Raw genomic sequence first — 71,770 nt, forward strand, 5'->3', positions numbered from 1 at the left:
ATGAATGAGTGATAAATAAATAAATAAATAATCAAGAAGTCGATAACCATGATTGGAAAGCTCTTGTCCAACAGAAAGATTGATTGATTATGGTGAAAAATCTGGTAAACTGAACTGAAATTTTAAATACTTTTTTGTCCATTTTATTCCAAATATGAAGGTACACACAATCATAAGGCTTTTACAGTTAGAGGTTATCATTTTCATCCAATCCAAGCACATTGGCATTCAATGAGAATGGCTTCTGAAAATGTAAAATTCCCTCTCTTTATTTTGTTGTACTTTACTTGTAGAAATGTTATCATACTTTTTTCCGTCTTTAAATATGTTACAGGAGGATATGGACCTGGGTCCAAGGCTGCAAAATATGGTGAGAACATTCATGGTTTTTGTCTGAATCATGCCGGTACACATCGTTTTTGTGCGACCTTTTCAGTCACAAGTGAAATTGTCAAAGTCCACTTAAATGAACCTTGAAATTCCTCTTGGTGCCCCAAACTGTACCGTCCGAAGGCGTTGTTTCTATGATACCTATTTGTCATGATGTTAGACGGTGAAAAGTCTCGATTTGGGTTTAATACCACTTTGAGTGAGAAGCTCTCAGTTCATATTGAACCGTTTGTTCCACTGGTGTTCCTCTGAAAATCAGGGGTGCAAGGAGTACCGGGAGGAGTGCCTGGAGGAATACCAGGTGGAGTGCCAGGAGGACTGCCAGGAGGGGCACCGCTTGCAGTACCAGGAGGAGTACCAGGATTCCCAGTGCCTGGTGTGTTTTCACCAGCAGCTAAAGCTGCTAAATATGGTACGGTGTCCCAGACAGGTCATGCTGGATATATTCTTCAACAATTCTAATATTGTTTCAACAGCAATGCCTTGACTCCAGATTGTTGGTGCAACTTCCGATGTTGAACAAGGCTAAACTCTTTCTGCTTTCTGTTTGCTTAAAGGGGGGCAGTTGAACATACACCGAAGCCCCTTTTGGTGACAAACAATTTATCATGCAATTCATCAATAAGTCTCCCCCTGGAACTGTCACCTTATTGCTGTGGAGGAGTCTGAGCACCCAGGGGCTATGTTGTTGGGGCTTTATGCTCCTGGTAGAGTCTCCCATGGCAAGCAGGTCCTGGGTGCCAGGTGATGATGAATATATTTATTAGATAGAATGTTAGAGTGTTAGGTCAGAAAAAAAGGCAGTTCAAAATCTAAAATCTAAAATGAGAACCGCGACATCGCCTGGTATGGGGCCCCACCCTGGACCCAGGCCTGGGGTCAGGGCTCAAATGCGAGCACCTGGTGGCAAGGGGCTCGACAACCTGATCCCCAGAGAGAGACTCGCTATGGAATGTGTGTTTTCATGTCGCTTTTCATGTCAGCCACCATGTGTTGGTTTACCCCAGTGAATGAGAGGGTCGCTTTCCTGCGGCTTCGTGCAGGCTGAATGGCAGTGCAGAGTGCCCGGCCTTCTTGGAGTCTTTTGGAGGGTTACTGGACATTGCTCCGACTGGGCATTTGTCATCATGATTTTCTTTTCTTCTCATTGCCATCCTTACCCCTCACTTTCTTTGGACCCATCAAATATTAGAAAGAATATTCACAAATACTGCAAAAACCACTGAATGAATTAAGCGTGCTCATATCTCAAATCGATACTCGCATCTCAAAGCAAAATATTGCTTGCAGACTGGCTCGTATCTCTGAACGCTCGTATTTCAAAGTACTCGTATGTCGAGGTATTTCTGTACTGTGAGTGCAATTCTGTCATGTTGAATTCATCGGTTCTTTCATCATGGCAGGACTGGGAGGTGGAGTGCCTGGAGGAGTACCAGGTGGAATACCAGGAGCACCATTTGGACTACCAGGAGGGGTACCAGGAGGAGTTCCAGGAGGAGTTCCAGGAGGAGTCCCAGGAGGAGTTCCTGGAGGAGTTCCTGGAGGAGTCCCAGGAGGACTACCATATTCACCAGCAGCTAAAGCTGCTAAATATGGTGAAGCATTTTTAATGTAAATTTAATATTTGTAATACATGTATGTTCAAATATCACTTGGGTCTGTCTAAGTGCTGGCGTGTTCCTTACCAAAGTCAGTTTCGTACTTGCATTCAAATCTCAAGTCGCATTCTAATTAAGAATCAAAGTTCTAAGTGTTGAGTTATGAACGCAGAACAAGTCATGTTCACTGAGTACACCCCAAATACGTCGCCAGCGCATTGCTTGAACGCACAGACAAGCACTCACGTACACACTCAAAAAACACGACGTTTTCCTGCACCTTCATGATGGGGACAGGTGTCTCACTGTTGTTTCGGCCTACGGGCTGAATGGCAGTGCAGAGTACCCGGCCTCTTGGAGTCTTTTGGAGGGCTACTGGACATTGCTCCGACCGGGGACTCCATTGTTCTTCTGTGGGATTTCAACGCTCACGTGGGCAGTGACAGTGAGACTTGGAGGAGGGGGGGGGGGATGGCATGAACGCCCTCCCCTATCTGAATGTGAGTGGTGTTCTGTTATTGATCTTCTGTGCTAGTCACAATTCTTCCATAACGAACATCTTGATCGAACACAGGGATGTCCATAATTGCACGTGGCACTAGGACAACCTCGGCCAGAGGCCGATGATCGACTTTATTGTTGTGTCATTGGATCTTTGGCCACATCTCCGAGTGGAACATGTTGTCCACCTTAGCTGAGGTCCGTGCTGAGACTGTTGCCCCTGCGGCCTGGCCCCGGATAAGCGGTGGAAGATGGATGGATAGATGGATAGTTTGAAGTCTTCGACAGTAATACCCCAACATTCGAGTATAATTCATTCCTGGACTGAGCTCGTAACTCAAATCACTCGTCAAATATATTTAAACCATATAAAATAACTGAAAACAATTTAATCCATTCCAGCATCTAAAAACACTCAAATCAATGCTAATAACAATGGAAAAAACTATTTTAATTGCTATATAGATACACACACACAAAATGATATAATAAATGATATATGGTAAATGGACTGCATTTATATAGCGTTTTACAATTAGGCCTCACATTCACCCATTCACACACACATTCACACTCCAGTGGGCGACTGCTGCCATGCAAGGCGTTGCCAGATCCACTGGGAGCAATTTGGGGTTCAGTGTCTTGCCCAAGGACACTTCGGCATGTAGACAGTCTGAGCTGGGACTCGAACCGCCCAATCATCGGTTCTTTCATCATGGCAGGACTGGGAGGTGGAGTGCCTGGAGGAGTACCAGGTGGAATACCAGGAGCACCATTTGGACTACCAGGAGGGGTACCAGGAGGAGTTCCTGGAGGAGTCCCAGGAGGAGTCCCAGGAGGACTACCATATTCACCAGCAGCTAAAGCTGCTAAATATGGTGAAGCATTTTTTATGTAAATTTAATATTTGTAATACATGTATGTTCAAATATCACTTGGGTCTGTCTAAGTGCTGGCGTGGTCCTTACCAAAGTCAGTTTCGTACTTGCATTCAAATCTTAAGTCGCATTCTACATTAGGAATCAAAGTTCTAAGTGTTGAGTTATGAGCTCAGAACGAGTCATATTCACCGAGTACACCCCGAATACGCCGCCAGTGCATTGCTTGAACACACAGACAAGCACTCACGCACACACTCAAAAAACACTATGGACAATTTTGGAGTTACCAATTCACCTGAATTGCATGTTTTTGGACGTGGGAGGACACTGGACATAGAGTTGGATGGTGCGTAGACACTTTATATTATACTTCCATAATTGTACCTTACTCATACGCTTACATAAACTTAGACATAATAGTTCTGCCTCTGGAAGGTTTTGTGATCTTGATAGCATCCTTCTGTTTGAGGATTGTACATATCGTCGATGTACTCCGCTCGTACTGGTGTGTCCCATCACTTACGGGCACCACGGTCATCGCCATCATCATCATGCTTTTGTTTTCTTCTCACTGCCATCCTTCCCCCTCGCTTTCATTAGACCCATCACATATTATAAAGAATATTCACAAATACTGCAAAAACCACTGAATGAATTAAGCGTGCTCATATCTCAAATTGACACTCGCATCTCAAAGCAAAATATTGCTTGCAGACTGGCTCGTATCTCTGAACGCTCGTATTTCAAAGTACTCGTATGTCGAGGTATTTCTGTACTGTGAGTGCAATTCTGTCATGTTGAATTCATCGGTTCTTTCATCATGGCAGGACTGGGAGGTGGAGTGCCTGGAGGAGTACCAGGTGGAATACCAGGAGCACCATTTGGACTACCAGGAGGGGTACCAGGAGGAGTTCCAGGAGGAGTCCCAGGAGGAGTTCCTGGAGGAGTTCCTGGAGGAGTCCCAGGAGGACTACCATATTCACCAGCAGCTAAAGCTGCTAAATATGGTGAAGCATTTTTAATGTAAATTTAATATTTGTAATACATGTATGTTCAAATATTATTTGGGTCTGTCTAAGTGCTGGCGTGGTCCTTACCAAAGTCAGTTTGGTACTTGTATTCAAATCTCAAGTCGCATTCTACATTAAGAATCAAAATTCTAAGCGTTAAGTTATGAGCGCAGAACGAGTCATGTTCACTGAGTACACCCCGAATACGTCGCCAGTGCATTGCTTGAACGGAGAGTGACAGACAAGCACTCACGCACACACTAAAAAAACACTATGGACAATTTTGGAGTGACCAATTTACCTAAATTGCATGTTTTTGGACATGGGAGGAAACTGGAGGACCCCAAGAGAACCCACACAGACGAGAAGAGAACATATAAACTCCACACTGATAGGGGCCGAATGCAGCACCTTATATAGCTACAGCGCTATCCACTACGCCACCATGTCTCTTGTGCTTTTTTCGGGCTAAATTTACACAAATTTTGCCCCCCCCAAAAAAAGCTTGCTACTTGTAGTGAGGCAAAGAGGCCTCAGCGTAAATGAAGGAGTAGTCTTCTTCCTTCTCGAAAATTGTTTCGGTTGAGAAACATTTGTGGTCACAAACGGAGTCAAAGAACGGCTTTCATTCGTGAACCGAGGTTCCACTGCATGATAAATGAGGTGGGAGTGGATTGTTAGCAGGAGTGCTGTTCAGCCTGTTTATTATTTCTCGACTGCTATTCCAGTGTTTCTCAACCAGTAGGAACTCCCAGCCTGACCTTGCTGTAGCAGTCGAGAACAAGGTCCTTGATTTTTCAGGAGAAATTCAAGTGCTAAATTTGTACTCCACAGCCATATGGGGAGGAGGAGGACCTGCATTTGGCGCGACAGGAGGATTAGGAGGAAGAGGAGTACAGGGAGGAGCAGGACTTGGAGGAACGGGAGGACTAGGAGGCACAGGAGTGGCAGGAACCGGAGGATTGGGAGGTGGAGGATATTCTGCTGCTTCTAAAGCTGCCAAATACGGTAAATGGGATTCAAACAAATAATACATTTTCCTTTTTTTTTTTACAAAAACAAAAACAAAACAAACAAACAAAATGCAGGCCTAAATAATTTTTAATAACCTGTTAATTGTTTATTATTATTTGCACCTCCGGTCCAGGTGGTGCTGGGGTAAATCTGGGTGTTGGGACAGTTGGAGGGGGAACTCCTGGAAGACTGCCATTTTTACCAGGATATGCAGGAGTCCTAGGAGCAGGAGGCGGAGGAGGAGCAGGTCCAGGGGGAGCAGGACTGGTACCTCTCGGTGGGGGCAGCTATGGTGTTGGTAAGTTACTCAGCGAAAATTGTGCTTCGATTTCCTCAATTGATCATGATCTGATTAATTAGGTCACAAATATTACGCTGCCTTCTCACAGGTTATGGTGCTGGTGCTGGAGTCAAACCCCCAAAGTATGGTAATTGTGTTTTTATTTACAAAATTATCTGATGCATTATTTACATAGAAATGTATTCTGATAGGTAAGATAGAGGTTTTAGTAGTTACTTTAATTCATAATAGATTTTATTTGACTTGGTAAGTGTAAATTTACAATGCATTCTCTTCTGTGTCCCTTTTGTAGGTGCCTCAGGATGGCCTGGTGTCGGCGTGGGAACTGGAGTGCTGGGGGCAGCAGGTGGAGCAGGAGGTTTCCCTGGTGGAGGTCTGGGAGGTGGACAGTACTCTGCGGCTTCAAAAGCTGCTAAATATGGTACAGTGTAATAAATAAGCACAATAATATCCTGCTGTGGCTTGTTGTGTGTGATATCTAACAAGATTTATTCATTGTTTAATCATTATTTCAATATACATTATCATGGTAGAAAATTTACATTCATACTGTTATTTTAAAAATAATTTTTAATTAGAATGAATTTTTCAACATATTGCATTTTCTTTTACTCTTTCCCCTACTTAGGTTTAATGGCAGGAGGACTGGGTGGAGCTGGAGGAGCTGGAGGAGGCGTGCCAACAGGAGGGCTGGGCGGGACAGGAGTCGCTGGAGGAGGCGTGCCAACAGGAGGGCTGGGCGGGACAGGAGTAGCTGGAGGAGGCGTGTCAACAGGAGGGCTGGGCGGGACAGGAGTCGCTGGAGGAGGCGTGTCAACAGGAGGACTCGGAGGAGGAGCTGTAGGAGGGGTTGGGTCTGAAGGTACGGTATAGGGATAGGCAGTTGAATGAAAAGACAGTAGATAGAATCACCAAATTCGTGACTTTCGTGACATAAATAGAGACAAAGTATTGATTAAAACATTGATGGGGGAATGTTTTCCTGTTGTTGTTTTCAGGATACCCAGGGGGAGTGAAACCACCAAATTATGGTCAGTAAACAATTTCATTATTTAATAATTTAGTCAGAATATGTTCACCAACTCCAGTTCATTACCTCACCATGGTCTCCTCCCATTCGGTTGGATGCAGGAGATCTGTTTATGGAAAGAACAGGAAGTACTACAGTCCACAGAATCAAAGTGTTAAAGCCATGCACCTAATAATGTCACTGAAATCGAGTCTTTTGACGAGCTCCCTCTCAATGGTCAACATTGCCCTGTGACATGCTGGGTCGCAGGTAGTCTTTAGTTAGTTTCATTTTACTGAAGGGATGCTCTCCTCCAGCGACAGTCACTGGCAAGGTCAAGATAATGTGCAGCAGTACACACAGGTCAAGATAAATACTCTGTAGGGCTCGTTACACTTTACACTGGGGTTTAAACTTTTTACAGTGCTCTGACAAATCAAACCCAAAACTCACAGCCAGACCGAGTCTGTTCAGTGTTCACCTTCTGCGCGCTTGCCCCCCCTCCCCCCTTTGAGTTAAAAATTACGTTTAATGTAACAGTCAATGATTTTATTAAAAATAATGGGCAAATATTAGGTAAAATAAATTTAGGGTCAATCATGGCCCCCATGGTCCTGAGGCCTGGGACGGGCCTGTCCGGAGGTAAAGGGTTTTAAGAACCACTGTCCTAAGGAGTTCTGGTACCTCCTCAAGAAGGCTCAAGAAAGCTGGATGATATTGCGTGTCTCGTGTTTTTGTAACCTGGGCCCAGCAGGCTGATGCGTCTGCCCACACCAATCCGTCAGTTCGCACTTAACCCTTACAGCTGCATGAAAGGTGGTGGCTGGATTTCAGGGGTGAACGCTGAGCGATCAGCTGCCTACGGATAAGCTACCCTCTAAAGGCCTGGTTCCATGAACGGGCCTTGGTCTTCTGAGTCTGGGGTAGCACCATCAAAACGTTGCCAGTTTTACAGAACATCGAATACTTTATTGATCCCAGAGGGAAAATCAGGAAAGGAAGTCTTCGTCTGGCACTTTGATTTAGGGTTAAGGTCAAGGTTTGTTTGTCCAGTTTGTCTTTAGCGGACGCTACTGTCTATACAAACCACTTCAGCATTTCAAGAGAGTGACGCTTGTCTTAGAGAGAGACGAATACTTCAGAAGATACGGTCACCGTTTTTCTGTTGTCGCTTATCTGTTTTTATTTGTATTGCAAGCCAACGGATCAGAGTACAATCACTTTGCTGACTTTAAGTATGCCTCCCCTTCCCTATCAGGCGTCACTGGAGTCGGCATTTCGGGGCCAGGAGCTACTCCAGGCACTGGCGTCAGTGGCGTTCCAGATGGTTCTGCCGTTGTGGTATCGGGTGGTACAGGTCTCCCCGGAGAAGCAGGTAAAGCTTAAAATGCACTTTCTTAAATGGGAAATGTTCATCGCGGGTGAGCATGTTGTTGCCTTTACAGCCAAGGATGCAGGCTCTGCTGGAACTCCTCAACCAGGTAAGACAGTTCTCTGCAAAGGTAAACTTGCGTTATGGCGATTTTAAAGGTCATTTGCTTGTTTGTTGGTTTTATGTTAGTTTTAATGGTTTTTCCAGAGAGACCTGATGCAAGCTGTTTTTACACACTCATATTGTGTCATCAGCTCTTGGAAAGCACTATAGACTGAATCCAATTTCTTTGAAAGGCGCTCTATGAAAAGACTTGATTAATGTATGACCTTGGGCGTTTACACACACTCCACATCCTGTACTGATGTTTAGCGCAGAAGAGGAGAAGCCAGACGTGTTTGGCTATTGCACTCTGTCTGTGGGTGGCTGCTACTTTGCTGGGCCATCATTCACCCCGTCCATATTTCCATCGCCCCTCTCCTGCCCACAGCGCTCATGGGATGTTTGCATTGCTGCTGCTACACCTTTTGACCCCCTCGAGCTTACAGCCTCCATGCTGCGGCAGCGTCAGCTTCACCTCGAAGATTCTGCCTTTGCTGCTCTCTCTCTCTCTCTCTCTCTCTCTCACTACACCGCCTGTTTAAGGTGCAAAGGATGAAAACCGGAACCTGTTGTCTTTTGGCAGGGCCCACTCCTATTGCTGAAATTGGCAAGGCCCCAGAGCTCCCGGAGCCCAGTAAGACTTGCTGTTTGCATGCAACCTTTCAGGGAAATCCGTGGTATTTCGGATACCCACTACTCACTACTCTGACACGGAATGAGACAGACCACTCAGTGTCGGTGACTGTTTCCCTTCCATTTCAATATTTGTATCTGTTGTATGTATTTATTTGTATTATGAATATACCGATAATGTACTTGCCGGTGCCTAGAAATTACAGCCTGTGTTTCTAAACCTGTAGGAATCAGCCTTTAACGGTCCTTTCATGATTTTATCCAGTCGTGTTCTGGACCTTAAAGACAAGCATTGCATCACTGACTTGTGCGTCTTTAGTTTTGCCTCCAGCACTGTGTGGTCTGTCAGATGTAAAAGCATTTACATCCCAGCTGCACTTTAGACACGATCTCTACGTGCCGGCCTCGTTTCCAATCCCGTATCCTGCGTGCCCCCCCCCCGCCCACAATCCCGTTATCCCGTCAGCCGTGGCCACAGGCTGCCTTTGTTTCTCAACAACACTTGTCTTGTGCTCGACATTTCTTTTCACTAACAGCTAGCTGTGCTTGATGGATTACTTTGCTGCATGTAATGGGTGTAATATTCAGCTAATTGCTAATGTAATTTAGTTATTGATTGTCTATTAGAGTGTTCATATTCTATACTGTTGATTTCGTTTATTTATTTTTTTAAACTATTGTGATGGAAGTTATGTCATATAATGAGATATTTAATCCACACAGCTACACATGATAGAAAACAGTTTCTGCTGTCTTGGTATGATTTCCTGTTCACGTCAAATGTTTGTGTTTTTCTTATTTTGACAGGAATGTGCCTTCTTTTTTGTTTCTGTTTCTTATACTCTCAACTTCCACGCTTAGGTTCTGTGTAATAGTTTAATAATTACTGAATATTTCATTCATGAAATTACATTACATTAATTTTGCTCTATATCTTTTTTGCATGATACTGTTGTGATCGGCGTCTTGAAAAAAAGGCAGTTAATTCAATATAAATGTTTATGCTAGCATTGATTTAAATTTGAAAAGGTCTAAACTGACACTAATCAGAATTCATTACTCTCTGATCTGGCAGGTTCTGGTGGAGTCCTTCAGCCGAGTGGTAAGTTTTACAGAGTAAATATGCTTTCTGGATGCTCATATCTCACCCTGATTACGGTACTATTTTACTTTACAGCCTGCAAAAGTGTTGGCAAATATAAAACATATATTTGATATTAAGAACCTTCAATAATCTATCATTTACGGTCTCCATTTAGACACTCTATACGCATGAATAAACTCAGGGCCTTTCTTATTTCTCTGACACATGTGGAGTAGGTGCGGTAGCGCCATCTGGTGGTAAAAACTGCTTTCTTTTTCTTTTGCAGACAAACTTAAAAACGTATTTCAGTTTAATTTTGCTAATATGCTTTATTGTATAGAACATTCCATAGTTCATATATGAGTCTCTTGTTTATTTCAGCTGCGACTGGTGTTCAGCAGCCTGGAGGTAGGCCAATATTTACGCTTTGTAGTTGAATCTAATTGTTGCTTACAATTCATCAGTCTAGTCACGTGATTAAAAAAAAAAGTACTTTTTGGTCACTTGTGGCAGCTGCAGACTCTGGTTATAAAAATTCTGTTGTTTTCAGCAATTGGCGTCGGCACAGGCGGCAAACCGGCAAAAACTGGATTCCTACAAGGTAAATAAGGACAATATTTACCTTCCAAGTGCAGCTAATATTCTACTACAATTATACAACCGATAATGTTTCCAAGTTGACTCCATGGCAATACCATGGATTGGCATATAATCTGTAGGATAAGACAATACAGTTTATGGCATCATGTATTTCCTTATTCATTCTTGTGACACTGGACCTTTTGACTCGCGGGCCACAATGGGATCTAAAATTTGACAGAGATGCCGGGCAAGGAAGAGATGGATGGAGTGTTTTTGTGAACTAATATAAATGACATGTAAAAGTCATTACCTGAAAAGATTTGGCCTTTTGCACGTTGCAAAGCATGAATATGAAATATTCATATAGTAAAAAAAAAAAAAAAAAAAATCCCAAATGCATTAATTTCATAACACTGTAGAGAAACTCACATTCAGTTTCAGTGGGAACAGTTTTGTTGATGTCCATTTTGTGTCACTGAATCAAAGTCTGGAGTTAATTAATGTTAATTATATTATATAATTTGGACAAATTCGGTGGACCAGATTAAAAAGCCCAAAGGGCCTTTTGTGGCACTCAGGCCGCAGTTTGCCCTTGCCTGTTATAGATTCTTCATTCACACCTGGCTTATGAGTTTTATCATTCTAGAAGTCCCACAGCCCAGCCATTTGTCTTTTCCAACTTCCATGCCCAAAGGCAGCCAAGTGGCTGCATTCGTTTTGAACGAATAGTTTCACTCAGGCGTGAACAACCAATTTCGATGCCAAAAGGCAAACCAAGTGGTTGGATTCGTTTTTTCACCATCTTGTCACCATTGTAGAGGCACTTACTCTCTACTCACTTACTGAAAGGGAACTGATGTTGCTTTGCTTTAACCTGAATAAATCAGTGTTTTGTAATGTAACGAGAGAGGTAGCGGTTTAGAACTAATGTACAATATGTCATCATATTTCCTCACCACAGAAAATTCTTTCCACTCCCTCCTTAATAAGAGGTTGTTACAGTTTCTGTTTTTAATTTCTTGCTGATGCACACGATTCAAACAAGACTTCTTTACTTCGAAATTACTGCAATGAAATAGAAAAACACACACATCTGTGAAGCATGTGGATAAAGTGATGGAAAATAAAAAATACCCGATGCATTTAGGCTAAAAAAATCTCCCATGTGCCAAGATGGGGGGGCATGTCCTTGTTTGTGTGTTTGACCCGCGTGTCAGCTTCAACCCTCTACGTCTACAATGTCTGAACATACAGTACTTGGCACGGCAACATCATCTCCATACGAGTACTTGTAGCAATCAACACAGCGCATTGTTTGTGCACCGACAGTTCAGGAATTACCAGTTGTGTTACACAGGACTCATCATTTTGATGTAAAGCTGATGATAGTAGATCATCCGAACGTTGTTGGCTTTGTTTTTAAAGCTTATTAACAAGGAAAGGTTTTGCTGAGTATATGACGATAATCCTTTGTTATATTTGTCTAACTTCTAACACTTTTATTCCCAAGGAGCTGGAGGAGGACTTGTTCCAGGTGCTGGTGGTTATGGTCCAGGTGCTGGTGGTTATGGTTATGGTGGGACATATGGAAGTGAGTTCCCTGTATTTACCACCCTTTCACGTGTTCTTAGTTTGAATTTCAGCAGTTGTTATTTCTGTGCTTTAGTTCGTTACGGTGTCGGTACTGGTTATGGTGCTGGTGTCGGTACTGGTTATGGTGCTGGTGTCGGTACTGGTTATGGTGCTGGTGCTGGAGCTGGAGCAAAGCCTCTGAAACCTTCAGGTACGTAGATATTCCACTTAGAAATCATCCATCAGAGGGTTATCCAGATGCCACGCTTATTGTTTCGAGACTGGGTTGCGCTTCTTTGCTGCAGTGGGCGGAGCAGGAGGCGGAGCGGGAGGCGGAGCGGGAGGCGGAGCGGGAGGCGGAATCCCTCTGACGGCAGGAGGTTATCAAGGTCAGAACATAGAATGTAAATATAATAATTTACGTGAGAAACAGAAGCTCGCATTGATGCCAGTTCCAACATGGAGAATTAAGGGCATAAATAGGGAAAAGTTCCTATTTCAGCATTAAGCAGAAATGTACTAAATATTGCCATTGGATGGACCGGCCCCCCCGACACAAACTGCACAAGATGAGTCCCAGACAATAATGCACATTTTCTCTGTCATCACAATTCAGGCGGATACAGGTCATATCATCAAGGTTATGGCCAGGGTATGTATGAGAGGAGGCTGACAGCGATGATGCGCAATGTCCCCCCAACTTCAAAAATAAAGGGAACTGTTCTGCACAGGCGGTCCAGAGATTCCATGGCGTTTGGCTTCCAGCATTCTGCTTTAAGTGCATGTGAGGGGGTTAGCGGGATGAGGCACCAGCTGCTGCTTTATTGGAGGCAGGGCTTCCAATCATTCCGGCAGCCTCGCGATAAACACTCCAGAGTCTTCATCGCCACATTCAATTGGCCTTCTGTTTGTTGCAGGTCAAGCGCTGTATCCCACCGGTGGGCGGGGCGGAGCCGGCGGTGGGGGAGGTGGAGCACCTGTACCAGGTAGAGTAACAGGACACAGCACACAGAGACATCATGAGACCTACGAGTTTGAGCTCTTGTTACTTAGCAACCCGCTTTGTAAGAGCAGCACTGACGTTAATAATATGTTTGACAACAAGAGCTTAAATCCATCTTAATTCTCAAGGGATTTAAAGGTTTGTTTTGCTGCTTATTAACGTTTAATGATTACCTGTGACAAAAACAAAGAGACGGAACAAAACCATCTGCTAAAATATAAGCTCCATAGCGGATAGCAGAGCGGTAGAGAATGTGTGCTGCAGGGCTCGTCATCAGCAGGCCGTCGTTGTCCTCCAGAAACTAGACAGGCATCCTCCCGAGTCTTTCTCTGAGTCGGAGTTAGTTTAACGAGAGGCAGGACATTTGGCATTGAGCTAATTCTCGAAAATAATTATTTTCAAACTCATCAAAAATCTGTCACGATGAAACGTCATTTGATGAGAATTATCACAAAATTTGGCAGGAATATTGACTTTCATCCAGTTTTAATAAAAATAATAATAAAGAAAACCTTTCTGAAACTGGACCAAAAAAAATGAACCGATGCGTTTCTCAACTCCTTGAATGCAACCTAGTTTATAAACATGCTAAACCGCTGTCAGGAGTTTGTAAATGGAGCAAATCAACAGAGCAACAGCAAACATTTCCCGCCGGACGCTACTTGCTGTTAGCAATGCCTTGTGCAACATCGGAGGGGAACTAAAGATAACACCAAACCCCGAGGGAGTCCTGCCAACCCGGGGGTCGGGATCGCCTCTTGAAGGGCAGAAAAGACCAGATCAATACCAGAAATAAGATGCCTTATTTCTGAGCAGGCTTCGGCAGCATTAGGGGCGGTGGAGGATACCAGGCAGGTGAGGAGCACCCTGTCTAGTTGTGTATCATCCACTTGTTTGAATTTCACATCGCACACACGACATTCCTGCTCTCCCTTGTAGCCTAATCACCCGGCGCTGACTAGAAATGAAAACACACCGCCTTTGATCCGGCGCCCAGCAGCCGCAGATGTTTTTACGTGTGAAGGGTTTCATTATTTTTCATCCTTTTAGTCTCGATGGAGAATAGTCGGTGCAGTTGTCCTATTGAGTGCCCTTTGTTGCAGCCTGTTGACTCCCCACGTTAACTGCTTTGTTCCGTTGCAGGTGGGGTTCCTGCGGGAGCCGGATATGGTGGCGGTTACCCCCAGCAGTTCTACCAAGGTACCAGTGTTGCTCCCTGTCCATGTCTTTCCTGAGAGGAGGTTCTGTCTGGCTTCTGTCTGGCTTCTGTCTGCTGATGGCAGACGGATGCAGGATGCAGAACCCTTCTCATTCCTGGTCCTTTCTTCTTCTGAGAAACCAAACGTGAACCCAGCCCCCGCCGGCTGGGATCCAAACTGCCGCCGCGCAGACGAGGAGTTAAAGAAAATATCCTTCTTTAACTTTCCGTCCTTGTTTTTTGATCAGGGAGCGGATCAAAGCGCGGCTGCCAGCAGACAGGTAATGCCGCTGGATTGGTGGAAGGACAGGATCCGATCCTCTGCTTCCCCTTGTTAAGAACAGAGAGCATAAAGAAAGGGGAAGACCTTTTAGCATCCCAGTGTTTTTGAGATTCGTCCCATCCAAGTTTTGGATGTTGAAAACTTTACTTTACGGCTGGTCATCTTCTCTCTCCTTCCTTTATGTTGGACACTCGTCAAAATCCAGCTTCTCAACAATTCCTCCATCTAATAGAGTCGGGGGGGGGGGGGGGGGCTGTTACTTCAGTCTCTACATCTCACATTAAACTTGAAAAGTCCTGAATAGTTACAGGATTAAATCGAGAACATATTGGAAATTCTGATGAGACATTAATAATGGAATAATTAATGTTCATTAATTTTGCAAAACGCGGTCGAGGGCTTTTCAACTTTAACTCAACGCTGTCATTTCTAATCACTCACACTCAACTTGGTAACACACACAGGCCTGCTTTTGCACGAGGAAACTGAATTGCATTGAAAAGATGATGACTGGAATTTCCCTGTAATAATCAGACAGCTCCAGAGAGCACATCCAGTTAGAGCGTTCGTGAAGTACAATGCAATCTTTGTCCCATCTGCAAAAATTAGACTAAAAAAACACATGCTTTAACCAAGATGACCTTTCTTTTACTTTGAAATACAGTATATATGCACACGACCGTTTCTTTAAGCCTACGGTAATTACTTGAATACTTGAGACGATCTCTGGATCGCAGAAGTCAGAGCCAGGGCCTGTTACGTGATTTACTCAAACAGATTTTCCTTCCCACATCCTGGCCAGGATAAAAACATTTCTAACACCTACGACAGAATAAATGTCGCCGTCTCATATCTCATTTCCTTTTGTCTTGAACGTTTTTCAAGGTGGATACGTGCCCGCCCCACTGACTCCTCAACAAGGTAACAAACCTCTTCATTACAAATGACATTTTTAAGGAATAATCTTCTTCCACAGAAACATTCAATGTACTTCAACCGGTTTTCCAGTTCCTCGCTCTTCCTGTTGGCAGAGGCGAGATTAGAAAAGCCTGGTGTGTGGGTTGATACACCATTACATGTGGTTGTCAGTGCAGATGGGGGGGGAGGGGGGGGGTGCATATTACATCTAATAACTAGAAAAACACTCAGAGCACAGACCTCTGCTAAGCAGCAGCTCATTCCCCTCCTAATTGGATTTACACCGTCCACATGGTGATCTGGATCATCAGCAAAAGGTTCCAGATTGTTCTTGGGATCTTTATACACCAACCATGAAAAGTAAAAGTGAATCGGAGTCAATGCGTAGTTTCTAACTGATTTTAGAATCCCTAAATGGGGTTTCTTTTCTTGTTTGCTAGACAGACCAAACAAACAAAGCAACCAACGCAGGCAAAAACTTAACGTCCTCGGCGGCGGTAAAAAGGACTAAAACGAATAAAAAGTACAGTGAAATGCAAAACGATACAAAAAATAAGCTATTTGGTGAATACTTTTATTGTGAAACTTTGACATGATGGCTGCGTTCTCCCTGTTCTCGGGTCTATGTTCTGTTTTCTGTTATACATCTGATAGCAGTTAATGGAACCGTGTGGCTGTCTGCTGCTTTTCTCCGTCGCTTGTAGCGTCCGTGCGTTTGGCCTTTCTGCAGAAATACTTTCAGCTCATTGAATAAAAAAACATTTCCTTATTCTTACTATTTATTTTCCATTCATCGTAAACTTTAGACTATTTTATTTGCAACCTTATTGCCTCTCTTAAACCCTTCTCACCGACTGCTTCTGCTGATGCTTTCCAGCCAAAGCGGCCAAGTACGGCGCCCTGCAGGGTTTCCTCGGTGGAGGAGGAGGCGGAGTCTACCGAGGTGCAGAACTTGCGTTCACATTTCATTGCTTGGAAAACTTGTGGCAACTATTTTAGATGACGACGCATGTCCATCGTGTAATTCCGCCGGTGCTTGCTGTAGGTGGCGCTGCTGGATGCCAGGGTCCATACTGCGGGAGGAGGAAGTAAAGAAGCTCTTGAGATCCAGGGCGACCTCAAGGAACCATGGTGCTACTGCATGATCTAGAATGTACATTTGATAAGCAAACCAACCCCATTAGACATTGTGTAAAGATGTCCTTCTATTTACTTGACTCCAAAAGCTGTTTTATGTTATACAAGCCCACCGACCTTGAATTTTGTTCCGATGTGCCTTTACTCATTAACATGCTCAAGTTAATCAGCTTTAACCCCCCCCCCCCATGCTGCAGCCTCCGTTGTCTAATGCAGAGCTCACCGCCTCTCTGACATGACACTGGGTTTGGGTGGGACAACGCTCGCCCCAAAAAAACGGACAAAGTCTGGCCAATCTCCGCTTTGTTTCTGGCTCCTTGTCTTCTTCGCTGCTATTTTTAGGCCTGCTGGGTGTGAAGCGGCGGGAATCGGGGCTCCGGCCAACCCATCTGCTCGCTCAGCATTTCCTGTGTGATGCTTGAAAAGCATTTTATTCTCCCTGGAGGCAATTAAAGGCTGATTCATGACCGGATGTTTAGAAAGCACGGGGAATCAGTGGTGCCTTTTGGTTCTACATAGATCTGCAATGCTCCTCTGGCATGTACACATCATGCACGCGTCTGTGCCATCGTCCTGATAGTCTGCTCCAAACGTTTCCAAAAGGCTGCAAAAGTGATTTGCATTGATGTAACGCGTGCTTATCAAGATTTTTTTTTTTTAAATGCACCATGCTTTGACTAATAGCTTCATTGTTATCAGGAAATACGTGAACATAAATCATAATTTTTGCATTTATTCACTGTTTAGAAATGTCTTACAGAATAAGTCTTTTGTAAACTGGGCGTTTATGTGCGACGTAAGCTCCCTGTCGTTTTTCATTTACTTGAGCTGCTTTTTTTTTAAAGGGCTTACCGACCAAAGGTTCATGAGCATTGTTGCAAATAGACCCCATGACCTTCTGTATTTGTGTGCTGTATCATTTGTACTAATTTGATGTTGGTTGGCTTCGGCTCTTTCACTCTGTGCTGTGTGAGAACGCTCCATGAGCCTCACTGGGTCAGACGTCGTGTGCCGTGGGATGCTCTACATCTTTATTTAAAACTGTTTTTATAAAGAGGAACAGTGTGGTTTTGCACTTTTTATATTTCCACGGCAGACATGTGACTTGTTCCCAGATATCCTGACGTTTTATTTGCTTTATTAAATAACTAAATAAAATGTGTTAAAGGATTTGATGGCTTCCATTTTATTTTATTTTTTTACATTCCACAGCAGCATACCAAAGAAGAGCTCTAAATCTGTGGCGTGTGCGATTCTCATGTAGCACCGACGACTAATCCAGATTATTTCAAACTTTTTATCTCAGTGTCGATTAAAGCGATTATAGTTGATAAAATCAAAAGGCTAAAATTAGCAGATATCTGATTCAAAGGAAATGTTTTTCCCCGTTTCCACCACTGACTGACTTCTGCCTCACGTTGCATTTGAAACATCAGAATCAGAATACTTTAATAATCCCATAATTTACAGGATGTACATAGTGCAGAAATAGATTTAAAAAATATAAACTATAATATATACAAATACTTCAAAGTAATAGTTTTGGTACAAACACCTTCACCTTGTCATGAAGGTGTTTGCTTTACTGCCATGTGCTTAATCTGCGCTGCTGATTGACCCCTCTGAGACACCGTAGTCTGCAATTAATCTGAAACAATTTTGAACACCTTCGTGTTAAAATAGTTCCCGTCCGTTTTGAATGGCCCTTCATTAAAGTGTAGTTATTTTTGTAATGGTTAAATCCCTTCTCCCCGCCCCTAAAGTATGCATGAATTAGCTGGCGCGCGTCTCTGATTGGTCGGTCGCCTTATCCCGCCCCTCCCGGTTCAGCAGCTCCATTGGTCAGACGCTCTCTTGAAAGCAGCGCCGCAGTAACGTGCGTGAAGCTGCTGCGTGGGGCGCCGCACGGAGACCGAGTCCCAACAACACGACCGGCGGGCGGACACCCGGTACCCCCCCCCCGGAGCTCCGTGCTGGAGAGAGTGAATGAGGTTGATGCTGCTCTGCTGCATCTGGAAGGACGAACGCATGGGAGAGGAGGAAGGTGAGGAGGTGCTGGGCGTGGGGGGCTCTGGCTGCATGCGGGGGGGGGGGTAGCGCCCCTAAATAACGGGCTTGTAGTATCAGCTAGACGCCATCAGTGATCGATGTGCAGAAGGAAGCGTTTTGCGCCAACTGAAGCCATGGTGGGATTTATTTTTTTGATTCCCCCCCCCCCCCCCCCCTTCTTAAAAGATAAGTCGCTACGTGCTGGCCATGAGCTTTTCAGACTTCAAGATTGATCAAGAATCAAGAAATGTTATTGTCAATCCAACACTTGCATGACAAGAACGAAAATTGCACTCTGGTCCCAGTTAGAGGCGTATAAAAAACAGTCATTCAAACAGAAAGACAGTCATTCAACGCAATATTTAAAACATATACACAGTATATCTGCAGTATATCACACAGTATATCTGCATGTTTAGTAATTAATTTCAAGACGATGACACGATTTAGTTAATTTTGTTTTTACTGTTGTGCTAAAAATCCTCAATAACAGGAAGAATCAGGGTTTGTTCCGCCTGTTCAGAGCGCAGGCCTGCAGATCAGAAGCAGCCGTGCACCGTTTGCTGCCTGTGCATTCACACGTTCCTGCTGGTGATGGACGGCAGAGCGCTGTGCCAGATTCACCAATAGACACTTGATGTGATGACTCATCCTTCATGCACACAGGAGCTGTGTTTGCGTGCGCGTGCTGAGATATCTGTGTCCTCTGTGAGGCCTTTGCAGAGAGACAAATGTTCCATCGAGGAGGAGATGAGGAGGAGAATGCTAACTAATAAAGAGTGAGGTGAAAGAAGGAGGCACGAGCCTGAAGCCTCGGTGATGAGCCGGCCTCACAAACACACAGCACCCCTGATTATTGGTATTTTTGATTATGCGTCGCCATGGTAGCCGAAAACTAAGTCTCGACCTAAAAGTGTAGACATATTTGTTGGAAATGTGACAGCGTGCAGATCGCTTGTAAATGAGAACCTTTCTGAGAAGTGGGTATGAAACGAATTAGGCATGATGTTAATATGTTTCCAACTGGGAGAGAAATACTAATATACTAATATAATATACTAATACTAATACCACTAATATAGAGCCAACAGATTCAGAATCGTCCAGTTGAATTCAACTGGAATTCAACACTTCCTGCTGGGATGATGGGCGTTTGATTCGTCTTCAAGCACATGAACTGCAGCAGCAATAACATGCTGCATTTTACATCTGCTGGTGTCACACACACACACACACACACACACACACACACGCACACGCACACAGAAGCTGTAATTATAACAAACATTTTCTTCATTAGAGCAGAAAGACCAACATCAATTGTGAATTCATTTGGGACAGTGATGAGGATAGAAATAAAATAGTTTCAACTTATTATATTAAAATTGCCTTTATATATTTATTTGGATCATTATGTAGTATGTGTTTATTATATGTTTATATAGATATGATTATAGTATGTGTATTACACAATTATGGATAGTATATGTATATTATATATATATATATATTTGTGTAGTGTACTGTTATATAAACCGAAGTAAGTTACAAAGGAGGAGTAACAAATAAAAGTTATCTATTAATTCTGTTGTGAAAATAAGTTTTTATATCTTTATTTATTATTTTGGCTTTTATTTTCTACAAGAAATCAACGTTTTCCTCATCCTGTCATACAGGATGGTTCACCGGCATCAAGAAACCCAGTGGCCTTTCGGCTTGTCCCGTCAGCAAATCAAACTTCTCCACTTCACTTCCTATTTACGGTGATTTGCGTGATCAATTTTTGGCTGGATGCCATTCCTGACGCAGCCCTCTGCGTTTATCCGGCTTGGGACCGGCTCAAGGGAGAAACTGGGATGCTATGTTAGCTCCTGCTAACCGCGCTACCCATGAGGCTGCATGCTGCTCATGTTCAGCATCCATAAATGATAGATGGTATATATAGCACTTTCTACACCTTCACGGTGCCCAAAGCTGTTCGGCCACACATTCACCCATTCACACTCTCATTCACACGCCAGTGGGCGACTGCTGCCAGACGCACTGGGAGCAATTTTGGGTTCAGCGTCTTTCCCAAGGACACTTCGACATGTGGATAGTCAGAGGCGGGATTCGAACTGCTGACCTACTGAGTATTGATTTTAGACAAAAGGAGGCAAAGAACGGCACACCTGATGGGATTGGTGGAGACGAGGTGGCGCAGGTGGAGGTTCCTTGGAATCGGTATCCCAGAGAGCCTGAGCCTCACATGATCACACGTCTACACAGAGAGCTTAGAAATCCTTTATAAGAGAGCTTTTATAGTCGAGAAGACTATCAAGCATCCTGACGGGAAACGTCTCAAACTGGGACGCTCCAAGCACGGCCCGGGACAGGAAGTGTGCTTAAAGCAAGCCTGACCGCTAGCACCCGTCTACTGAGTGATGCCGGGTGTTGACACCCACCCCAGCTCCACCCTGTTCACCCTACTGCCCTCTGGGAAGCGATTCCTACGCATCTACCATCGTATCATAGTCACCGCAGCGCTGACTGATGAAATCCTCCAGACTTCCTTTTAAAAGTTTCTTTATCTGGTGGGAAATTTATTCATTAGCTTCTAATGTGTGGCGAAGGGAACGAGAACTATTTATCTATCTTGTGCCTGTAAGGAATCAATCTTCCACAGCCACAAGGACAGAAACCAACCAAACATTAAATAGATGTCTTTTTATATATGTATAAATCTATTTCTAGCACGATGACCAAAACTGTTGAGTTACTTAAAGCAGGTGCAATAGTGAGGCAATCGTCACTGGATAAGAAAGTGCTGAAATAAAATAGTAAAACAAGTCGTCATCCCCCCCCCCCGTCCCCCCGCTGGGTTGTGTTGTTTGTATGATTGACCGTCGGCTGTCATCACTGAGTGGAATGAGATATTCCACTGTAGCCTTGGTGAGGACTATTAACCAGCGCTGAAGGCAATGAAGGCCACTAAACAGAACGGCAAACATCAGTTCTACATTTCAAACATAAGGTGTAAAACATGGGGGGGGGGGGTCGTTGCACCGTGGCCTGATGTGTTGTTGTTGTTGTTGTTGCAGCTGGAGGACGTTTGCCCGTCTGTGCAGGATGCAGACAGAGGATTTACGACGAGCAGTACCTCCAGGCGCTCAGCAACGACTGGCACACTGTCTGCTTCAGGTAGGAAACGACACAAACTCAGCGAGCCCCACAAATGAGCACAAACACGCAAAGACTTCACGCGTGTCGGGCGGGACCGGCAACCTTTCTCATGCCGCAAGCCACTTTACAGTAGTATAATAGTAGAAGAAGCCGTAGCGATTATTCCGATCAGGCTTTTAATCCGATTAAATGTGTCCATGTAAACGCAGCCACTAAGTGCCATAGTTCAGTGGTCCCCAACCACCGGGCCGCGGCCCGGTACCGGTCCGTGAGGCATTTGTTACCGGGCCGAACAGAAAGAATAACGAATTTATAAGATTTCCGTTGTATCGATTATTAGCTTCTAAAAGGTGTTTTATTTTGAAAAACAACCGTATTTTCGCCAACGTAACATTCGCCTGTGAATTTTCATACTTTACGTGATGCGTTACTAAAAACAGACATGAACTAGAGAAGATTAATCAAAAACAAACGTCTTTGGAGAGCTTCTTTGCTAAACAGTTACTAATACTACTACTACTGTACCTTTGGCTTGTTCCATGAGGGGTTGCCACAATTAGTATTTGATGAATTTAATAATCTTCCTCTTCTTCGACTCATGCACGAGCCGCAGGTAGAGCGTTCACGTGCGGAGCGCAGACATGGGGCGAGTGCACGAGCGTCTTGTGAACGTGCCACCGATGTGACGTCACAAACGAAATGTTTCAGTACTTGATTACAGAACTACGCAAACGACGCAGGATTGACTGGATGCTTTAATTTAGCAGTTTTTGGGTTGGGAACAGTGTTGGGAAAGTAACGAAAGTAACTAGTAACTAGTAACTTAAAGTAATAATATTACTTTTTACCAGTAACGAGTCGTGTAACGAATTACTTCTTCAGTATAATATTATTTTCAGTAATAATATTACATTTACTTTTTTTTCAAAAGTAATATATTACTTTTTTCACTCCGACCGGATACGGAAACGATTAAACTAGTGAGAAATAAAATCTAAAAGACACAATTAGTGCACTTTATCCCATTAATATTTACATGAATATTGGAGATGTATCTGTTTGTAGTATTGGCAAAACCACCAAATATGAGTGTAGGATATATATACCCCTTTAAAGGTACAAAGCAGAAGCGCCTGTGCGTGTTTTGGTAGCAGCTGTCCCAGTATTTAAGGAGGAAGTAAATCTCCAAGACAACTGTTCACATGTTGCAGCAGTGAAACACAACCCGGCCCTTTTGGGCCTTGGAGAGCGGCTCCTTCCTCGTCAGAAGTGTGGCTCCAGTTCAACATGAGGATAAACCGATCTATTAGTGGGCAGACACTGGATCCCTACAGATGGAACTTATTGATTTGCTGTCACAAATGTGGCTTTGTGAGAGCAGTGTAGGAGAGATGTGCATGTGAATGTGGCTTGTGTTATTTAGCTTTTGTTTTTATGCACTGTCAGCAACAGAGATATGAAGAATTGATTGCATTTCATTTGATACTGTTCTTCAGTCAGGCAGAAATCCTGGGTCCATACATGTAGATTATGGTCTGTTTGGAACTCAGCATGGGGGGGGGGGGGGGCTGGACTCTCTGGGCCTCTTGAAACTTGATTTTCTGATTGAACCTCGGATGCGCATCCTGCAGGCCCATTTTGATTAGGTTAAACGTGAAACCAAATCAGAGCAGATTTGTGCACCCTCATAAAGCAGAACCAACCAGGAGGAGATGAGCTGTCGTGTAGCGATGAACGGAATCATCAGCACCGGCGGCGCAGTCTGGCGGTGGGTGGACGAGAAGCCGGGGCTCGCCGGCACTGATGAGTCGATTGTAGGTGGAGATCATCCCGGTGTCAGGAATGAGGAAGCTGCGCCCACACACACACACACACACACCTACACACACACACGCACCTACACACACACACTAACAGCGAGCTGAGGGAAAGGAAAACACGAAAACCTTAGCTCCGGTGTGTCCTAAAGGGACATCTCGCTTTGTCGTGCTGGAAAATGCACAAACCTTGAAATTACTGACATTGCATATTTAGCACAGCCCCCCAAACAAAAACATGACAGATCTTTTTAAAGACTTTACAGGGTGTTTGATCTTAAAGTCGGTTGAGAATTTTCTTCTCCTAATCATCCAATGAGATGTCAGGTTCTTCTTCAAACTACGTCTTTGTACGTGTTAATCCCCAGCACCTTTGTAGAGCGTCTAGACGTCACGCCACTCCTCCTTAGAATATGTTAATCTGATTTGACGAGCAGATTAGCTATCGCTGTGGGGAAAACTCACCGCTCCTTGAGTCGTTAATGATTTCCTCTGGACGGATGTCTGCATTGGACATCTGAGGCGGGCCTCTGCACACAAGGGAGTGTCCACAGTGGTTTTGTGGTGTGCGTGTGCGTGTGTGTGTGTGTGTGTGTGGGGGGGGGGGGGGGTATAACTGTTAATTCAGTCATATCTCCACCGAGGCGCGGCAGAGGTTATGGGATTGCCATTGTTTCTCTGTCTTCACGTTCATACTCTGATTCACTTTTACTTTTCATGGTTGGTGTACAAAGACACCAAGAACAATTCAGAACCTTGTGATGATGATCCAGATCACCATGTGGACGGTGTAGATCCAGTTAGGAGGGGGATGAGCTGCTTGGTGGAGACCTGTGCTCTCTGAGTGCTTTTCTAGTTGTCTATTGTTGCACCATTAGTCGCTAACTTGCTAACGCACGCTGTCCTGGGTGTGCTTTTATTTTTGTGATTAAAGTCAACATTCCATCATCATTTCTGGCTAAATTAAAAATTTACCATCCTCACTTATCAGAAGCAAAAGGAGGAGGGGCACAATCACTTCCTGTCTTTGCATAGTCAGTGACATCATCAGCAATGTCACTTTTCAGGCAATTCAATACTTTTGGTTTTCTGTTGGCCTCCTATCAAAACTCTCGTCACTCAGGGCGGTTTTCCCACAGTGGCCCTTCCATGAAGCTCCTGGGACGGAGGTCCGCTCCAGCGAGGAGGAGGCGGGGGACGATAAGGGGACCAGTCTGACTGAAATAGTCCAGAGTGTTATTTGGAGACTGAAGAGGGTCCCTCGGGTCCAGAAAAAAGGCCCCTCCTGAGAAAACAGCAGCAGCTCTTTGTACAGTCTGTGGCCTTCATGGGAAAGAGAAGCAGCGTATCCCATATCTCCTCCGAACACACTGGGAAACACCACACACACACACACACACACAGAAGCTTGGCTTTTATTGATCGTTACGTCACCTTGTGATTTATCTGTGACGCTTCTGGTGACTGAAGCAGTTTATCTGTCACATTTCTCTCTTTATTCTTTTTTCCTTGTAATTTTTTTTTCCAACATTACCAAGAAGCCACTTTTAACAACATTTTCCCTCTCAAATATGCAGGGAGCCCGTCCTGGGCTCGGATTGGGCCGAGCGAAGGCGCTCTCTGGTGCGTTCTTTTACTCAGGGCGTGTCGGACCATCTGTTTGTTTTGAAGATGTAACATGACCGCAGAGAATCCCTGAATGCACTTTAAGGCTCTTAAAATAAAATTTCTTTGACTTTTTATTTATTTATTTGAACAGTTTAAGATTTCTTTGTGGAAATAACTTTCGCAATTAAAATGATTGGAACAATACTTTATGATAAATGTGACCAGCGCATGCATCCCATAGACCTTGGATTCAGAGTTGCGGCCCTTGTTTCTGGCCTTTACCATTATTTCTATTATGCTTCACTTTACTTCAGAAGATCTGGGACATAAACAGAAGGTGTGGTTAGAGGGCCGCGCCGGTTTCCCTGGAAACGTATCTGGAAGAAAACCAAGCTGCCAGTTTGTCCCGGTGGCATCAGCCGAACCCTGTAGCAGGCCGGTGCATCGTCAGGAGATGCTTTGGTTTTTGTTGTGGATCGCTCCTCGGGTTTTGTCCTGCGCCGTCGCCTCAACTTCTGCAGAGTTGCAGCTGAATTACAGACATTCTCACATTATCCTGAAGAATCTTTCGGCTCCCCCTCAGTGATTCTGAACCCTGATGCACCAAAGCAGGCCCAGATCAGGATGTTTCCTCCACCAAACTTTAGGGATAACTTTTACTCTGCATCAGCGGCCCCCAACCTTTTTCCTGCCATGGGCAGTTTTTCTGTGGGGGGGGATAATAATAAGAAAAAAAGAGGAATGGAAATATCACCACTAAACCTCATATTATGCTATTATGCTAACTATCCATCCCCAGGGGAGTCGCTGGAGTCTATCCCAGCTTGCTATGGGTGAAAGGCGGGGTGCACACATAGACAACTACTCACACACACTACGGACAATTTGGAGGTGAGAGGAAACCGGAGAAAACGCACGCAGACATACAAACTCCGCACAGTAACTTCTTGTTGCGAGGAGACAACGCTTTTATTTCTCTCATTTTCTGGGGAAAATATTCCATTTCATCTATTTTGCAGGATTTGGGGAATATCCCATCCTGTGTTTGTGTTTTATAGCACTTCTGCCTTGTGACGAATAGATTCTGTATCATGAGTGTTTTTAGTCTGAATGTATTACTATCTTTGATTGTTTAGATTTCACATTTTCTTAATGACCTTAATTTGCATTGTATAATTCATCTTCACATATAGTCGGACTCCCAGAACATTGCGTTGCAGTTTCTCTTTGCTGCAGCCGCTCTGCAGTAGAGTGGAGCTCCGTCCTGCTTCTGTTTGAAGCGCCGGCGGTCGTCCCAACGGAATCCAAAAGCCTTTTGCTTTTGCAGCACTTTAGTTAACAAGGCCCCCCCCACCCCCCTTTTTATTTATTTTTTACATGCAGCTCAGATCCTGGCACTGTTTTTTTCCTTCTTCACTCAGACCCGCAGTTGCAGTATCGACAGTGTTTCTGATCATGTGCTCTTTCAGAAACAAATGTATCGTTTATTAGCCCTTTCTGCGCCGCCGATGGAAACCTTGAGAGCTGCAGTGACTCAGCTGCTTCTGCTGCAGATGAACTCTGGCGACAGAAGCTGCAGGACGTGATGGATGATTCCTAGTGCGCCTCGTTATTCAGAAAAGTGGAGCCTCAACATTCGCGTCTTGCCAAAAGGCTTCAGTGACGTGATGAAAAAGCAGTTCTTATTACGTTATCATGGATTCTATGTAGCTCAGAGATATTTGATATGATACCTACAACAGGGGTATTGAGGAAACAGCTCCTAGCGGTTAGCAGCTGATTCAAGGCAGAAGGAAATCCTAAAATGCCTTCAGATTGGTGAGATGGATGGAGTTCCAGGACCGCCTTGCTCTCCTCTCTGTGAAGGAGGTTACATCCTCATCCTCAGTCCTCCGACCTCAGGGCCAAAGGGCGGTGGGTGAAAGGAGTAGACAGGACGTGGAGGGGCTGAAGTAGATGAACAATAGGGAAATAGGATTTTTAAATGTTGAACAGAGCAGTAAGTGCTATATTACTTTGGTACCAGCATTAAAGAGGGTGGAGCATGGGACAGGAAATGGTTGAAGAAGACGTATGACCCCTGTGCAGCTGCAGGGAGAGGAAGCAGAGGAAGTTGGAGACAGACAGTTAGTGACAGTTAGTGTCAGCACGGAGCCCTGGCCGAGCTCAGAGCTGTCCTCTGACTGTCAAAATAAGAGCGCCGCTCCCATCGGGGGCATGTCAGCATCCAGAGGCGACGCCGACAGTAAGTGGACCGAACCTCCAGCACAGCAAACTCGTTCCGAGGCTCACGGCAGCGCCGCAGTGCGCAGCCAGAGAGGTTTAACTTTCCACTATTAGCTGTCACGAATGTGACGCTGCCAGTTTGACTGTGTGGGAATTCCTATCACTTTAAAAATGATTTCAAATCATTGAAGAGATTAATATGTTCTCAAACTCTCAGAGGGTTTCCATTTGATTACCTATCACTAAACACATTGCTGCAGGTCTACTGTTTAATATTACAGGAAATACAAATTAAATTCAGATTATATCTCATCACAATAAAAAGCAAAGTTAAACTAGAAAAGCACTCAGAAGCACAGACCTCCACCGAGCAGCTCATTCCCCTCCTAATTGGATTTACACCATCGACATGGTGAATCTGGATCAGCACCAAAATGTTCTAAATTGTTCTTGGTATCTTTATACACCAACCATGAAAAGTAAAAGTGAATCAGAGTTGATTTTTAACTGATTTCTGAATCCGTAAATGGGGTTTTCAATGTCACTCTGGATCCGATCCAGATTAAATTCGGTGGTGAGATAGAGACACCCACCCTACATGACTGTGTCAAAACCCATAAATATCGGTGAATAATCAACCCAGATATTGCTCGTTGTGTCCTTGGGCAAGACACTTCACCCACATTGCCTGAGTGAACGTCAGTGGTGGTCAGGAGGGCCGACGGTGCAAATTGGCTTCTGTCAGTCTGCCCCTAGGGCAGCTGTATCTGCCCCATGCAGGGCAGCTGTGGCTACAACAGTAGCTTCACCACCACCAAGTATGGAGTGAACGAATAATGCACTTTATAAAATCAATGCATTATTATTATTGTCATCAACTTTAGCCGACATGTTTCCATGAATCCCGATACTAAAGCTGCTTCTTGTATATATGAGGCCAGGGGCGGATTTAAGAAATCTGGGGCCCCGGGCGACCGCCTCGTTTTGTAAGTCCGCCCCTGTATGAGGGTGCAGTGTTTGCTTTCAGCAGCTGGATTCTGTCTGTTATCCAGCAGCACCGGACCGGCAAAGAGGAAAACTCATTTGTCCGTCCCATTGGATGTCCACAAACAACGCTCACCGTGCACTTGTAACTGATGGGCTGGTATGTTTTTAATAAATATGTAAATTAAATTGCAGACAAACACAGCATGGCCTCGACTTGATGAGATTTCACAATCTCTATTTGGATTCATGAATGCGGCTTTCTTCCATCGATGGCACGAAAACCCTGAAATTGTTGCTCAACCCTCCTTCCTTTACCTTTAGCAGGTTAAACGACATCATTCGACATGACAGATACTCTCTCTGAGCCTTTTAGCAAATCTTGCCAAAGTGAGTTTTATCGTCTCCTCCGCCGTCTGCCTGTCTGTTCTCCGTCCGTCGTTCCTGTTCTAGCTGGGAGAGAGACAGACCTCATATTTGCTCAGTTTAAACATATTGGGGTTCTTCATATTTTGATTTGATTACGAGGTCAAATTCCCAATTTTCACCTGATTTGTCAAAGTTAAATACCAAGATGGATATATCTGCCCCGACTTTCAAAGTCACAGGGCATGCCCAACTGTTGAGGGGACATATAGTGCTAAATACAATCTAGTTAATTTAATACAGCTTTATATTCCTAAATTTAAGAGTGCATTTAACTCATTCACGTCTCAAGATGTTTTTTGTAACTCAAATATTCACTGCCAACCCTGAGATTGAAATCCGACTTTTTTCAGCGGTCAATAACTCCGAAACTAAAAATTGTAGGAAGACACTTATTTGTTCCTGATGAAAGAAAGACTTTAATCTTTCATTTGGTAGGTTCGGCGTGTGCATAGTCATAATAAAGAATATTCTGTGGGGCTTGGAAAATTGGGCAAAACTGGGGCAGTCAGCATGTAGCCAATCTGAAAATGGCTGGCACTGAAAGAGTTAATGAGGAGCTGTGGGCTGCAGTGTCTTCCTGTCTGTCACATGAAGTCTATTCAATATTTCATCTCTCTATTGTTATCACATTCATTTTCTCTTTACTAAAGCTGTCGTCTAAAGCTCATCATTTTCCAGTGGCGTTCTCTCTATCTGCATGAACTCTTCCTCCTCCTCCTCCTCCTCCTCCCTGCAACATCTCAAGGGTCGAACCTGCTATTACCTTAATCCGAAGGAGAAAGGAGTCATTCATTGTGTGACTCCATCTTGATTAATCACCCGCTCCCGAGGGCCACCCTTTGACTCTCGCTCTAATGCTTTAATGGCACTTAGAACATTCCATCGGGTTCCGTTTGGAGCTTATAGCCGGCTTGTCACTAAAGGAAGTTGGATTCCAGCCATCAGGAGAGTCCTGTCACTTTCTATCGACCCTCAGCCTTTCAGAAAATTGTGATTCAGATTCCGGCCACTTAAAAGTAGTTCAATCTGCAAAGCAATCTATTATTCTATTGAATAGATGAGCAACTAGAGCAGGGGAGTCAAACTCATTTTCTCCGAGGGCCACATCAGCATTATGGTGGCCCTCAAAGGGCCACCATAATGTAACACAGTGTAAATGTAATGTAATGTAAAATAAATGTAACTACTCCTTAACGCGCTGCTAAAACTGTGTTTATTACTCATTACTTATTACTACTACCTACTTAATCAAGTTACAAACATCACATACAAACATTACATATGCAATTGATAGCTTACCTCCGCCGAGGCGTCTCTCGGAACAGCTGTTAGCAAGATAACAGCTGTTATCTGCACGGATCTTAAATGAAATTTTCCGGAACATTTTTACCAGGAACAGATGATTGCCTTTTGGTGATGATCCAGAAGAGATCCTGGATTCTGGATTACTTTGGATTTTTCGTTAGCATTGCAGTCAATGGAGATTCAAAATATGTTCCTCAATATCTCTAAAATCCATTTATGGATTCAAAAATCAACTCTGATTCATTTTTACTTTTCATGGTTGGTGTATAAAGATACCAAGAACAATCTAGAACCTTTTGGTGCAGATCCAGATCCACTATGTGGATGGTGTAGATCCAGTTAGGAGGGGAATGAGCTGCTTGGCGGAGGTCTGCGCTGTTTGAGTGCTTTTGTAGTTATAACATTAATCCTTTCAATTTATCATGTTACGAAAACCACATCACTCCATCGATCAACAATCAAACATATTCAAGTAAATAGTATTCAATAATAAATAAATAAGAATATCATCCAACACAAGTTAGATGATATTCAGAACAAGCAACAATTGCGAGCTGTTAAGAACATGTGTGACAGATGCAGCATTTTACAAAAACAAATGTCTGCACACAGCTCTCGCGGGCCACAAAGAATGGCGTGGCGGGCCACATTTGGCCCCCCGGGCCATGAGTTTGACACGCGAACTAAAGAATGGATGCTGAATTTGCGTAACCGACATTCCAGTTAATGACAATAGCCTGAACTTACTGATTTAATTTTCTGTTCCTCCATCTCACCTGAACCGTCCAATGGCTTAGAAACATGATGTTCTCATTATATTTGTCACTGAATGAGCTTGTAGACAAATATTTAGTTTTAGTTTTAGTTATTTCTTGGACAAAAGAAAACAGCAATTCTGTTGAACTGCAAAACACAAACTATGAGATTAAGGCATGTTTGTATATAAATTTAGATATTTGGAAACACTCTTCTAATCCCTCGGCTCTGGCGTCCACCAGCAGGTTTGGGGATTATCACCATTACCAGCACCGGCAGTCTTGCGACCTCGGCAGCATGGGACATGGACCACTCGTGCATCAGTGCATCCCTACCTTGAGACAATTATAAATGAGGTGGGGATGTAGTGAAGCATGTTGAAAAGGTTTGCACCGCCTGGTAGACTGTCTGATCGGTCCTGATCGGCTCTCTTGCCATTCAAGTGACAGAAGCGACAGATGAGGAGGATATCTGATGAACCTGGTGCGGGATTCTGTTTCCTGAAGTGTTTCCGCTCCTGCAAAGTGGACCCGGTTAATTTGCTGTATTTGTTAACCTCAGGTCTGAAACACACACAAACTATTAGTAAATGAATGAATGGAAGCTCTGCTGTATGACGCTCATCGTGGTTCACTTCCCGGCTGTGGAACAAGTGAAGCATCCATCAGGGCGGCTTAACAATCACAAAGGAAAGTGCTGCAGTCTGCCGGGGCTCCAGTTTACCAGCTGAATAGAAAACCAGGCCGGCCCCTTCCCCCGGTCGGAAACAGTCATTCAGCTGCCTGTGCAGAGACAAGGCTAGAGAGGGCGCAATTACGGCCACAGTCTAAAAGTGCCCCCTACAGAGAGATGGGGATGGGGGGGGGAGTAATGTGTGGGGTGACATCATCACTGTGGCATTTGTATGTAGCCATGGTGAAGGAGGGGGGAAGCGGAGGAGGGAGGTTGTGAGGTAGGGGGAACTAATAAGGGTGCTTGGGAATTTGTGAGCATGAAGCGAAACTGAATCAGGTCATTGTGCTGTCCCCCCCCCCCTTCCCACACACACACACACACACACACACACACCACGACCCCCACCCAACCCGCCGTGGAAAATCCTTTAGTTATCTGTAAATGATCAACAGTTAAAATGTTGATACTGGACCAAAGATCTCTGCCTCTTCTGAGAAGGGACATCCCCCCCCCAACTCCACTTTCAGTGTGTGTGTGTGTGTGTGTGTGTGTGTGTGCGTGCGTGCGTGCATGCACATCGAGCCCACATTATTTCCTCTTTCTGTTTCTGTGTGGGTATTTCTTCTAAGCCTGCCTGCACACAAACCGCTGAGCAGCGTTCATGCAGTGGACGTAAGAGACATTTTGGGCTGGAAATCACAAAATGTGACGTGTATTTATTTATCTGTGTATTTATTTATTTATTTATCTGTGTGTTTATTTATTTATCTGTGTATGTATTTATTTATCTGTGTATTTATTTATTTATCTGTGTATTTATTTATCTGTGTATTTATTTATTTATCTGTGTGTTTATTTATTTATCTGTGTATTTATTTATTTATCTGTGTATGTATTTATTTATCTGTGTATGTATTTATTTATCTGTGTGTTTATTTATTTATCTGTGTATTTATTTATCTGTGTATTTATTTATTTATCTGTGTGTTTATTTATCTGTGTATTTATTTATTTATTTATCTGTGTGTTTATTTATTTATCTGTGTATTTATTTATCTGTGTATTTATTTATTTATCTGTGTGTTTATTTATTTATCTGTGTATTTATTTATTTATCTGTGTATTTATTTATTTATTTATCTGTGTATGTATTTATTTATCTGTGTATTTATTTATTTATCTGTGTGTTTATTTATTTATCTGTGTATTTATTTATTTATCTGTGTATGTATTTATTTATCTGTGTATGTATTTATTTATCTGTGTGTTTATTTATTTATCTGTGTATTTATTTATTTATCTGTGTATTTATTTATCTGTGTATTTATTTATTTATTTATCTGTGTGTTTATTTATTTATCTGTGTATTTATTTATTTATCTGTGTATTTATTTATTTATCTGTGTGTTTATTTATTTATCTGTGTATTTATTTATTTATCTGTGTATTTATTTATTTATTTATCTGTGTATGTATTTATTTATCTGTGTATGTATTTATTTATCTGTGTGTTTATTTATTTATCTGTGTATTTATTTATTTATCTGTGCATGCTGAATGGCCGCACGCTGGATGACGACGCATATGAGACGTACGTCATCTGTCCGTGTGCCTGTGACTCATCATTTGTTTTTCAGTGCATCAAAGGGTTTGTCCTCCTCGACACCTCGGCCCATGCGGGACTTCAGTCGTTCAGGCCTGATGCTTTTCTCATTCATATCAGCGATGGACAGATGCATCGAGATAGTTATTTACCTTGTCAGGTGAACAGGAAGCAGTCGTTCAGACTAAACATGTTACATCCTGAAGCCATCCAATGATAAATTCTTACAGGCAATAATAAATGTGAGTTCTAGCAGACTACTGAACCACAGAACATTGATAACTAGGGATGATCCGATCTCGTGATCGGAAATCGGGTCCAATCAGGAGCTTGCGGACTCGATCGGAATCGGACGTTAGCTCCCGATCAGGACTCGGATAAATATGGATCGTTATTGTCATTACTTTTTGTCAGATCTGGAGTTATGCTGTGGCACAGAGTGAGACCTCTCTACTAGACAGAGATGGTAACACGTGCAGCATGACGTCACTTCCTGTGACACTATTGATTGAATGCTGGCTAAACACGGAAGCAGCTTGAAGCGAGTTTGTCTGCGGTGAGGAAGTGTTTAGAAGTGGATGAGAAAAACCTGGCGACTGAGGTTCTATTCGTTTTATCTAAAATATTCGTATTTAATATTTCCTGTTGCACTAGTCCAAGTCCAAAGTGAATTTAGTATTTTATTTATTACTTGAATGTTCAAGCTACACCACAGAAGTGCTCTGTTTAAGAGTTAAATGTTGGAATAAGATGAATAGAATAAAAAATAAGGGACATCCAGGATGTCCCTTATTTTTCACTTTATTTTTTTAAATGTATTATAGAAGTATTGGATCGGGACTCGGTATCGGTTCAAAATCAAATGACTCGGATTTGGACTTGGGGTCAAAAAAACCTGATCGGGACGTCCCTATTGATAACTTCACGTCATATTCGTTTTTTAAATCATAAAAAAGATCTTTGAAGTTGGGATGTTTTGGTCGTGCGTGAAGCATTGCTTCGTCATTTTAACAGCTATTGGAAGGATTGCTAAGTACATTCATGGCCTCCAGAGCAGGTTATCTTTAGTCGAATGATAACCAGCCTCTAGTTACGACTGACCCTGGTTAACCCAGCACAGTCTCTGGATAGAACTTTTAGACGCGTCGGACAAATCCAAAGAACCCAACGTTACCTCTCAGCGGCTAAAATCCAGGAATAGGCCACTAGGAAGCCGCAACAGAATTGATGACACTTTCAGACAATTCTAGATTAGGCCATGAGGAATTAGAGCGTGGGCAGAGGGCAGTTGGAGATTTATTCCTCTTTCTGATCGTCTCTGTCATCCTCAGGGAATCCAGGTGGCCTCATGGCCTCATTTGTTCTGTTGGATCCTCCTGTGCCGCCGTGGCATTTTAAATCAATCAATGATCCTATTTACGTATCGTTTTCACCTGCTATCAGTGATTTCATTTACTTCATATATTGATCCTATTTCTTTATTCTTCATTATTGACTGCATTGCTAAAGGGACTGCCATTTGAAGTCGTCACATTTTTCCCCATTAAGGTGCGACGGCTACGCTTTTCATCCGGCTAGAAGAGATAGAGGGTTTTTTTTTGGGGGGGGGGGGGGGGGGGCATCATAGCAGAGTGGGCAAAGACTCTAAATCTTTCATACTGATAATCCTCTTAGACTTATTCCTCTATTCTGAGCTGGACGCTTCTCTCACATTAACAGAGTAACTTCATGTAAGAGCCGAGTATTTCTGTCTCCTGCATCTATAATCCTCCAGGAAAACATTTGGTCTCTTCTTCTTGGACTCACTAGTATATTTAATCATGCCTCTAATAGTCACCCCCCCCAAACACACACACTCTTGCTCATCCAGACTCATCAAGCATAGTCTGAACTTTGGAGGGAGGAACCTGGGGTGGGAAAGCAGGAAAGAAGAAGCATCAATCAGCTCATTTATATTCGTCATCATAGACAGACTCAAACTCAGCCGACAAGTGGAATCGGACTTTTAGGTGGATAGAAGACGCGCTGTGTTTAAGCTGGCCTTAGCTGGGAATGGGCCAGACAGCCGGGTGATCAGGGTGGGGTTCCGGAGTCAGACCTGCATTCCCTCACATGCTAATGTAATGTAATAGGCAGAGAAATGCTTTGGGATCAGCGCACGCTGAGCTTCAAGGCCACATGCAGAACAATTATTACCCAGACAGAGACAGGAGACCTGCTGTGAGACATGTCCTCATCCGTGGAAAGACGCCTGCTTTATTCTGCTGCGTTGGATATCAGATTGTGGCTTTTCAGTTACCTTTCGTCTCAAATTGTTGGATCCCATCTCGCTTCCTGTGAAATAACTTTGTGTCACCTGTATTTTTTATTTTTTATTTTTTAAACAATGCATGAAAGCAGCAGGGCTGAATGCTTTTATTTGTACACAGACACCAACCTATTATCACAATTTCACCGCTGTCTCGTCAGGCAGATGTTCGCCGTCCAACTCGAGCGTCAGACGCCAGATCAGATAGCGGACTAGAGATCAGTTGATATCAAACGGTCTGATCCTGCATCTTTAGCAGTTTAACACCTTCGACAAGTTTGGCCTCTTAGTTTCTACCCAACCCTGAATGGGACGCTAGTAAGCTAAAGATATATTCTAGCAGTCGGTGTTCACTTTTGATGTCATTTAAACACCTTTTTATTTGCATACTGTCTGCTTTTGGCTTGTCCATACTTCGGTGCTGTGATTGGCTAAGATCTGCTGCAACCTAAAGTTAACAAACTTATAAATTCCCTTTAAAGTCCGCACCATGAAGGAATTGTCAGAACACTTTCGTTTTTGGAAAATAAGGAACTTGCATGGAACCTTCTGACGAATTTGTCATCTCAAAAATTTATAGAAGTGCTCTAATTTATGTAACTTCATGGAAAATACAGATGCATGTTTTGGTTTGCATCTATCAGCTACTTCGGTGAAGGAAAAAATCAAACTTCTGAAGTAGAAGTCTCAAATCCTGAAAGGCCATGAATCGCATATGATACGTTTGGCAATAAAGGGTTAAGATGCATCACGTGACTTCTTTGTGAGGCATCCCCTCAAAGAAAAATCAATCAATCGATCGAAATAAATCACCACACATGAATCACAATGGCGTCGGCGTCCCGCTGAAACGTTTGTTGCGTTTAGAATTTGTACCCTGGGGAGCTACCGTACCTGAGTGGGGCAGTTGTTCCTAAAGACCCACTCAGAGGTGTCTGACAGTGTGAGCTCATTTTTAGATTCCCACACAGGGACCCATTATCACCATGAAAACTACAATTAGGCTTTCTGCAGGGTGTCATTAGGGGCATTAAAATACACTGTAGCCAACGCACTAACAGCTTCGTTCGATGCGACTGTCCTGGGACACACTGATGATGATGATGGTGATGATGATGGGCACAGTTTATTTTCTGCTTATTTAAATGTATAAGCATTTGGAGTTGCTGCTTAAAGTGTAGTAATGAGCCATTTTCAGTAGATTCAGGATTTGAGTTACATCCCGGAACCGTTTCGGACTTTCCCTGACCCTTTCCGACTTTCTCTGCGATCCCAGCTGCTCATGAATCTCCTTCTCTTTCAGGTGTTGTGAATGCAGCGCCTCATTGTCCCACTGGTATTACGAAAAAGATGGCCGACTTTTCTGCAAGAAGGACTACTGGGCTAAATTCGGGGAGCTGTGCCACGGCTGCAACGACCCGATCGCCACTGGCCTCATCATGGTAAGAGGATCCGTCGGCTGTTTCATCTCTCCTCACCTCCCTGGTTCTTTGTTTGCTGATATTATTCAAGTTACACCTCGGCTCTGTGACATCGTTGCGGACATGCAAGAGGAGGGCAGACGCGCTCCTGAGGCCGTGTCTGCACAGCCGCCCTGGTCCGGGCGACCTGGACATGCGTGTGGGATCCGGGCCAGGTCGGTACCTGACCGCGGTGCCTCTGGTTGCTCCCTCAGATTGGTTTACAGACCACCAGCGGCCCAGGAGAGGCTCGTGTGCAGAATAGAAGCACCGGCAAGCCGATGGACAATAGGTTGGGTCTTTGCTGCTGTATTATTGAAAAGGCAGCATGTAACACCGCATTATGTAATTACACCGCATTATGTAATAACACCGCATTAGGTAATAACACCGCTTTAGATAATAACTCCGCATTATGTAATTACACCGCATTATGTAATAACACCGCATTAGGTAATAACACCGCTTTAGATAATAACTCCGCATTATGTAATTACACCGCATTATGTAATAACACCACATTAGGTAATAACACCGCATTATGTAATTACACCGCATTATGTAATAACACCGCATTATGTAATAACACCGCATTATGTAATAACACCGCATTATGTAATCACACCGCATTATGTAATCACACCGCATTATGTAATAACACCGCATTAGGTAATAACACCGCATTATGTAATTACACCGCATTATGTAATAACACCGCATTATGTAATAACACCGCATTAGGTAATAACACCGCATTATGTAATAACACCGCATTATGTAATAACACCACATTATGTAATAACACCGCATTAGGTAATAACACCGAATTATGTAATTACACCGCATTATGTAATAACACCGCATTAGGTAATAACACCGCTTTAGATAATAATTCCGCATTATGTAATTACACCGCATTATGTAATAACACCGCATTAGGTAATAACACCGCATTATGTAATAAAACCTCTTTATGTAATAACTCCGCATTATGTAATAACACCGCATTATGTAATTACACCACATTATGTAATAACACCGCATTATGTAATAAAACCTCTTTATGTAATAACACCGCATTATGTAATAAAACCTCTTTATGTAATAAAACCTCTTTATGTAATAACACCGCATTAGGTGATAACACTGCATTACGTAATAAAACCTCTTTATGTAATAACTCCGCATTATGTAATAACACCGCATTATGTAATAAAACCTCTTTATGTAATAACACCGCATTATGTAATAAAACCTCTTTATGTAATAACACCGCATTATGTGATAACACCACATTAGGTAATAACACAGCTTTATGTAATAACGCCGCATTAGGTAATAACACCGCATTAGGTAATAACACTGCATTATGTAATAATACCGCATTATGTCAAAATGTAATACTTTTTCAAAATTCAAAATTCACACACACTCTAAAACATACCTCTCCAAAATCATGCACAAAGCATTTTGTAGTGTGGATGAATTTAAATGATTAACAGAACATTCATCTCCAGAATAATTGCTCTTTTTTTCCTGCAGTTTATTTATTATCCCTCTGATGTAGAAATGATGGGGAGATATATTCATCTGCATGTTCACTCATCTTGTGTGTGAACACATCCAGCATCCATAAAACTAAGCAACTGCATTTTATTATAAAATAAATCAAACTCGCCATTTGCATTTGAGAAAGCGTTCTCCGGATCTGAGAGGGCAGAGTGCCATTTAGCTTAGATATTAATCTGCACAAGTATTTTAATTCAAGTTTAAGTTTTCATTTCAGACAAGGTATCAGTTCTGCTGCGTCTCTTTTTAGCCTTCATGGAGAAAAGTGCATCTTTTGCAGGATGTTTTGTGGCCTGTTAAATAAATATTCAATGAAGCAGCCTCTCTGACTCCGGTCGGATGCTGCAGCCAGCAGCTTGTGGCAGGTCGTGTGTCAAGGCCATGCTGGAGGGAAATCATTGGTGCACGTTTGTGCTTGTGTGTGTGTGTGTTGTCATTTTCACGGCCTCTAGCTTGTGCTTTTGCAGTGCAATTTCAGTGATGAAGCTTGTAGGAGAGTCTAGAGTGAATTAGGTGGAGGATAGCTGCCCCGCCTCTCCTCTTCTTTCTCATTGGATTATTGGCTCCTCTTAGAGTGCAGTGATTGACTGTCTCTGCAGTTGCACTTGGATGCCAAGATGGCCAGAGCACTTTCATTAGTGTGTGGACATGCAGACCAAGGTCGGCTGCTCATGATTGTGCGGCACTGCGGACGACGCACAAGGCGAATCTAACTGCTGTCACAGACGGGGAAAACACGCCCCCCAGTCTCTCGGATGCAGTGATGAGTCAGCGTCTTGTGTCTAAACAAGTTTCACGCCCACTCCTGGGGTGAGTCCTGTTTGGGAAGTAGCCTCAGTGCTGACCCAGACAGATAAGAACCCTAGACATGAGCCTCATGTGTGGCCGATGTCCTTTCCAGGTGTAGAGACAGACAAATGAATTGTGGGTTTCCTGCCCTCACATTGTAACTCTGTGGAGAGACTCGAATGCATTTGTGTGATTAAAAAAGCCAGTTACTTTGAGACCCAGCTGGAGGACATCTCTTCTTTTGTTAAGAATGACCAAATGTCAGCTACCTGTTCATCAAACACTGGGACGTTCAGGATTCCATGCTAGGCAGCATTTTTAGAAGTTCTTGTTAATGCAGGCTCAATTTTCAAACCTTGGAAGCTCCAAACCCAAGTGGCCTTTTAGATTGTTTTATTGACTCACAAATGAGCTGTGCAGCTCAAAATAACTTGATTGGTTCATAGAAGCTGAATGTGATTATTGGATTATAACATTATACTGGAGACAGGTTTGTTTCTTCAGCTCCGTCTGCAGCATTTGCTCCTGTCAGCAGCCTCCAGTAGAAATGCTGATAATTCAGTCAGGATGTCACATTTACTACCCTCACTAAAACTGAAGACGGGGGCAACTGATTGAATTGCATTTTCTCTCCTGCTGACCGTCTTTCATTCTATCCTCCCAACACACGTCTGACTGACAAATGGATTTGCCATCTCCACATTTACCGGTACCAGTCTGCTTCTCTGCAAGGAGCTCAGGGTAAAACAATAATGCAGCTCCAATCACCTTTTAAGAAACGTAAAACTAAACTCAGAACACACTGGATGTGTGTCTTTCACAGGGAGCTTCCCTTTTCCCGTCCTTTTGGGCCATCGGGCCAGCGCTGCTTCAGCCCCTTGAGTCTGGTCCTTCATCTCTCTGTGGTTTGAGGAACCTGTCACAACTGGCGTCCGCGTAGGCCACAGTCAGCAGCCACTCCATCCACAGCAGGCTCCACTTCAGGACCCTCAACCCGCGGAGACACATCTGTGATCCCGGAAGGGGGCCGCCCCCCGACGGGGAACCTGGGCCGGAAGCATATCTTTGTCAACCACCATATGTGCTGGTTTAACTCCTCTCTCAAAATATCTCTCTTCCCTGGCTAAAACCTGGACATTACTGTCCTCAAAGGAGTGTCATGTGTCTTCCACGTGCAGGTGGACTGCTGAGTCATCCTGGGGAGTTGGCTCTCCTGTGTTGAGCCAGATGCTTGTGGAGTACTTGTTTGGTCTCCCCAATGTCCACGTCGCTGCATTCTTCGCTGCACTGGACAGCAGAAAAAAATGTCACCGATACTTGAGTTGGAACTAATACTAAATACTTTTTATTGATTTTGTCCCTCAGAGGGCAATTTGGCACATCGCCGCGTGCGCATGCACCCAGGCAATGTGGGTGAAGTGTCTTGCCTAAGGACACAACGACAGCGTACACATGTGCCTGAGCCGGGAGTTGAACCGCCAACCTCTCGATCACAGGACAACCCTCTCAACCACTGCGCCACTGCGGATAGCTGGTGGTCCGCTGTACATATTTTAATATATATATATATATTATATTATATATCAGTCGCATCAGCCAAACTATTTAAAAAAAAGTGTGACTTATAGTCCGGAAAATACGGTGTGTATGTGTGTGTGTGTGTGTGTGTGTGTGTGTGTGTGTATGTGTGTGTGTGTGTATGACCTTTACTAAAAGTGTTTTTGGAAACTCGTTTAGTATTTCCTCTTTCCAGCGTGGAAACTGTGACGAAAGCAGCAGCAGCCTCTGTGGGCTGAACTCCCCCCAAGTGGGCAGGCTGTGGGCTGTTGCAGTATTTCCTCCAGTAGCGGCTGGTGTTGGGGGGGGGCGAATGCAAAGGACGGGGTGAAGTGGAGAAGGTTGATTTGCTGTGGCGAAAATGAAGAAGAAGAAGTAGCGATTGTCTTGATTATAAGGGGAGCTGTGAAAGATAAATGAGACAGACTGCTATTAGCATTGACTTCTGTTACCGTGTAATAACCCTTTTATTAAATGTGCTTTAAAGGGTCATGATTTAGCCTGTAGCCTCGCCTGCCTCCATTTTGACCGTTTGAAGTTGCATCTCTGTGCTGTTTCTGCAGACGCTCCAGCTGCTGCATCCATGCCACAGTTAAAGCCCTTCAGCGTTCAGCGGACGGGAATCCTCCATTTCTTACGAGGCTTTGATGATGAGGCATGAGTCGGCGTTCCGTTTTTCAGCCGGACGGGATAGAGGCAAAGTGAGCCAAATCAATCAAACGCTGCGTTTGTTAAACCTGGAGAACATATTGTCTGAAATATGATGCAGTATTAAAGAAAACACCAAAGAAGGACTGAAAAGAATATCTCTTTCCATAAATAGAATGCTGCTTAAACTTTATTATTATTTATATTACTAGCATGCTGAATGAAGACTTCCTCCGTTGCTCTGCTGGTTTTTACGGCTCTATTGTGGCAGCCGGGTGGCACGTGTGCAAGGAGGGGCCCGTGCCAAACCGGAAACGATGAGGTCATAGCGAAAGTGGACGACAGGAGGAGGGCAGCGGAGGGGAGGGGAGTGACATTGATTCGCAGATGAGCTCAGCTGCAAAGGCGTGGGCTGCTCCCCCTCTCTCTCTCTCTCTCTCGTCCCTCCTCCGGCCGGTTTGGCGGCCGACAGTGTTTTGTTGTGAGAGAGAATGAGCTAGGACAGACGCCAGCCCTCGCTGACATGGTGGGAGACGTGTTTCTGTGGAGCTCCTGCTGTCTCAGGCTGTGGAAGCGGGACAAGAAGGTGAGGCTGTCCGCCGGCGCTGCTCCGGGTTCCTCGGTGTGTTTCCTGGGAGGCTGAGTTTCCAGATGCTCGTTCCATCCTTACGTCTCCTCTTAAATCGTGGTGCTGCCTGATTCGTCTGTCACCTTGAACTGGGTCAGCGTGTTTCCCAGTCGTTGCACATCTGTCCATCTTTTCTGTGCTCTAGATCTTTTTTTTTTCTTCCCCTCATCATGAAAAACTGATGAGCCACGGCGTGTGTTCTATTTTTAGAGGCAGGATATATGGCATTCAGGAGGCACACAACTCCGAGATAGCAAGTCCCGTCTAATGAATAGATCGCTGCACGCTGTCATTTGGATTCGCCACCTACATGCAGGTATTCCTCAGAGGATGTGAGAGGAGGAAGATGGAGACGGTTCCTAGAGCTGAGGCCTGCGTTCACTGTGGGGCTGAAGGGGCTTTCCATTGTAAGGGCATCAATGTGGGCTACTGTTTCCTCTCCCGGGCTTTCGGTTTAATTGTGTTTGTTTGATTGCACCTCTAAAAGCAAATGGGCATCATGTCTTACTCAGACTTTGTTTCTGTTCCTACAGTCGTCAGGTTGAAACCGTTCAATCACACCTCTGCCGAGGAGGTTGTGTTTTTTCTTTTTTTTTAATAATCTCATTTGAAAAATGAATTATTTGCAACCACGCCTGTACACAGATGATGCACAGGTAAAATAAAGGAGTCACGTCAACATGTTTATTCAGAATATCTCATAATGATTATTTCCTCCACCAAGAAGGTTCTGTTTTTGACGGCGCTTGTTTGTTAGCAGGATTACAGAAAAACTGCTTGATGAATACAAATCTGGAGATGGGTCTTGATCTAACTTACATCCTGTTAAATTTTGAGAGCGATCCGGATGCCTGTCTGCATACAAAACAATCAGGAGTTTCCCATTTACTTATAATGGAGGCTTTTACACACACACACACACAAAATATCTTGTAAAATGTGCATTTAATTCACAGTCATGAAGGGATCCGATAAGAACTATCGTGAAAAATGTCTTCTGGATCTGATCCAGAATGAGGTTAGGAAAAAAATATTACATTTTAACATTAAATCGCCATTTATGGATTCAACAATCTGTTAAAAACATCAACTCTGATTCACTTTTACTTTTCATGGTTGGTGTATAAAGATACCGAGATCAATGTAGAACCTTTTGATCCAGATCACCATGTGGATCCAGGCGTTTTGAAAAGCATGATTTCTTTATTGTTCAACACTAGAATTTCCCTTTGATGTATTTCTGGACTCGGATCCGGTTCTGGTTCTAGGGAGGGTCGGGTACAGAACACATCTTTATGAGGTCACTTTATAAACATAGTTAGTTAGGTTATTTATTGACTGTGGGAGGTCAGTCACTCGTGACCTCTGATCAACGTTCAGCCAATGAGGGAGGCTTGCAGATTAAGTTCAACACACCAAACATGAGCTACAGTGTTGCCAGATATCCCATAATTTAGCGAGGCCACTCACAATCACCTTCGGCGGTGTTGCCATGAGGTCAGCATTCTGCTTTTAGCCAGATGGGAGTGAAGTCAGACCATCCGACTGGTGTTTATGTGGGACTGTGAGCACATTCACAAACACAAACACACACGTCCTCAGTTTGCACGAGTTTCAAACAAAACGTTTGTTCTGTAAAATGCTGCAAAATAGTGCAAAACCCAAACACGACATTTCCCGTCAGTGTGCGTCCAGAAAAGCATCAAGAACCGCGTTTCCGAGGCTAAAAGTTCAACGTAGACGTGAGACATTTCATTCAATGACTTCATTCTTGCTTTACAAGCCGCCCAGTAGCCTGTGAGCGGGTCACGGATTAAAGCGCTGACTCGCCGTTTTATATGAAATAGTGATGCTCTCTTAGTCTGGGTTTACATCTGGGGTGCACGTTGGTATTGGCGTCATTCATACAGACAGAATCCAGACATGTGCTATTGTGATTTCAGATGTGTTGGTTTGTCACCAGGGACGGGACGGTGGCGTAGCGAGTAGCGCTGTCGCCTCACATCGAGGAGGTACCGGGTCCGAGTTCGTATGTTCTCCCCGTGTCTGCGTGGGTTTTCCCCGGGTTCTCCAGTTTCCTCCCTTGTCCGTTGTGTGTGCGTGAACGGTTGTCTGTCTGTGTGTGGCCACGCGATGCTGCTGCCTCTCGCCCATAAGAGAGTTTTGAACAAAGTTGATGTCATAACTTGTGTTGGATGATATTTTTATTTATGTATTATTAATACTATTTACTTGAAGTTTGATTGTTGATCGATGGAGTACGGTGGTTTTCTCAACCTGATAAATTAAAAAGATCTATGTTATAACTAGAAAAGCAGCTCATTCCCCTCAAAATTAGATTTACACCGTCCACATTGTGATCTGGATCATCACCAAATGGTTATGAATTGTTCTTGGTATCTGGAAACATCAAAAGTAAAAGTGAAACTGAGTTGATGTGTATTTTTAACTGATTTTTAATCTGTAAATGGTGTTTTAATGTTGTTACTGACTCCATTCTGAATCATATTCAAATGAAATTCAGTGGTGAGATCAAGGCCCCCACCCTACATGACTGGGTCAAATTCTATAAACATCGGTCAATAATCAACCGAGATATTGAGGAATTAATCTTTAAGCTCCATTGAAGTAATCCAGGATCCAGGATCTCTTATCCTGTTTAATTATCTGTTCCTGGTAACATTCCCAACATTTCCTGAAAATCTCAACGGGATCCGTCCAGAAACTTTTGAGTTATCTTGCTAACAGACAGACGCCGGCGATGACAGAACCTCCGCCTCTCCTCAGCGGAGGTTCTTACGGCAGTAAGGAATCCATATATTTGTACAACTATGCAATTGCATATGTAATGTTTGTAACTTAAGTATGTGGTAGTAATAAGTAATATCAGGGCGGTGAGTCGGTCTCAGGGCTTCGGCGGAGCCTCCGCCCTGGAGGTCGAGACACACCCGACTCATCGTGTAATTTCGTTATGACACGCCCCCACTTAGCCGTCACTGGCTGCAGATGATCACGTTACATTGCTTGGCCAATCAGTGCTGCAGGGAATTTAGTGCGCTCAGTCTTCAACGTGTGACTGTCACACACCCTTTTCATCTCCATCCAGCATCCAGAGCTGTTGGTCGTCCGGTGACCAGTAGGTCAGCGGCTCGAATCCCGGCTCTGACTGTCCAACACGCTGTATAAGTGCAGTCCATTTATCATCCATCCTGTCTTCCTGTTTCCGATTTCCAGTGACACACACACACACACACACTTTGAGCACTGATTTGAAGCAGCTGCCTGGCCTCCTGATGTCTTGTCCTGGAGTCCTGAATTCTTACACGTACACTATAAGAGGGGGCGAAGCGACGACAGCAGGACCGTCAAACAGAAAGGAAACTCTTTCCTCCTTGAATCAGAGCCGAGTGATGCCGTGTTGTCCTGCGAGTCAGCTAGAAGGAGGTGCTCATCAATTACTTAAAGAACTAAATGATTGTGCAGCATCTTCCTGCAACCTGAGGGCCCTCATTGTGTGTGTGTGTGTGTGTGTGTGTGTGTGTGTGTTTCACTAGCAGGGTGGGGCTCTCTGCATTGATTCCATCGGTTCCTTCCTCTTTGTCTCCACTTCCCGGTTTGGTTTCAGTGTCGTGTAGAAACATTTCCCTCTTTAGATGTTTGGAGGTTCTTCTCTGACTTTCTGTAAACTTTAAGGTTCTGTCTTGGGATTGTCGGTTTCATATGCAGAAGGATATTGATCTACTTTCAACGTGTTTCCTCTGTGCTTCCTGTGAATGTTCATGGCGGCTCTTGGTTCTGGGGCCCCTCCTCACTCCTGGTCTACTTAATTAGCATCACAGGTCATTGCGGTCGACAGGCCCTGTCACCAGGTCCATGAAACGGGAAGCAGAGCCTCGGGGGAGCAAACAGCTCGAGCTGACGCCAGTTTCAGTGCAGAACGTTGCAGCTCATGTTTAATCATGAGAGTCGATGGGAGGGGGGGGGGGGTTCATTAGCATCAAAGGCCACAACATTACCTAACAGTTAAAGGGCGTCGATGTTATATGTGGGCCGCTTCATCGATTTCTCCCTCAGCGTGCGGAAGGACAGACAGATTTAATCAAGTCCTAGTAAAAGTGGGAGGGGCCTGGCAGCGGAGAAATCCATCTCTAGCTTTCAGTATCGCCCGCAGTGGCCAGAACTCGACCTACATCTGCAACGTTACGAAACCTTGCGTGGATTTCTGTCCCAGATCCACCAGAGCGTCCTTCGTCTCTCGTCCTTCGTCTTCGCGTCCTTCGTCTCACGTCCTTCGTCTCACGTCCTTCGTCTTGCGTCCTTTGTCTCGCGTCCTTCGTCTCACGTCCTTCGTCTCGCGTCCTTGCACGGGAAGCTCCTCCTCACTGTGTCCTCGTGTTTCCTCCAACAGGTCGCAGGGGAGCAGAAATATCACCCAGAATGCTTCACCTGCCTGAACTGCAGGGCGTTCATCGGTGATGGAGACACGTATGCGCTGGTGGAGAGGTCCAAACTTTACTGGTGAGCCTCAAGTCGGTCAAACCCAACCTGAACTGAACCTTTTTTTTATTCTTTACTCGGATTGTTGTTGTTTTTTTCCTAAATCCCTCCTGAACTCATAATCTGGTGAATTATTTTGATGGTTTTGTGCTCCTCTTCGTCTCTCCCGCTCTGGCTCCAGCGGTCACTGTTACTACCAGACCATTGTCACTCCAGTGTCGCTGCCGGACTCTCCCGGCTCCCGGATCCCCCACACCGTCACCCTGGTGTCCATCCCGGCGTTAGCGGAGGGCGCCAACGGCCGCAGGGGTCGAGGTTTCTCCGTGGCCATCGACCAGCCGCTCGGCTCGGCCGACGGCTGCAGCCCTGAACACGGACACACTGTCAGAGTCTCCCAGTGAGTCCACGAGTGCGTGCTTGTGCGCTTGGCAGATGTTTGTCACCATTGTGTGTGTCGGCGTGCGCCAGCAGGCGGAGCGGATGGATGAAGAAGATGAGGAAGCTCAGAGCGAGAGATTCATTTCAACGTGGGAGGAAGAGGAACCGAGCTGAAACGCGATCCGATCCGATCATTAATCGCGTGTTCTTCTTTGCTCAGGGTCGATTCGGACTGCATCAGCCCGGATGTGAAAGGCGCCATTCATGTCGGAGACCGGATCCTTGAAATCAACGGGACGCCCATTCACAATGTTCCCCTGGATGAGGTATTAACCGGGAATGTTCCGTTAACAGGACCGTTACCTGGGCAACAAGGATGTCAGTCGGTGCTGCAACCCGATATATATTCAAATCACTTCTGGTTCCGATGCTTCATCCTGGTTCTTTGCAGGTTAAAACGGTGCGTCGTTCGGCGCGCCGCAGTAAACTGTCGCTCGCCATCGGCAGCCTTTCATTTACAAAAAGGACATTTTACAGGAAGTCCGTCACATTTAGCCGGTCGTTTGCTGCTGAGACCAACAAACACGCTAACGTTCGCTCGCCTGATTGTCGTGAGGCGCCGCCGGCTGGAACGTGAGCTTAGTGGAGACTTCTTTAGTGGAGTGATTTCTGCTGTTTTGAAGGTCAGCAGAGGTCAGTGACTAAAAGCTTTAGATTAAGTATCTGATAGCATTGCTCCCTCATAAAGCCGAATGAGCGGCGGTGAGACTCGGATGGCGAGTCCCTCTGCAGCGCGGTGCGTCTCCTTCACGTCGTTTAATGCTGTAACGGCAAACTCTCCTCTTCCTCTCCAGATCGATTTGCTGATCCAAGAAACAAGTCGGCTGCTGCAGCTCACCATCGAGCACGACCCCCACAGTCGGGTGCAGGAGGAGGGCTTCTCCGGCGCCCGGTCCACCCCGCTGTCGGATGGCCCCGCCCTGCCCATCACCCAGCCTCCCGGCACCGGCACCGACGCCAGTACCATGAGATCCCGCATCATCACGTAAGGACGATTACAGAACACGTGACGCCATCCGGTGTTTTTTTTTAGCAATGATGAAGCTGGAAGTTGTGGTCGTAGATCTGACAGCAGCTACGTGTGTGTTTACACGTCATCATTATGTGGAAGTATTTCTGGACTCCACTTCTCTAAAGGGTTGAAATGTTCGCTCATTTCTTCTTTTACTTTCCGAAAAAAATCCAGAGGAAGTTTTTAAAAAATTCAAAGTCTTTGCATCAATCTGGGTCAGCTTTTAAATCAGAATAGCAATAATAATAAAATGTTTTGTTCCACATCGAACATGTTCTCTTTCCCCCGTTCTTCAAGTAATCAATTCCTCTGCTCCCCTCTTCTTCACCCCATCTTCATTGCATCCCCTTCATCTCCCCTCTCCCTTCTGTATCGTTCTCTTCTCGCCACCCTTTCCTGTCTCCGCCCTCACGCTTCAGGCGAAGCTGCAGCATCGATAAGTCGCCAGGCTCCAGCAATGCAGCGTCGCCGAGCTCCCAGAGAAAGGACATCAATTGCTCCGAGTCGCTCCGTGTCGTTTCGAATCGGACGCACCGTATCTTCCGTCCGTCTGATCTCATCCACGGAGAGGTGCTTGGCAAGGGATGCTTTGGACAGGCCATCAAGGTAAGACGTGCACGTGCCACCGTTTCGATGTAGCGTGCACCAGGACCAGATAGAACTGTGTAGTTGTACCTCCGTTGTCCAGATGAGGGTAGCGTTGGGAAAAAGCAAGAGGGGAATTGGAACCAAGAGGTCAAAGGTTGCATCAGAATAAGGCGTCTCACATGAAGTGGGTTCATCTGTCTTTTAATAGGTGACCCACAAGGAGACAGGCGAGGTGATGGTAATGAAGGAGCTGATCCGCTTTGATGACGAAACGCAGAGGACGTTCCTGAAAGAGGTCAGCGGCGCCGTCACCTCCTGCAACTTGCCAGATGTTGTGTCACATATATTCGCTTTGAGGCCGAGGCTAAACTCAAATCTGCAACCAGCATGTTCAAGAAAAGTATTTATTGTACTCCAAGTCAGCAGAACGGAATGTAGAGGATGCTTTTATCACCTGAACATGAACTAGGAGACAAAAAGCTGCCTTCAAACATTTCAAAAGACTTTCAGCCAAAACTCGTCCGTCAAAACTCTCAAGGCTTGCGTGAGAGTCTCTGAGCTTTTACCCCTGAACTCAATTACCCCTCAACTCAATTTGCCCTGAACTCAATTACCCCTGTGCGTGTGCATGGGGTGACCGCCTTCTGGCTGGAGTGCTTAAAGTTTGGGTAAATTGTTCCCTCCTGTGTTGTGTTAGTGTCGTCGTAGCCCAATGTAACGTCTGTGCTTTGTAATTGGTGCAGACGACAGTGCTGAAAGCACAAACCCTGAGGGAGGCGGGATTATTGCTCCTCTGCTGGGGGGGGGGGCGCTCTCTCATTACTCAGTCTCTTGGGATCTTGTTTCGTGCTTCGACACCACATGCTCAGGCAGTTGTGTGTGAATTGTGTTTGTCTTTCATACAAACCGTTTTTGAGGTTCCACTTCAAATGTTTTTCTTAACTTTGACGGGAGCCAGTACGACGGAGTAGTGTTACGTAATGTTGTAATGTTACGAGAAAAAAAGTCGGAATGTTACAAGAAAAAAAGTTGTCATGTTACGAGATTAAAGTCGTAATGTTACGAGAAAAAAAGTCATAATGTTACGAGAAAAAAGTCATAATGTTACGATAAAAAAGTCACAATGTTACGATAAAAAAGTCACAATGTTACAATAAAAAGTCACAATGTTATGATAAAAAAGTCACAATGTTACAATAAAAAGTCCTAATATTACGAGGGGAAAAGTCTCAATATTGCGAGAATAACATTGTAAGAGAGCCTGCCGCGGCGCCGCTTTCGTCACAATGAGAAATGTTGAGCATTTTGTGAAGCTTTAGTTCGGTAAAGTCAGAAACTTTATTGACTTCCGGCATCAATAACTCATCGGTGATTCGTTATCAAGATATAAACGATGCTTCTTTCCCATTGTTGTAACGTAGACGCCACAAGCTCAGTATTATCAAAAGTAGCTGCCTTTCAAATGGCAGAAATAACATCTCGTAACATTACGTCTTTTTTTCTTGTAAAATTAATCAATCCGTTTTTTTCAAGTAACTATTTCAGTAAATAGGAGGAGAGGCTCTTCCCATCAGTATAGCACACAACGTTATCCATAACAGGAAATGAGCATTGTGAAGTTTTGCTCAGAGAAGCACGAGGTGATGAAGACGACCTCCATCGTGAGCAGACGTCCGATCTGCTCGGTTGATCGCTTGAAGGCGCTTTTGTCATTGATCCGTTCTGTATATAAAACTGTTTCCTCAGGTGAAGGTCATGCGTTGTCTGGATCACCCCAACGTGCTCAAGTTCATCGGCGTCCTCTACAAGGACAAGAGGCTCAACTTCATTGCAGAGTACATAAAGGGCGGCACGCTGAGGGAGATCATCAAGGAAATGGTGAGAGCGCCGTGTTTGTCTGCTTCCTGTTCAGCCTTCAAAGATGTGGCCGCCTCATGAAACTCAAGTAGTTCAAAGCCAGTTCAGACTGAAGACTAACACTTCCTGCTTAAAACCCGAAAGGTCAGAAGGCTTGCGAGGCGCCGCTTTCACGGTCTGTATCCATGCTGACAATCACCATCGAGCGAGCTTCTGCCCTTCTGCTTCGGCCATTAGTCCGAGACAGTCAGCCATAACTACTAAATCAATATCTGTATCATTTCCAATCATATTTTATGATGCTGCAAATTCCAGTCAGCTGTAAAACAAAAAACAAAAGGCTGAGAATCAAGGAATAGAACTGAAGCACATAAAGTTGTTTCCATAAATGTAAATCTCCACCATTTTCTTGTTGCACTTAATTTAGGAGTATTTCAGAGTTTTCAGATCAGCACAAGCCAGTCAGGCGACAATTTCTGGCCTGAATGGGATTTTATATGAAGTAGAAAAGCACTCAGAGAGCGCAGACCTCCGCCAAGCAGCTCATTCTCCTCATAATTAGATCTACAGCGTCCACATGGTGAATCTGCATCATCATCAAAAGGTTCTAGATTGTTCTTGGAATCTTTACACACCAACCATGAAAAGTAAAAGTGAATCAGAGTTGTTTAATTTTTAACAGCGTTCTGAATCTGTAAATGGGGATTTCAATGTTAAAATTAAATATTTATTCCTGACTCCATTCTGGATTCGATCTGGATCCAATTCGGCGGTGAGATGGAGGCCCCCACCCTACATGACTGTGTCAAATCCCATAAACATCGGTCAATAATCAACTGAGATTTTTTTAAGCTCCATTGACTGCAATGTTACTGAAAATGTCTAAGTAATCAAGAATCCACAATCTCTTCTGGATCATGAGCAACATTTTATCGTCTGTTCCTGGTCAGATTCCCAACATGTCCTGAAAATATCATCCAGATCTGTCCAGAATGTTTTGAGTAGAGACATCACCTCCTCGTCGGCGGTAAATGTGAAGTAAATGGCGTCCACTGCTTTCTGCTCACAGGACAGCAGCTATCCCTGGAACCAGAGGGTCAGTTTCGCCTGTGACATCGCTGCTGGGATGGTGAGTCCATGTGAAGGCGCTGTCTCCCTCTGGTGGCCACAATGAGCTACAACACCTTCTACTATTGTTTTCCATCCCCCTCTGTGGACATTTCAGAGAGAATTCCTGCAGGATTAGACCATTTTACTGTTTTCCCTTGATATGAGCACAATGAAGAATAGGGGGGGGGGGCATGACTTGATGATTGTTTCTGCAGCAGCAGCTACTGGATTGAAACAATGCAGCGTTGTTCCTCTTGGTGTGGCGTTACTAATCTGTTCTCTCTGTTTCTCATCCTGTCCGTCCGTCCGTCCGTCCGTTGCTCAGACTTACCTGCATTCCATGAACATAATCCACAGAGACCTGAACTCACACAACTGTCTAGTCCGAGAGGTAAGCGCCCCGTAAGCGTGTGCCGATCTGTGCACGTAGCTGTGCACGCCGCGGGAATGTTTGATTGATTTCAGGCCGTGCGCCTGTCGTCTGCTGGGTCGCCTCGGTTGCAGCAACAAAGGAGAGTCGTTGCAGACGAAGCCTTCTTGCAGCAGCTCCGACAGCGATGGCGCCGCGTCTTCTCTTTGATGACTTCGAGCTCATCCAAAGAGAAGAGAAAAAACTGGACTGAACGAAATCGACCGGCCTCGCCAACGCCGTTTCCCTTCCCTGCTGCAGAACAACGCCGTGGTGGTGGCCGACTTCGGGCTGTCGCGGCTGATGGTGGATGACAAGCAGGAGGAGAAGCTGTCGGGCCTGAGGAGGCCCGACCGCAGGAAGAGGTACACCGTGGTGGGGAACCCTTACTGGATGGCGCCGGAGATGATTCACGGTACGATGCGGCGCTTCAGCTGACGACGAGATCTCTGACCTCTGCAGCCTAACTGTGTTCTGACCCCCCCCCCCCCCCCCCCAGGGAAGAGCTACGATGAGAGAGTGGACATCTTCTCCTTCGGCATCATGCTCTGTGAAGTGAGTGACGCTTCGCTGGCATTCATTGAAGCCCAGACTGATTTCCCATCGATTGCTGTTTAATGATCGCAGGTGGCTTCATTGCATTCGAGAGGGGCTTTCCATCTCGCTTTGGAGTACAAATCCTTTAAACTCCACTTTAAACTACTTTAAGAATGTTTTTCAGCGACCAGATTAAAATGTTCATTCATTCATTCACTCATTCATTCATTCATTCAGACGATTGATGGTTTGGTCGGCTCCTCCTCCTCTGCCTCGCTCTGACTCTCCCTCTCCTTCCAGATCATCGGCAGGGTGAACGCTGACCCCGACTACCTCCCCAGGGCAACGGACTTCGGACTGAACGTTTCTGGCTTCCTGGAGCACTATTGCCCCAAAAACTGCCCCCCTGCGTTCTTCCCCGTGGCCGCTGTGTGCTGCGACCTCGACGCGGACAAACGGTCAGATTTCTACCGCGGATTCAACCTGAAGTGTTTCCGAAAGGGAGCGAGAAATATTGGCCTAGAGTCCAGCTCGCGTCTGTACACGTGATCCTGTCTGCTTCCCAAACCTCCAGGCCTGCGTTCTCCAAACTGACGGAGTGGCTGGAGAGCCTGAAGATGCGCTTGGACATCGGTTTGCCTCTGGTGTCCGAACTGGACCAGCTGCACAGGGCCTTCTGGGAGAACCCCGAAAACCGCTTGCAGCCGCACCCTGAACAGCCGGAGGAGAGCTGAGGAGAAATAAAGGGGGGGGGCGGGGCAGCGGCTGGAGGCGTGGCCAAAGCACTCCTCTGTGTTTGAAGCTGCGGGTGTGGGCCGGCTCAACAGACTCAGGAGGAAGGCGCGCGCACACACACACACACTGATTGATTCCAAAGGGGAACGTTTCATATGCAATCTCACGTTTAACTTGCTGTATTTGCTGTCGTGTGTCTATTCATGTGGAAAACTGAATCGGGACACAAAGGCGTGGGTCGGACCCCGGGGCTCGTCACAGGCGATGATCTCACTGTCCACGTTCGAGATTCAAGCAGCTCGCTAAAGAGTGCGTGACTGTAAATAATGCTGTCGGGTCAAGCCCCCCCCCCCCCCCCCCGGCATCATTGCTCATGAACATGTGGCGCTGCACCTCCCTCATTAATTATGCACTGATTTAGCATCACACGCTCGTTATTTTCCAGAGCTATTAGCATATTCCATCTCCCGCCTGAAACACCACCAACCACTGAAGGTCACCTTTAGCACTGTAAATCTTTTAAATATTGTAAATGCACAGACATATTTTAGATACATATGCGACATTGCCGTATTTTTATTGGCCGACACACTCAAAATGAAGGCGAGTGAAAGTTTGCCTCCGTTGGAAGTCGCTCGTTATTTGGGATTATCACATTTAAATTAGGTTAAAGAGGCGGAGCTCAATCTGCATATTCTGACCATGTGATGGGATTGGGGAACGGGACGAGGCGATAGGCCTGTCCTCTCGCCTTGTGTCCCGCCAGGTCCCACCTCATTGGTCCGCTGTCTGTCCAATCAGCTTTCGCCCCTCTGCCGTTTGTTTACATGTAAATCCTTGCTGTAAATATCGCTGCGTGTAAATCCTCTCCTCCGATGCCTCTCTTGCAGCTTCGAACATGCAAGTCTGTTTTTATTTTGTTTTGTTTTTTTACACGTCCGGTCTTTTATTCTCTTCCGAGCTGCGTGAGTTAACGGCCAGGTCTATTTAGCTTCTTAAGTGACCTGTTTTTGGTTTGTTTGTTTGTTGTTGTTTTTTTTGGGGGGGGGGGGTTAGTGTAAGAAAACAAAGAACGAAAGACTTCTGCAGAGAACACAGACTTTAAAGGAAGAACACATTGCCTGTTTTTGTATTGCTCTGAGTGCTTTACTTTGCACTAGAAGCCCCCCCCCCGCCTGGGGGGGTTGAAGCTCGGCTTGTTCCTTTAATCCTCTCTGTTCAGGTCGATGTGTGAATGCGAGACGCTGGCAGAGCCTTTCATCTGTAAAACTGTACCTGGGAAGTCCGACCTTTTTGACATCAAGCTCGCCCCCCTGAGGATTCGTGATGCTTTTCATTCGTCCACCGACGAGCCCTCCGTCGTTACAGCCGCTCGTGGCGACCGTTTGATATTCAAGCCGTTGTCCTACGTCTCCAGAAACCACCCTGTCTTTGCTACCGAGAGGACGTGACGTCTCCCGCGTGGACGTTGTCCCGTGTCGCCTCCGGATCCGCTCGTATGCGACGCTTAAAGCTGGCCTGTCTCACTCCTCGCCTCCTCCGTCTCACTCTCTTGGCTCAGGGCCGCACTTTTCTGGAACTCACTTCACAATCCGGTTCATCCAGCAGCTTCTAGGAAACGGCATAGTGAGACTCAGAGCACGCAGCCTCCTGTCACTGTGTAATAAAAAGCGTTCCCACGTCGTGTGTTTGTGAGGACACGTTGGCACTCGATGGGAATGTCGCCGCAGCGCTTCTTTGCCGGATCGTTACCTCTGATCAATGCTGTGCCTTGTCAGCGACTCCAAAGCATCATTTCCTTTTTTCACGATCATCAGAGCGAGCCTGATTCCAGTGGCCGGAAACATCCTGAGATTGCATTCCGTCTTGTATTAGTTTTATATTTTTCAGATTGTCATCGTCAGTTTTGATGTTTTAATTTAATTTTGGTCTTATTTAATTTTTTTATTTTGTCACAAAATGCTGTGAAAGAAATTCCGCACTTTATTGCTTGATGTAAACATTTAGACTCTGACTTTGTTTCCTTTTGTCGCAGCTGGAAATAAAAATGTTGCTTCTAAACTTGTGCCGATGATTCATTGATGCTGATCCATTGATGCTGTCCTATCTCCAACCGGCCCTCCAGCCTTCAAGGTGGCTGAGGGACAGAAAGAGGCGGGTGTAGTTGGAACCCTTTCCCACTGAGGCAGCTCTTATGTGGTGTTTAACAATCGCTTTCCTCGCAGACTTCACGGAGTCAGCAAAGAAAATACGTGAACATCATTCAGTATGTAAAAATTACAAATTGCATTTGCTCGGAAAGTGTTTACGGTTTGGCCACCAGGTGTCGCCAAACGCATCATTTACAGAGAAGTGGGATTTTGGAATCCTCGCATTAAGACGAGCTCATCTTCCAACTTTGTGTAGAAATTCTGTACGCACTAGTACAACTAGTACTACTATTATATATATATATACATATAAACTGCATTTTACCTGTGGTGGAAAGGATATCCACCTAATAATGGCTCAATTATTATTCACAAAATATTCTTTGAAATAAACAAGTATTAAAAGTACCTTTAAAAAGTACACAACGCTGTGCCCTGTCGTCTTCCGAACCTCTTTGTCCGGTACCGGGTCGGGATGGAGCCTATCCCAGCAGTCAACGCGTAGACAATCATTCACACGCACGCACCTGGGGGCAATTTAGAGCAACCAACTCACCTGATTTGCATGATTTCATGGTGGGAGGAAGCCGGAGAACCCGGAGAGAACCCACGCAGACACAGGGAGAACCCACACAGACACGAGGAGAACCCACGCAGACACAGGGAGAACCCACACAGACCCGGCCTCCAGGCCTAATAATCTTCCATCAGTAATCTGTCAGATTCGGCTCATTTCAATCTTAACAGGCTGCTATATTTACTCTCACCCAGGAGGTTAGGTTGTTTTTTAATCTACACAATCGATTGGGATGAGTTCGTGGGATTACACAAAAAAACACTCCAAAGATTTGGATGAAACTGTATCGTTTCACAAAGGAGAACTATACCCTTAATTCAGATCCGGATTAAGGGGTGAATTCAGGGATTTGTTTAGGAACCGCTGAGCCTAACCTTTACAACAGGCATTACTATTGCCCCAAGATGCCCCCAAGATGCCCCCAGATGCCCCCAGTAACGCCCCTGCATATTTAATGTCTCGCATTCCTGGAACTTTTATTCTCGTATTTTATTTTGTGTGTTTTTCACTTCGCGGGTCACGTGACACCCCCCCCCCCCATCTCATCCACGTGTGATTGTTTTCATTCGACGCTGCTGCTGCTGTGCCGTGACGTCATCGGCCTGTCTGGCTCGTCGGTTTGAACGGTCGTTGCTGACGCCAAACGCTCACGGTCACACACACACACACACACGCACGCGCGCGCGGGGGGGACGGGTTAGTCCGGTCCAACGCGACACTCACGCTGTCATTTCGCCGCAGCTGCGCTCAGATTGAGCGAAAGGAAATTACAGAATCACCGAAGAAGACGGATAAGGAGCAGGAGGAGGAAGAGGAGGAGGAAGAGGAGGTCGCGGACTGAAACTTTTCCGATGGACAGCTCGTCCAGCAGCCACCGGTTCGGGCCCGGGATGTTTAATCACGGTGAGTATCATCACGGCCCGGGGGGGGGGGGGTTCGGAACCCGCTGCTAGACTGTCTCGGTTCTGCGGCACCGAGACGCGCCGCGTTCTGGACCGCGAGGAAACGGACGGTCTGCTCGGTGTTCCGACCGGTTCTGCTCGGGTTCTGGATCAAGCTGCTGCTGCTGTTGTTGTTTTTAAATCATTTTAAGCAAGAAAGTACAAAATGAAAGGCTCCTTGAAGTCACCGCGTTGCTGCAGCAACAGCCTGGACCACATTGAGTGACTGAGTTCAGGCTCATGTTTTAATCCTGTGGGATTATTAAAGCATTCTGATCCAACCTGGAGACACGCCCACTCAACAACCTGACCCAAATTAAGTTTTTCTTATTTACATATTTGTACATTTAAATGTAAAGATTTAAAACTGTACAAAAACTGCTGATCAAATGGGATTGGTAAAGATGCTGAGCGCGTCTTTAATCTGTGGACGAGTCTGTGGACGAGTCTGCGGATGAGTCTGCGGACGAGTCCGGGGACTCCGGGGACGAGTCTGTGGACGAGTCTGCGGACGAGTCTGCGGACGAGTCCGGGGACTCCGCGGACGCGATCCAGTCACGCACGTTTGTGGGGTTTTGCTGCAATTCAATCAATTTGATTTCTACGGCGCCAGAACAGAAAGTCATCTCAAGAGACTTTAGAGGAGAATCAGGGAAAGACAGAACCCAACTTGACCCACAAGAGCAAGCACTTTGGCAACGGAGGCCTTTAACAGGCAGAAACCTTGGACAGACCCGATGCTCATGGTGTACGGCTGTCTGTCTGAGGAGAGAGGCTGACTTTAGTTTCCTGTTTCAAACGGGCTCCTCCGCGTCGCCCGTTTCTTATCGGCTCTATGAAGCTCCACATCCTGGTCTGGCTTCAGGATCCGGAGCGCTGGCCGCTGCATTCCCTCCTCAGCCTAGCCTGCAGGGAGCGATGCGCAGGTGGAGGTAGAGGTGGGGGTGCTACTATTGATTAGAAAGTTCAGAGTCTGGCAGAATCCTTTCCTTTGATCACTTCTTTGTCCGTTTGGTCCCTTTCACGCCTTCACAAGCGTCGGTTCATCGATGGTGTGTGTGTGGGGGGGGCTGCTCTGTGGAGGCCTTTAATCTGCAGCAACATGCTCCTTTCCTGACAACTTGCAGCCTTCGGCATCGGACTTGAGGGCGGCGCCGCCAGCAGTGGCTGACATTCCTCAGGGAGCGTCTCGTGGAGAGATGATGCTGTCCTCACTCCCGGCTGCGGCGGCGCCGACGGCATCGCCGGCGGAGAAAAATCAGGAGAGCTCCCATTACAGCGTGGTGCAGGAATGCTGCGTGGCCGGCGTGCTCTACGCTTCCTGTGATTGGACGCTTCGGGCTTTCCGTCTGCAGGCCTCGTGGTCGAGGACGTCTGATTTTCCGTTCCGTTCTTCCCACATGGATTTCGCCCCCGAAGTGCTTCTGGAGTGACGCCTCCTGCTGCCGGGGGGGCGTTTTTAAAGAGCGGCGGCGACCAAACCTGTGTGGTTCTGAGGCGCTGGAAGAACCGCTCGACGGCAGACCGTGAACGATCCGGACCGCCCTCGACTGCTGACTAATGACCTCTGAGGCCAGCCGGGCGTTTTCTCTGCCTGGAAACGGTTATTCTCCTCCGGTCGTGAATAACGGCTCCCATCGTTGCCACCACTCCGCCTCATTTGCAGGAAAACCAAATTCCTGCCGCGGGCGGCGAACCCTCAAACGCTCGGATGCTTGGCTTGCAGCCTCTCTCGGGCTTCGCCGGTCGCACGCCACACGTGGCCGCGGCTAGCACGTCCCGTTCACAAGCGTGAGCTCACCATATGTCTCGCATACGAGAAGTGAAAAGTAATTGGCCCGTTTGATCGGAGCGTCGACGGCCTCGGCGCTCTGGATGCGGATCCGCGTGGAATGCCGGCGTCGGCCCGCGTCCCGGGGGGTTTGCCGTTGAGGCGCTGCAGATGTGCAGCAGCTGGATCCGGAGAGAGAGAGGCTAATGGGTTCTCGGCAGAAAGCATCAATGAGAGATTCAGAGATTCGTCCATCGGTTCGGACGCAGCGCTGGAAACGCAGAAGTCAATCCGGAGGATTTGGCGTGTGAAGCTCCGGGATTAGACGGGTGTAATCCCAGAGTGGATAATCCGCTCGTCAAAGTCACGGCTCAGCTGATTTCTGTTCATCGCGTTGACTCTGCTTGTGCTCTTCTCTTCCATGTTCCCCCGGCCTCCCGATGGATGTGGTCCCGTTTCTCCTGCTGATCCGTCATTCCCATCCGACCAGATGATGAGGTAAGAAATCCAGACTTCTCCAGAGGGGGGGGGGGGCATTGTGCTTCGCCGATGCTCCAGCAGGGTTTTGGTGCCGTTTGTGTTTGTAAGAATTGACAAGTCCCGAGGCCTCGGTTCCGTGAGGGGGGGACGGTTCCGTGAGGGGGGAACAGTTCCCTGAGGGGGGACGGTTCCGTGAGGTGGACGGTTCCCTGAGGGGGGGCGGTTCCCTGAGGGGGGACGGTTCCCTGATCAAGCGCATGGCGGATGCCTCCAAACCACGGGGCGCTCGGTGCAGGCGTGACCGTGCGTCTGCGCTTCGGGGCTTTTGCTTGACAAAGACGAGGCGTTGAGCGAGTGGAGGTGTGTCCTGCACGGCCAGATTTTCCCGTTCCTCGTGTCGCACGGCGGCGGCTCAGTATCTGTCATGTGTCTCCGTGTGCGTCTCGGACCCGCTGCTTCGGCGTCGGTGGTCGATGCGACCGTTTGGCCGTCCTTCTGACCGCCTGTCCAGCACCTCGGTGTCGGAGCTCCTGCCCCGCCCTTTTTGTTTTACTCCTCTTCTCCACATCCTAAAGTCCCACAGCTGTGTTTGGCCTGGCTGAAGGGGGGGGGGGGTTGTTTTAGAGCACCTCGGGGGTGCAGCGAGCGCTGATTCCTTTGATGGAGGCGACGCCTCGTGAGGACGCTGCCGGCGGCCGCTTGGCCCCCGGAGGCCTCGGCGGACGCCGGCCCCCGCCAGGGTTGCTCACACGATGATCTCTCACACATGAGGACGCGATTTTTCAAATGTCCGCACACATTTAGGTCCTGCTCTTCAAGCCACGCCCTTTTGGGGACACTCACCGAACACAAGCCACTTCTCCTCGACCCCGGGCGGAATAACCGCGGCGCCCCGCTGCTGTACCCTCACCCACTCTGCTGCGAGTGTGGCCTCATAACCCCCCTCCCCCTCACACACACACACACAGAATGACTTCACCTTTCATGTGTAGTGTCAGCTGTGGACAACGAGGCCGAGGACGGCACCGTTGTCTCTGCACACTCGTGCACACACACACGCACGCACACACACACACACACACTTTCACCACAGTGCATTCCTCTGTGGCTTTAGCTCAACTAGCCATTAGCTTCCTGCTCCTTCGATTACTGCAAAGTGTAGCCGGCCTATACTTGGACTTTATTAGCCCATTAGCCGGCGACTGCTATCGAGGCCGTTCCTTCTGCTCCCCTTGCAGCCATGTGTTTCATTTGCTGTCGCCCGCTCACGTGCACGCTCACGTGCACGCTCACTGCACTCCTTTACAAGCTGGAATGGCAGAATCTGGAGATATGCTGCACCACACCCATCCGTCCAGCAATTGACATTTAATTGTCAAGGAAGTGCGTGCAGCCGTGCGCGCTCTATTCTGAACTAAACATCTGAAATATGCTACAGGAATCTGCGATGGGAGGAGTCTTTGTGGGTCAGACCGGTTGCATTGATTATCCTGGGAATCTGACGGCGTGCCGTATCCAGCTACGTTAGCATTATTCTGTAATCTCATCCGTTTCCACGCGCTGATATGGGAAACCTGACCCGTGACTTTCTCTAACTCGCCACTGGGTGAAGTGACTCATCTTCGTTGTTCTCCGAGCGTGCAGCGGGATTTCCTGTCTGATGGGTCGACGGTGATGCAGAAACGGCGGCCGTGGCGGCGGCGTTTCGGCCTGTGGGTCTGGCGTTGAACAAACAACCGGAACAGGCACCAACGCCACCGAATGTGAAGCAGTAAAGAGACGTGATTATGTCATTGATTGTGGGAGGGGGCGGGGCTAATCTCTTCAGATTCGCCACATGTAGGTCTAATACAAATCAGAAGGCCCGTTCAAAGAAGACATTCTAAAGAGTCACAGCACAAAACTGTAAAAAATGTAAAGTCATGGAGGGGAAAAAAACAGCCGTAAAAAAATTCATTAATAATTGCTGAAGTCCATGCCATTATGCGTGCTGCGCGGCGCTCTGAGGGCTCCTCACTCCCAAGACGATTCATTGACACTGACATTTAGAGTCTCACTCAGTCGTGTTCATTTGATGAATCCGGTCCTCGACGTGTGGACGCACGGACCGGACGCACCGCATGGCGTTCGGTGGCGTGCCGTCGCACCAACGCTAATCGGCGTTGCTCCAAGACGAGCTGCATGGAAGGCATCAAGAACAACACGAATGCCGTCGAGTAGCTCTCAACAGTGACGAAGACGATGGTCAAGAAACCAAAAATGACTAAAGGTTGGGCAGTAATTCAAGAAAGAAATCGTCTGGGCTTGACTGCTGTTGAACCCGGGCTTGTTGCCCCGTCGCCGATTTGCCCTATTTGGTCCCCTCCTCCTCCGATATTCTAACTCTCTATGCTCATTGCTTCTCTACTGGACCCGGTTTCCAGACGCTCGAGCCGATTGGCTTGCGTCATCCTCGCTCATGTCCCACGTCAGCCCGAGCTAGCCGCCGAGCGTTCAGCCTCAGCGCTGTGGTCAGAGGGCGGCCTTGAACATTCCTTTAAAGCATCAGAGAAGTGCCCCCCCCCCCCCCCCCTACCCTCTAAAAATAATCCCAGCTCAGTTCCCATGGCCCCCACCGAGGTCCCGGCACTCGACTGGCAGTGCATGAAATGCTACAGCAACACATTGTACCGATACAGGGACCATTAGCTGCTGCAAATGTTCACTTTGTGTAATTAGCATATTTGCAATAACCAGTCCAAACAGCTAGCCGCTGCTAGCCGCTGTTTGCAGTCCTCTCAAATCGCTGGGATCTACTTATTGATAATGTACTTGGAGTTTAGAGGAGAATTTAGAGAAGTGGAGGTCTGCTCTAGAAAAGAGAGGAATGAAGGTGAGCAGGAGTAAAACAGAGTACATGTATGTAAATGAGAAGGTCCCCGGGGGAACAGTGAAGTTACAAGGAATAGACGTAAAGAAGGTAGAGGACTTCAGGTACCTCGGGTCAACAGAGCAGAGTGATGGAGAGAATGTGGAAAGGAGGTGAAGAATCGTGTGCAGGCAGGCTGGAACGGGTGGAGGAAAGTATCAGGTGTGCTCTGTGATAGGACGAAGGGACAGGTCTACAAGACAGTGGTGAGGACAGCCATGATGGAAGGCTTAGAGACAGTGGTGAGGACATGATGGACGGCTTAGAGACAGTGGTGAGGACAGCCGTGATGGACGGCTTAGAGACAGTGGTGAGGACAGACGTGATGGACGGCTTAGAGACAGTGGTGAGGACAGCCACGATGGACGGCTTAGAGACAGTGGTGAGGACAGCCACGATGGACGGCTTAGAGACAGTGGTGATGACAGCCACGATGGACGGCTTAGAGACAGTGGTGAGGACAGCCACGATGGACGGCTTAGAGACAGTGGCTCTGAGGAAAAGACAGGAGGCGGAGCTAGAAGTGGAGGAGATGAAGATGCTGAGGTTCTCCTTGGGAGTGACCAGGTTGGACAGGATTAAAAATGAGACAAAAGAGGGACAGTGAAGGTTAGACGTTCTGGAGACAAGGTCAGAGAGACCAGACTTTGATGGTTTGGACATGTCCAGAGGAGAGACAGGGACTATATCGGTAGAAGGATGCTGAGGATGGAACTGGAACAGGGCTAGAGGACGACCCAGGAGAAGAGACATGGACGTAGTGAGGGAGGACATGAGAGTGGCTGGTGTTGGGGAGGACGATGCAAAGGACAGGGGGAAGTGGAGAAGGTTGATGTGCTGTGGCGACGCCTCAGGGGACAAGCAGAAAGTACAGCAGTAGTAGATTGCTGAAGGACAGTTAAACATCTAGAATGTCTGAACTCTGGACTACTGGGCGCCTTGAGCCATTTCCATTTCCTTTAATTTGCTGAGTTGAGGCGACGCTGCAGACGCAGCAGGTGGAACATTATCCAGACTGTTCGATAGGAAGAGCAGCATCCTGGGCCGCCGGCCAAGGAGACTGGATCTAATCTTTGAGCTTCTGGGAGTCAGAGTTTATAGTAACTGCTGACACGGCGTCACGTCAGCAGCGAGATCATGAGGACTTGCGTTGTAATGTCGGCACCTGAACAGCCACGGCTAACTGCGATTAGCTGCAGATTCTTGTAGCCGTGGAGACCATCGTGTAGATTTATTTGACTCTATCCAACCACTGAATTCTGCCATGTCGTCATTTCTGACACTGGGATTTCGATCTTCCTGTTGGTAGCCGATGCCGTGGCTGTTTTCCTGTGTGATCACGTAGCGCACGTGTGAATCTGTGCTACGTGCTCGTCCTGACAGATCACAGTTGTACCTCCACTCCCCATCAGAAAACGCTGCCAGATGGTGGAAGGGAATTCAAAAGAGCAGGAAAGATGGCCGAGGTCCTGAGGATGAGGGATGCTCTAAGAGTCCAAAGTCCTTGGAAGAGCATAAAACCTTCACCTTGAGTCATCCTGTCAACGTAAATGAGCTTCCTATCGTTAAGATCTGCCCTAAAAGGGTTGCGAGGGGAAAGTAGAAAGTGTGAGTCGAGCTGAAACGCTTGATGGGTGCTCTAAAAGCTCGAGTGACGAGAGATGAGGGAGCTGACGGTGATGCGTTCAGGGTACGGGTGACCTCATTTAACTCATAATCCCGTATCTCCACAAAAAGGTTTTGTTTTTCACACACACACACAACAATTCAGTTGTGTGTGTGTGTGTGTAGCTGTAGCCTTGTGTTCTGCACATCAACCGGATCTGCAGGTTTGGAACTTGTATTTTCCCAATTTCCCACGCGTCCTGAACGCAGCATTGATCCATGGCACTTCACGATCCTTCCGTTGTCGATGACTCACCTGAGTGCGTCATGATATCCAACCGGCCCGGTCGGGTGAGCGCTGCTCCGCTCCGACTGGTTGTGATGTCATCGCTGCTCTATTCTCTTTGACATCTTTTCTTTGGGCTGCTGCAGATGTTAAACTCTTTCACGAGACGGCCTTAAATGTTTACCACATCTACTTTTTTTATGTTATTATCTTATGGAGTACAGTTTCAGTATCATTACAGTTTTATATTGTGTCTTAATATAATTTTTGTATTTTTATGTGTGCTCCGCTTCACAGTTTTATTTTGCTTTCATCCTGCTGGCTTTACTTTAGTGTTCCTTAGCTGCGCTCATACAGGACACCGCGGAACCTCGCTTCTAGAACATTAATTGTTCCGTTCCGCTGTTTGGGTAAATGTAAAGTTATTTTACTGCCGTATCATTTACTCCTCCACACGTCCTCGTTTATTTAAGCTTGTTATTTAATGTGCTTAACAACGTTTTGCCTTTTTGCGCTAAGGATGTGTGATTTAGAAGTAAAAGCTGCATGATGAGTACGGACTGGGTTGGGGGGGGGGGGGGGGTGAACAACCGGCCTGTGTCACATGATTTGAGGTATGAAGTGTGTGACTGGGGGAGGGGGGGGGGGGAGGAGTGTCTGCGGCGTTCCTCTGGGGGGGGCACCACAACATGTGCATCTCATTGAAGGATCAAAGAGGAGCAGCGTGGCTCCTGCCTCCCTTTTTACGTCTGCTGCTGTTTCTCCTCCCTGTCTTCCGGTGTAAAAAGGAGCTCTCCAGTCATCCTGACGGCGCCGTCGGCTTCCAGGATGGCTTTAACCGTCGCGTAAACGCGTACCTGCGGCGTGCTGACCTCGGACACGGCAGCATCCTCGTTCCGAATGCCCGTCGCACCCTGGACCTCGCGTTTCTAGTTCTCTCAAAGCCAGTGTTGGACCCTCATTATTTATTTATTGATGCGGTATGAATCTGTTCTACTTTAACTCATTGAGTGCCAGCCATTTTCAACTCGGCAATATGCCGAGTGCCCCAGTTTTTGCTCATTTTGCCCGATTTCCCAAGCCCGACAGAATATTCTATAATGTGATTATGCAAACACCGAAATATTAAAGTCTCTTCTTTCAGTTATTGGCCGTTGAAGAGAAGCAGGTTTCACTGTCAGGGTTGGCAGTGAATGTTTGGGTTTCTCTTTGGCACTCAAAGAGTTAACACTTATTATTCATTCCAAACAATGACGATGCTTGGAGGTGGCCTTTGCCATGGAGGTTGTGTCCGTCCTGAAGATCGTGCTTTGCTGCTGATGCACCAAATACAAAATGTCACGACAGCAGCTGCTGGAAGTACGACTGGTCAAAGTACTAATGAAGCCGAGAGGCGGAGGACCCTGAACGCATCACAGATCATCGCCGCTCCAACCAGTCGTAGCCAAACTCACACCCCCGGGCATCGGCGCCGGTTCAGCTACGTGGCATGTTGTTCTGCTGGGGGGGGGGGGGGGGGCAACCTGGAGGAAACCCACGCAGATGTTGAGATGCATCCGCCCCACCGCCGGGCCGCCGGCCTGGCTTCAGCGCGGGAGCAGCGCTAACCACTGCCCCCCCCTGCTGCCTTTCACTCCCAGCTTTGCTGCTGCTATCTGTATTTCTTAATTTTGGGGTAATCAAGATGAATCTGTGATGATATAAAATATAGTGTTCAAAGACCTTGGAGTGGCAGGAAGCCACACACGAACTGTTGCTCTGTGTGAGGTGGGTTTAATTACAGGTGTCTCTCGCTCTCTCTCTCCAAAGGTTGATGATGCAGAGCTTGCTTGCCCGTCGCTAAATGCTTTATGGAGCTGACCTTATGGTGAGATGCTAATGGCTTCCTTGTTTTTACTGTCTCTTTTTGAGAAGGCGTCGGGCAGACATCCGCTCGCTGCAGCCGATCAACCGGTCGCTCCGGGCGGCGCTCTCAGACGTGACGCACATTCAGGCTTCTCTTTGTGTGTCTTTTGTTTTTGTTTTTATTCAACATTTTTGGCAAAGAGTCAGGACACAAGTTTTTGTTTTATACAGCAAGTGCATCGCTGTTTTAACTGCCTTCCATAAAATGTCTTGACAATAGAGTTACCAGATAAAACAATCCCAAACGTTTCCCCCGTGAGGCTCAGAAGAGTTTCTGTTTAGCTGCAGTTTCCACCACAAACACTTAACTGGCTCTCATGAACGGCTTTTCAGAGTTTGCAGGATGATATTCTGCCTCTTGTGTCCGTTTCTCCGAGACTCCAGAGGGAAGACCAGAATCAGAAATCCTTTCTTGCTGCCAGACAAGCTGAAGGAATCTGAAAAGGCATCATATAAGCCCCCCCCCCCCCCCCCCCCCCCGCCGCCCCCCGGTGTCCACCTGTTGGCCGCCGCCGCAGACTGTCAGGCGCCGGTTTGTGATGCGTTTCTATTGGTGGAGGGCATTTGATGTATTGGATCAAATGATGCAAATCTGGGGACGCTTAAAAAATCACTGTTGGACACGTGTAACCGATGAAGGGGCTCCGTGCAACACTTGCACAATGATTAGGATTGATTTTCGGTTAAAAAGGCGTCTCTGCGGCGTCGCCTCGCCTCGGGTCCTGATGTGAGGTCATGGAAACGGGCTTTACCTCTGATGTCACAAACGGGGAGAAACGCTCCAGGCAGGAAGCCGTAGCGCCGAGATCACGTTTAAAGAACGCGTGTTTAAAGAACGCATGTTCAAAGATCGCGTTTAAAGAACGCGTGTTTAAAGATCACGTTTAAAGAACGCGTGTTTAAAGAACGCGTGTTTAAAGAACGCATGTTCAAAGATCGCGTTTAAAGAACGCGTGTTTAAAGATCACGTTTAAAGAACGCGTGTTTAAAGATCACGTTTAAAGATCACGTTTAAAGAACGCATGTTCAAAGATCACGTTCAAAGAACGCGTGTTTAAAGAACGCGTTTAAAGAACACGTTTGAAGAACGCGTGTTTAAAGATCACGTTTAAAGAACGCGTGTTTAAAGATCACGTTCAAAGAACGCGTGTTTAAAGATCACGTTTAAAGAACGCGTGTTTAAAGATCACGTTCAAAGAACGCGTGTTTAAAGATCACGTTCAAAGAACGCATGTTTAAAGATCACGTTCAAAGAACGCGTGTTTAAAGATCACGTTCAAAGAACGCGTGTTTAAAGATCACGTTTAAAGAACGCGTGTTTAAAGATCACGTTTAAAGAACGCGTGTTTAAAGATCACGTTTAAAGATCACGTTTAAAGAACGCATGTTCAAAGATCACGTTTAAAGAACGCGTGTTTAAAGATCACGTTTAAAGAACGCGTGTTTAAAGATCACGTTTAAAGAACGCGTGTTTAAAGAACGCGTGTTTAAAGAACGCGTGTTTAAAGATCACGTTTAAAGAACGCGTGTTTAAAGATCACGTTTAAAGAACGCGTGTTTAAAGATCACGTTTAAAGAACGCGTGTTTAAAGATCACGTTTAAAGAACGCGTGTTTAAAGATCACGTTTAAAGAACGCGTGTTCAAAGATCACGTTTAAAGAACGCGTGTTTAAAGATCACGTTTAAAGAACGCGTGTTTAAAGATCACGTTTAAAGAACGCGTGTTTAAAGAACGCGTGTTTAAAGAACGCGTGTTTAAAGATCACGTTTAAAGAACGCGTGTTTAAAGAACGCGTGTTTAAAGATCACGTTTAAAGAACGTGTGTTTAAAGATCGCGTTTAAAGAACGCGTGTTTAAAGATCACGTTTAAAGAACGCGTGTTTAAAGATCACGTTTAAAGAACGTGTGTTTAAAGATCACGTTTAAAGAACCCGTGTTTAAAGAACGCATGTTCGAAGATCGCGTTTAAAGAACGTGTGTTTAAAGATCACGTTTAAAGAACGCGTGTTTAAAGAACGCATGTTCAAAGATTGCGTTTAAAGAACGCGTGTTTAAAGATCACGTTTAAAGAACGTGTGTTTAAAGATCACGTTTAAAGAACGCGTGTTTAAAGATCACGTTCAAAGAACGCGTGTTTAAAGAACGCGTTTAAAGAACACGTTTAAAGAACGCGTGTTTAAAGATCACGTTTAAAGAACGCGTGTTCAAAGATCACGTTTAAAGAACGCGTGTTCAAAGATCACGTTTAAAGAACGCGTGTTTAAAGATCACGTTTAAAGAACGTGTGTTTAAAGAACGCGTGTTTAAAGATCACGTTTAAACAACGCATGTTCAAAGATCACGTTTAAAGAACGCGTGTTTAAAGATGACGTTTAAAGAACGCGTGTTCAAAGATCACGTTTAAAGAAGGCGTGTTTAAAGAACGCGTGTTTAAAGAGCACGTTTAAAGAACGTGTGTTTAAAGATCACGTTCAAAGAACGCGTGTTTAAAGATCACGTTTAAAGAACGTGTGTTTAAAGAACGCGTGTTTAAAGAGCACGTTTAAAGAACGCGTGTTTAAAGATCACGTTTAAAGAACGCGTGTTTAAAGATCACGTTTAAAGAACGTGTGTTTAAAGAACGCGTGTTTAAAGAGCACGTTTAAAGAACGCGTGTTTAAAGATCACGTTTAAAGAACGCGTGTTTAAAGATCACGTTTAAAGAACGCGTGTTTAAAGATCGCGTTTAAAGAACGCGTGTTTAAAGATCGCGTTTAAAGAACGCGTTTAAAGAACGCGTGTTTAAAGGTCGCGTTTAAAGATCGCGTTTAAAGAACGCGTTTAAAGAACGCGTTTAAAGAACGCGTGTTTAAAGATCGCGTTTAAAGAACGCGTGTTTAAAGATTGCGTTTAAAGAACGCGTTTAAAGAACGCGTGTTTAAAGATCACGTTTAAAGATCACGTTTAAAGATCACGTTTAAAGAACGCGTTTTTCACTGACGTTGGTTTCACCGAGTGTCGGGGGTGTGTGGGACGTTTTGGCCTTTCTGAAGGAAGCCTCGCACCAACGCCTCTGCGTCGTACGAAGGAGCCTCGGGTTAATCTTTGTCCCCGTTAAACAACGTCCCGGTCCACAGTGAGACGTCCGTCCCCGCGTTCGGTTGCTGCTCAGTCCACCGCTACGCTCTGAATACCGTCCCGTCTTCTGTAGCCAAACGTTTTCAAACTGAATTAGCAGTTTTGTTGTGGCGTAGCGGCGTTTGGGAGTCTCTGCCCAGTTTATCTGGGAGTCGTGCCAAAGAGGGTGCCCCCCCCCACCACCCCCCTGTCTCAGCGGCGTTAGCATCCAAGACAAATGGTGGAAGGCCGGTTCATCGGCCCGCTGAGACACGGGTCTCATCTCGGCGGGGACACTGAATGCGTGTCGACCATGTTGGGACTCGATGCAGTATTTTTAGCGTCTTTGTATTTTGTTTTTGTCCCATAAACGGAGACAAACGGCTGCACTGGATGAGCCGAGGAGGCGGTTCTACGTGTTGTTCTTTCTAATGAACAGCCCGGTCCATCCAGAACCAGACTAAAGTGGAGCCTGACTCCAGAGCCTTTCAGCTCGTGGGTGTCTGGGCTATAAATAGAGCTCGCATGAGAATTCAGACTGAAGTCAGCAATCAGATTCCTGCTTCCAGTGGAAGGGAGCGAGAAGAAGCCGTCCCTCCAAAGAAATGAGACATTTCTCTCATCTCTATCCACGTAAACGTCCTAACAAGCAGGACGTCGGTGCCGGGAGACGGGCGTGTCCTACTGGTGCCCGCTGGTTGTCTGGACTGCTGCCCGTCACGGCTCGCTTGTGATGTTGGGGGTTTGAATGCAGCACATTAATGTCACCTCTAGACTTTCTTACATCACGGATGTGGCTGACTGGATTATTACTATTAGCAGAGCACGGCTAACGAATGGTAACACACGGATCACACACAGATCACACACACGGATCACACACACGGATCACACACTGATCACACACACTGATCACACACACTGATCACACACACGGATCACACACGGATCACACACACACACAGATCACACACACATGGATCACACACACACGGATCACACACACACGGGTCACACGCACACAGATCACACACACACGGATCACACACACACGGATCACACACACACGGATCACACACACACAGATCACACACACACGGGTCACACACACACAGATCACACACACACGGATCACACACACACGGATCACACACACAGATCACACACACGGATCACACACACACGGGTCACTCACACACGGATCACACACACGTGGCTCACACACACACGGATCACACACTGATCACACACAGGGATCACACACGGATCACACACACACTGATCACACACACACACAGATCACACACACACAGATCACACACACACGGATCACACACACACGGATCACACACACGGATCACACACACACGGGTCACACACACGCAGATCACACACACACGGGTCACACACAGATTACACACACACGGACCACACACACACTGATCACACACACACGGATCACACACGGATCACACACACACGGATCACACACACGGGTCACACGCACACGGATCACACGCACACGGGTCACACGCACACGGGTCGCACACACACGGGTCACACGCACACGGGTCGCACACACACGGATCACACACACACGGGTCACACACACACGGGTCACACACACACGGGTCACACACACACCTACATCTGGACTCTGGACAGCCACACGCCGATTTGATCCGAGGTCGACAGCAGACTGCTGATTCCTCAGCTGATGAAGGTCCCACCGGATTAACGGCGCCGCCGGGCCACCCGGTGTGGACGCCGTGACCCACGCAGAGGAAATCCTCACTTCCCACAGATCCATCAGGAACGCAGCGGGACCGTCCCGTCCACAACGCGCCTCCCTCTCTTTGTGCCGCGTCGCTCGCCTATTTTCGGCTGCTTGAGACTTTACTGTGAACATCTGGCGGATTGGCGTTTGGAGCCGGCGGCTGGCTGCCGCGTGCGTTTAGAGTTTGTGCTTCGTAAGCAGCTTTGTTTCGGAGCACATTTGGGTTCTTTTATTCCGTCCTCTCATTGAGTCTCAACATAAAACATCTTCATCGCCTCGCTGCTGTCTTCGTTCTGCATTGCCTGCCCAGTCTCGTTAATCGTTTCAGCAGCCTCAGTAGTCTCTACAGAGTCATCAGCCACCGCCACCAGTTTCTCAAGCCCACGGGGGAAACTCGTCCTGCTGCTTGATCAATCTTTGAGCATCCCCCCCCCCTCTCTTGTTCTTCTCCTGCCCTTCACCCACTTCCTTCTGACGACATTAATGTCACACATCGTGCCTCCGAGGTTCAGCCCCTGCTGCTCAACGACCGTGAAACGCAACCCCCCCGAGGCCGCCTGAGCAGCGTCCATCTCTCCATTAAGCTGGCCTCGGAGACGACGGGCGTTCCAGACATCATGGGAGTGTAATTACTCCAGGAGAAACTCTGACAGAGTCCATCTTCATGCAGAAGCTACGAATCTCAGCTCGGCGTCGACATGATTGACACTTTCATGTTTTATTCACTTATTTCCTGACTTTTTATGGCACTAAATCCAAACATCCATCGAGCATTTCCTCAGAGCTACTGTCTCTAAGCTGTCCATCATGGCTGTCCTCTCCACTGTCTCTAAGCCGTCCATCATGGCTGTCCTCTCCACTGTCTCTCAGCCGTCCATCATGGCTGTCCTCTCCACTGTCTCTAAGCCGTCCATCATGGCTGTCCTCA

At 46.1% G+C, this 71,770-nt stretch overlaps 2 protein-coding genes and 2 long non-coding RNA genes across 4 annotated transcripts; all 4 read left to right on the forward strand.

Annotated features, from left to right (window-relative positions):
* Nucleotides 1–3,204: 3,204 nt before the first annotated feature.
* elna (elastin a) lies at nt 3,205–6,449 on the forward strand. Its single transcript, XM_068745808.1, has 7 exons — nt 3,205–3,367; nt 4,198–4,377; nt 5,215–5,388; nt 5,528–5,692; nt 5,784–5,822; nt 5,988–6,121; nt 6,336–6,449. The coding sequence occupies exons 1-7, from the start codon at nt 3,205–3,207 to the stop codon at nt 6,447–6,449; spliced, it is 969 nt and encodes a 322-aa protein (XP_068601909.1).
* A 33-nt stretch (nt 6,450–6,482) lies between these two features.
* On the forward strand, nt 6,483–8,053 carry LOC137901132 (uncharacterized). The gene is made up of 3 exons (XR_011105699.1): nt 6,483–6,557; nt 6,694–6,726; nt 7,963–8,053. It is a non-coding gene; the product is annotated as an uncharacterized lncRNA (long non-coding RNA).
* Nucleotides 8,054–12,968: 4,915 nt separating this feature from the next.
* Nucleotides 12,969–15,444, forward strand: LOC137901082 (uncharacterized). Its single transcript, XR_011105696.1, has 3 exons — nt 12,969–13,035; nt 14,196–14,252; nt 15,419–15,444. It is a non-coding gene; the product is annotated as an uncharacterized lncRNA (long non-coding RNA).
* Nucleotides 15,445–18,574: 3,130 nt separating this feature from the next.
* Nucleotides 18,575–53,343, forward strand: limk1a (LIM domain kinase 1a). Its single transcript, XM_068745810.1, has 16 exons — nt 18,575–18,632; nt 21,718–21,817; nt 36,814–36,952; nt 46,570–46,679; nt 46,840–47,055; nt 47,257–47,362; nt 47,891–48,081; nt 48,528–48,714; nt 48,905–48,991; nt 50,443–50,574; nt 51,623–51,682; nt 51,989–52,054; nt 52,334–52,487; nt 52,572–52,627; nt 52,910–53,067; nt 53,184–53,343. Exons 1-16 carry the CDS (start codon nt 18,575–18,577, stop codon nt 53,341–53,343), a joined length of 1,980 nt encoding a protein of 659 aa, XP_068601911.1.
* Nucleotides 53,344–71,770: the final 18,427 nt, after the last annotated feature.

Source organism: Brachionichthys hirsutus, chromosome 11 (assembly GCF_040956055.1).
Source record: "Brachionichthys hirsutus isolate HB-005 chromosome 11, CSIRO-AGI_Bhir_v1, whole genome shotgun sequence".
In the NCBI taxonomy this organism is placed as follows: domain Eukaryota; kingdom Metazoa; phylum Chordata; class Actinopteri; order Lophiiformes; family Brachionichthyidae; genus Brachionichthys; species Brachionichthys hirsutus.

Excerpts from the sequence above, each read along its gene's own strand:
- elna (XM_068745808.1), top strand. The coding sequence starts at position 3,205 with ATGGCAGGACTGGGAGGTGGAGTGCCTGGAGGAGTACCAGGTGGAATA. Across the intron at positions 5,389-5,527 it reads TTCTAAAGCTGCCAAATACG|GTGGTGCTGGGGTAAATCTG; the intron begins GTAAATGGGATT and ends CCTCCGGTCCAG. Across the intron at positions 6,122-6,335 it reads AAGCTGCTAAATATGGTACA|GAGGACTGGGTGGAGCTGGA; the intron begins GTGTAATAAATA and ends GTTTAATGGCAG.
- limk1a (XM_068745810.1), top strand. The coding sequence starts at position 18,575 with ATGAGGTTGATGCTGCTCTGCTGCATCTGGAAGGACGAACGCATGGGA. Across the intron at positions 21,818-36,813 it reads TGGCACACTGTCTGCTTCAG|GTGTTGTGAATGCAGCGCCT; the intron begins GTAGGAAACGAC and ends CTTCTCTTTCAG. Across the intron at positions 52,628-52,909 it reads TCGGCATCATGCTCTGTGAA|ATCATCGGCAGGGTGAACGC; the intron begins GTGAGTGACGCT and ends CTCTCCTTCCAG.